Source organism: Myotis nattereri, assembly GCF_964212035.1.
Source record: "Myotis nattereri genome assembly, chromosome: 11".
NCBI lineage: Eukaryota > Metazoa > Chordata > Mammalia > Chiroptera > Vespertilionidae > Myotis > Myotis nattereri.
Genome location: NC_138086.1, coordinates 7621283 through 7672514, shown reverse-complemented (window position 1 = coordinate 7672514; position 51232 = coordinate 7621283). Strand labels below are relative to the sequence as shown.

General features: G+C 41.1%; 1 protein-coding gene across 1 annotated transcript; it reads left to right on the top strand.

Moving 5' to 3' along the window:
• Positions 1 to 8753: 8753 nt before the first annotated feature.
• Positions 8754 to 39178, top strand: TMEM168 (transmembrane protein 168). Its single transcript, XM_081102055.1, has 5 exons — positions 8754 to 8799; positions 15901 to 17154; positions 26647 to 26789; positions 29198 to 29472; positions 37586 to 39178. Exons 2-5 carry the CDS (start codon positions 16027 to 16029, stop codon positions 38131 to 38133), a joined length of 2094 nt encoding a protein of 697 aa, XP_080958181.1. The 5' UTR covers positions 8754 to 8799; positions 15901 to 16026; the 3' UTR covers positions 38134 to 39178.
• The last annotated feature ends 12054 nt before the right edge of the window (positions 39179 to 51232 follow it).

Here is a 51232-nt window from a genome sequence, read left to right as displayed (position 1 = left end):
TTAAATCTCTTTCAGGAGTGCAGGTCCAGCTTTGCAATATCAACAGCAGCAGCAAGATCGAGTCCTCAGGTGGTGCCCACTTTATCTGTGTGTGGTGGATCCAAGGCTCGATTCCTGTCGGCTTTAGTGAAGAGTGTGTTGTCAGCAGGAAGTCATAGAGACTGTGTGTGGTGGATCCAAGGCTCGATTCCTGTCGGCTTTAGTGAAGAGTGTGTTGTCAGCAGGAAGTCATAGAGACTGGCCCATTGCTTGGCTAACTGCTGCTCAGGACCTTGAGACTTCCAGGTCTTTAGTAAAACTAGGTCTCCCGGCTGGAATGGGTGTAAGGGCTCATCAGACAGGTAGATAGACCTGCAATGAGCAAACTTATGCAACATTGTTAGTGTTTGCCCTAGATGATGTACATACGGCTTTTACATTTTCTATTCATGTTTTAAATCTAAAGGAGGTGTTCCTAAAACAGAAAATTGGAAGGATCTCCCATAAACCTTCAAAAGGGCTTAATTTAAGCCCACTTCAGGGCACTTCCGTAGTTCAGAACAAGGCAATAGAGAGTTCCTGGTCCCATTCCAGTTCCTGGTCCCATTTCAGATGTGTTCCCTGGCATATTTTCACCGGGGTTGTATTTATTATTTGGTTCATTTTCTCAGTCTTCCCTGTAGACTGGGGTCTCCAAGATGCATGTAGTTTGTATTGAGTGTGTAGTGCCTCTCCTGTTCTTTCTTCTGGGAGATTTATTGAAGTGAACAATGGTCCATTGTCACTTTGAATGTTGAAAGAAAGACCAAATCTAGGGATTCTTTTTTGCTTCTAAATATATTTTTATTGATTTCAGAGAGGGAGAGAGAGAAACATCAGTGGTAAGAGAGAATCATTGATCAGCTGCCTCCTGCATGCTCCACACTGAGGATTGAGCCTACCACCCGGGAATCAAACCAGTGACCTCTTGGTTCCTGGGTCGATGCTCAACTGCTGAGCCACACGCAGTGGGGCTAGGGATTATTTCTTTGAATGGTTTTGTTACCTCACTTGTCTTCCAGTGTTGTTGGGATATGTATGCCTCTTCCTATCTAGAAAAGGTATCTACAAAAACTAATAAAAATGTAAAGTTTCCTGTGGTTTTAGGCATCTGTGTAAAGTCAAATTGCTAGTCCTCACACGGGCATACCCCTTTATATTGTACTCCCTTTCCTGTTGGAGCACATTCTTGTTTTAGGATTGTTTTTGGCAGGTTGTTTTGGGCACATATCTGACAGGCTTGTATAATCTTCTGAATAGTCCTTTGTAAGTGAGGGCTCTTCACATGTGGTCCAATGAGGTCTATTAAAGCATCCCTTCCACAATGGGTCTCTTCATGTAGGTGTTTGAGGATGAGAGATACTAGAGCTTCAAGGAGAAAGATCACACCATGGGTGTTGAACTTCCATAGAGAATTAGGGTCATTGTTAGAGATTCCCCATTTAGGGCCATTTCTTACCTTATTCTGTGCAATGAGGTTTAAACTCTGACAAGTTCAGGTGGAGAATTAGAATCCCAAGAAGTGGCGGCCCTCGGGTGGCTTGTCTTGCTGCTTTATCAGCAGTTTGGTTTCCCTGGCTTGTTTGGGAACTGCCCTTCTGATGTCCTGGGCAGTGCATTATGGCAATCTGATTCGGTAGATTCACTGCCTCTAGCAATTTTAAAATTTCTTTTGCATGTTTCATGCACTTATTTATTTCCCAAGGTTAAGAGCCTTCTTTCTTTCCATGTTGCTCCATGAGCATGGATGGCCATGAAAGCATATTTAGGGTCAGTGTAGATGTTAGTATCTTTCCCTGGGATAATTCTAAGGCTCTTGTGAGGACTATCAGTTCAGCCTTTTGTGCTGAGGTGCCTACAGCAAGGACGTGGACTCCCATTACCTGTCTGTGGTGACTACCAAGTACCCGCTCATTGTTGACCATTCTCCATGAAGCTGCTCCCATCTAATTTAATAAAAGAGAAACATGCAAATTGACCATACCTTCGCTTCACCCCCAAGCCATGCCCACCAGCCAATCAGAGCGAGTATATGCAAATTAACCCAACCAAGATGGTGGCTGGAAGCCACGGAGCTGGAGCAAGCAGGAGGATTGGTTGCCCCAGCAATGGAGGAAGCTAAGCTTCCTGCCTGCCCTGGTCGGCTGTGGCCTCCGCTAAAGGCAACAAAGTTTCAATTATAGAAGCTAAATAAGTCCCAGATACCTACTTCCAGCCAGCCTCCACTGGGAGCTTGGGTGGCTGGGGGCTGTGGCCAGCCTGCAAACAGCCATCAGCCCCTCACCCAGACTGGCCAGGTACCCCAGCAGGACCCCCCACCCTGAAGGGGATGTGGCCAGCCTGAAAACAGCCCTCAGCCCCTCACCCAGGCTTGCCAGGCACCCCAGTGGGGACCCCTACACTGAAGGGGCTGTGGCCAGCCTGCAAACAGCTACCAGCCCCTCACCCAGGGTGGCTACACCCTCATGGGGTGAGAGTCACTGCTGGGGGTCTTGGCCAGCTTGCAAACAGCCATCAGCCCCTCACCCAGGCTGGCCAGGCACCCCAGAAGGACCCCCATCTCTGAAGGCGGTGTGGCCAACCTGAAAACGGCCCTCAACCCCTCACCCAGGCTGGCCAGGCACCCCAGTGGGACCCCCACCCTGACCCAGGACACCCTTCAGGGCAAACCAGCCAGCCCCCACCCATGCACCAGGCATATAATAAAAGGGTGATATGCAAATTGACCTGTAAGTCATATAATAGTGTTAAATCTTATTGGTCATGTTGCATACTTAACACAATAAAGTTGTGTCGGATCAATTCTTGGTACCAGAAATCTATATAAATAAAAGGCTAAGTGACTGGTCGTCCAGCTGGTTAGGTATGACGTGCACTGACCACCTGCGGGCAGACAACTCAATGCAGGAGCTGCTGAGCGACAGCAACTTTGCAGAGTGCCCTCTCGCACTTTAGGACCCCTCGGGGGATGTCAGACTGCTGGTTTTGGCTCAATCCCCACAGGCCAGGCCAAGGGACCCCACCTGCCAGAGGGAACCCTGCTCACTCTGCAGACGCCCTTCGAGCCCCGGCACCACCCCAGGTGCACGGGGAGGGATTGCGGGAGGTTGGATACAGGATGTGTCCAGCCCATCTTGCCCAGCCCCACCCCACTGGCCATCTTCTAATTAATTTCCTTTCAATGTGCACGAATCCGTGCACTGGGCCTCTAGTCTTTATATACAAGTACAGGCACCTGATCTTTTAAAAGTCCTCTGGAACAAAAAGGTAGGTAATTACCATTTTTTTGTAAGTCAATCCAAATTATATCTATTTTTGTCAGATCTGCAAAATATATTTTTTTCAGTGTGTTGCAGAAATTAAATGATGAGTTTATGTGTGCCATACGATAAAAAAGGTTGTTGTAACCTGTAAAAGTTATTGATTTCGATCCAAGAAGTGTCACAGAGTGGTGCTCTGAGTTTAGTGAGGAGACCAGTGTGATGCATTAGTCTGGGTCAGTGGTCGGCAAACTGCGGTCCCTTGAGTGTGGCTCTTCAACAAAATACCACGTGCGGGTGCACGCGCACGTACAGTGCGATTGAAACTTAGTGGCCACACTCAAGGGGCCAAAGAGCCGCATATGGCTCGCGAACCACAGTTTGCCAACCACTGGTCTGGGTTGAGGCTGACATCAAGATGACTAGCATATACTAGTAGGTAACTGAAGTAATACAGGCACTAGGACCTCAACTAGGGTACTGGCAATGGAAGTTAAAAGAAAATGCATGAAATATGATGGATAAAAATGAACAACACTGGCCTTCACAATTATCAGGTTCTTTTAGTAAATACTAGTAGCCTTCAACAACAAAAAATTTATGACAGCTACACGTCTCCTCCCTTGCTACTTGTAGTGTCCTACAGTGAAAGCCAGTCTCAGATTTAATACTACTACATAAATAAATATTTATCAATAAGTAGGCACAGAAAAACTACACAAACAGTATTTTGTGACAGAGTACTAAACAGCAGTCTAGACACCAATATCTTCTAATAAATTTCTTTCCTGCTTAAATCAGCCACAGAGGTTTTCTGTTCCTCAGCACTAATATTCCTCTTTCAAACAGTGCTTTTTCATCTTTCTCAAACATGAGCTTCTACCTTGTGATCTTGAAACCGTTTTTGATGCTTATCTTGTCAGTATACTTGAATTTTTTCTTAACTTTTCACTTACAATTGACATACAATATATAGTTTCAGTTGACATACAATATAGAGTGATTATACTTTTATATGATTTACAGTGTGATCACCCTGTAAGTCCAGTACCAATCTCTTGTCAGTCAACTTTAGAATACTCTAATGAACGGTGTCTGCGCTTGTGTTAACTTCAATCTGCACAGTCCAGGGTGAGTAATTAGCATCTGAAAGACACTAATCAGGAATCGTCACTATTAGTTGGATGCAGAAGTGCTTCCAATATCACTATGTAAATCTTTAATAGAGGAATGTTAATTAGCACAAAGGATTAGAAATAATGTTTCATTCTGGAAATAACAGATATTCAAGATACATGGCTAGAATATTGTACAGGCACTTTCATCCTTGTATAACTGTGGTATGAGACTTTGCTGACTCTACCAGACTGATACCCTTCAGAATGGCCCCTGGTGTCTAGACTGCTGTTTAGTACTAGCTCAAAGGACTTCTGGACATTGAGGCTTGGACAAGCATGGTCAACAATGACAAACGATAACAACAGACCACAGACATGATGGAAGAGGGCTCTGGGATTGCGGTCACCATGATCAGACATCTTGAATCACTGAACCACTAATACTGGATGCCTGGCACCACCACTAGAACCACACTCTTCCCCAGGAGCCACCTGCAGTTACCCAGGGAGCACAGCTTGCTGTGCCCACTTTTTTTGAGTCAATAGCTTCTCAGTGGTGCGCATGATTGGCTAAGCAAATATTTCACATTTCAGTCTCAGCCAACAGACTCACAGGAATTCTCCAACACAGAAGGGAGTTTCCAGTGCAGTGGTACAAATTAAAATAACAAAAGGGTAAATGTCCATTAAAAGCAAGTTGAATTAGAAGTGATGATGATGTGTTCAAGTATAAACATCTAGCAGACAGTTGTGTGGCAGGATAGTAAGAAGCTAGGAAAATTTCTGGGCAGTGGAATAGGGAAACTGAGACAAAAAAATTACACAAGGCCAAACAGTTTGAGCAGCTTGCAGCCAGCTTGTGAACTGCAAGACCTTATCTTCCCCAACCAAGGTCACTTGAAAGCAAATTGTTTATACCTCCCCTCCCTAACCAGAGGATATGTAACTTAAATCACCCTGGTCTGGAAAATAAAGAACAAAGGCCCAATTAATGCCATTTGTGTCAGCTAAACCCAAGGACAGATAATGTCTGGTAACAAATAACAAAACCCCATTGAAGCCAGACAGCTAAGATAACAGTGAAACAGACCAAAGAATAACCCAAAACTCCCCTATATGCTCATTTTGATGCATCAGCATATTAAAACTGCACCTAGTCAGGGCACAAGCCCAGGTTGCAGGCTCAATTCCCAGTGTGGGGCACACAGGAGGCAGCTGATCAATGATCCTCTCATCATTGATGTTTCTATCTATCCCTCTCCCTTCCTCTGTGAAACCAATAAAATTTTTTTAAAAATGCACCTGGTCTGAATTCACCAATATAAAGATACAGAGTAGCAGACTGGATCAAAACAAAACAAAACCTAACCATATGCTGCCTTCAGGAGATATATCTAAGCTGCAAAGACAAAAGTAGATTCAAAGTGAAAAAGTGGAAAATGATTCTCCAAGCAAATAAAACCCAGAAAAAGGCAGGTGTAGTTATACATATATGTGACAAAATACATTTCAAGATAACAAAGGTAATAGAGATAAAGATGGACATTTTATAATGACAAAGGGGACATTACATCATGAAGACATAACACTTCTCAATATATATGCACCCAATCAGGGAGCACCGAAATATGGAAAGCAACTCCTCACAGAACTAATGGTGGGAGAAACAGACCAAAACACAACCATAGTTGGGGACCTTAATACTTCAGTGACAGCTCTAGAAACATCATTCAAACAGAAAATTAAGAAATATTGGCCTTAAAGGACACAAACCAAATAGACAAAATTGACATTTAGAGAGTCTTTCATCCAAAAACATCAGATCAGACATTCTTCTCCAGCACATACAAACATTCAAAATGACTGGGTCAAAGAAGAAATAAAGGGTGAGATCAAAAGATATATAGAGACAAATGAGAATGACAATATGACATATCAGAAATTCTGTGATGCTGCAAAAGCAGTAACGAGGAAAGTTTATATCATTATAGGCCTATCTCAAGAAACAAGAGAAATCCCAAATAAACAACCTAATATTACATCTAAGACTAGAAAGAAAAGAACAAAAGCAATCCAAATTCAGCAGCAGAAAGGAAATAATGAGAGCACTATTGAATGAAATAGAGAACAATGAGACAATACAAAAAATTCAGATATAGGCTTAAAAATGATGATGAAGTAAGTAGAAGCTACACTGACACTCTCCCAGGACCAAACTGGAAATACAACTAAAATACAGAAAAACTAGTAATAAACTGAATATTAGCTGGAGAGAATCCTCATAACCAAACATGGAAAGTGGAGACCAAGTAGAGACTGGTAAGGAAATGTGGAGACAGGAAAAGGCTGGCCAGGCTTTCACAGTCAGCAGCTGAAGGTCTGGAGGGATATCTCAGCTGTGGGGTGTTCCCACTGAGAACTCTGGGGTCTAAACCCCAGTTAGGGCCCCAGCAGAGAGCACCAGAACTGAGAAAGGTGCCCATATAACTTTGGGCTGTGAAAAGCATGGAGAGATGGCTGGAAATGCAGGCACCCTCTTACAGGGCCAACGCACAAAATTTCACATGGCAGCCACTCATTTTGGGCTCTGGCAGAGGGAGGGCAGCAGTGTGAGCCGAAGCCAGGTTTAGGGGGCTCTGGGTTTGGAGCTCGGGCCCGCTCCGCGCACTCCGCACCTCAGAATTTGACTTCAGCACTGCGCCTCCTCTGAGTGTCCGTCCGTATGGGTTTCTCTTTCCTTCTAGTTGTAGGACTTCCACTCAGCCAGCGTTCCTGTGGTTCTGGGTGATGTCCCTTCCGTTTTTTGGTTTCACTTTTGAAGTAGTTGTTCAAAGCAGCAAACTCCGGCGTTAACTTATGCCGCCATCTTGGTTCCTCAATACTTTCAACAATAAATATTTAATTTTTAAAAAATTAATACAACCAAGAGCTGGTTTTTTGAAAAGATTAAAAAATTGACACATTTCTGCCTAGACTTATTTTGGAAAAAAGAAAAAGACCCATATAAACAAAATCAGAAATGAAAGAGCAGAAATTACCACACACATCACAGATTGACAAAGAATCATACTAGACTACTATGAAAGACTATATGCCTTCAAATTAAATCTAGAAGAAATGGATAAATTCCTAGGAGTATATAATCTTCCTAGACTGAATTGGGTAGAATTGGGAAATCTAAATAGACTGATTAGCAGTGAGGAGGTGGAAACAACCATCAAAAACCTCCCGAAATATAGAAGTCCAGGACCAGACGGCTTCCCCATTAAATTCTGCCAAACATTCAGACCATATTTGAAACCTATCCTAATCAATCTCTTCCAAAAAGCTGATGAAAAGGCAATATTTCCTCATTTTTTGAGGTGAATATAACTCTGATACCAAAAGCTGGCAAGGACACCATACACACACAAAAATAACAAAGCTACACCCCAATGTCTCTGATGAATACAGATGCAAAGATCTTAAACTAAATACGAGCAAAGTGAATACACAATGAATTAAAAAAATAATACAACATGATCAAGCTGGGTGGGGAGAGGTAAAAGGGTAATCGGGGGATTAATGGTGATGGGAGACTTGATTCGGGTGGCGAACACTCAGTACCGAATACAGACGGTGTACTATAAAATTGTACACCTGAAACCTACATAATTTTGTTAGCCAATGTCACTCCAATAAATTGAATTTTAAAAAGCTAAACACAAAGGGAGTCTCGATTAGAAAAGGAGGCAAGAAGGGCTTTGAAGGGGAGCCCAAGGAGCTTGGGCTTTAGCCGCTCAAGGGACACAGCCAGGTATTATTATTCCAAAGGTATTAAAATAAAGAGCAGCATCGCCTCCTGCAGTGTTTTTTATTTTCTGTTAATCCTCACCAGAGGATGTTTTCCCATTGATTGTAGAGTGGGAGGGAGGGAAAGAGCGAGCGAGCGAGGGAGACATGCATGTGAGACCCATAGATTGGTTGCCTCCTGCGCCCGCGCCACCAGGCGGGGAATCGAACTTGCAACCCAGCAGGTGCCCTTGACCTGGAATCCAACCCGAAACCCTACGGTGCGCGGGCCCGCGCTCCAACCACTGAGCAACTCGGCCAGCGCGCTGCGGTATTTTCACGGGAGGCGTGGCCGTCCCTCTCCCGGGTCTGAGCGGCCGGAGGAGGTGGCCTGGCCGCCGGCCGGACACGACGGCTGCGACCCTCGGTGGCCGTCCCGCTCCCCGACCTCGGCCGCGGCCCGATGGCAGGTGCCGCTGCGCCCCCGGCGGGGAGGCTCGCGCGGGGCGGGGCCGGAGCGGGGGAGGCCGGGCCTCGCGGGAGGAACGCGCCGCGGTTTGACCCGGGCGGCGCTCCGTAGCGCGGCGGCTCCGGCGGCGGGAGCATGGCGGCTGTGGCGGGCCGGCGTCGGAGTAAGTTTCCGAGAGACCGGCCGGCCCTCGTGCGTGCGGCCGCGGGCCCTCGGCCCTCCTCTGCCCCCTCCCGAGTTGCAGCACAGCCCGGGGGCCGTCCCTGTGCCGTGTGGCCGCGGAGCCGGCCCCGAGGCTGGCGGGCGCTCCGGGGCCGCGGCCCGGCTGGTAGGGGAAGGGGCGAGCGGGACCCGGGCCCAGCCCTGGCTCCGCCCAGCGGCTCCCCGCGGGGTGAGGGCGCGGCGGCGGGAGGTGAGGGGGCAGGCGGTCCCCCCCACCCCCCCACCCCCCACCCCCCGTCCCTCCGCCCCCGTCCAGCGGGGCTCCCAGGCCGGGTCGCCTTCCCCTGAGCAGTGGCGCTGGAGGCCCGGGGCTGCGGCCTCGCCTCGCTGGAGGGGCGGGTGCGGGGGAGCCGCAGTCGCTGCCTGTTGCCGCGGGTTCGGTCCCGGCTCGGGGCGCCGCGCTCCTTCCGGGGAGAGTTGTGTGAGTTCAGGGGCCCGAGCCTGGCTGCCCTCGGCGCCTTTAGCTTTGCCCGCCCCTAGACGGAGCTGAAGTGGTTTCTGAAGTGATGCCGCCAGTGATGGGTGTCCGGGAGCCATTCCCCGAGGGTAGGGTTTGGGGGAGAATTCACTGATTTACAGGAATTTGAATGAATTGAGTGAAGGTTGGAGTAGGGCCCAGAAACCATCCAGAAATTCATGGAATCCCTTAGCTCAGTGGTTCTCAACCTTCTGGCCCTTTAAATACAGTTCCTCATGTGGTGACCCAACCATAAGATTATTTTTGTTGCTACTTCATAACTGTCATGTTGCTACTGTTAGGAATCGTCATGTAAATATCTGAGATGCAGGATGGTCTTAGGGTCGTTCCGCCACCAAAGGGGTCGCCGCCCACAGGTTGAGAACCGCTGCCTTAGCTCTACCACTAGTGGTGAGCTATCAGGTGTCGTGTTTATTTTCTCTGGGTAGTAAGTGGTCCCTAACTAATTGGCAGTGTTGCTAAATATAGTTATTTCTGGATTCGTCTTTGTTTCTTTTTTAAAAAAATATATTTTATTGATTTTTTACAGAGAGGAAGGGAGAGGGATAGAGAGCTAGAAACATCGATGAGAGAGAAACATCGATCAGCTGCCTCCTGCACATCTCCTACTGGGGATGTGCCCGCAACCAAGGTACATGCCCTGGATCGGAAGGAATCAAACCCGGGACCCCTCAGTCCGCAGGCCGACGCTCTATCCACTGAGCCAAACCGGTTAGGGCTAGTCTTTGTTTTTTTTTAACAATGTCTACTTGGTTCCAGACTTTGTGCAAGACCTTGGGCATATAGGAGTGAGGAGAAATGTTGAGAGACTCTGTGATGTCGTGGAGAATGCAGACAAGTGATGGTCATTATCGTCCTATTTTAGAGGATGTATAGGGACCTACACCTGCGTCAGGGTTAGTCTTCCTAGGAAAATGATTTAGGCTGAGACATGAGGAGGACTGCCCTGGGACTAGGAGGAGGGAAGGGAGTGCACCTGGGGAGGGAATAGCATTGGAAAAGTGGGAAGAGCAGTAAGGCTACAGTACAAAGTTCACAGGGATGCACACAATGAGGAGGAAGCTGGTCTTGCAAGGTGTGTCAGGCCATAAAAACTAAACAATGCACTGCCCTGGGGGGCGGGGAGGTCGTTATCACTGCCCTCCCCCCCCCCCCCCCAGATAATTGGGTATGGCCTGGGGACCCCCACACCTGGGGCCCTTCCTGTAAGCCCAGGAAAGGGGGCGGAACCATATCTGCAAGACAAAGACCCCAGAAGGTTATAAAACGTGAAGCCCTCTGCGTGTTTCTTCACTCTGATTTGGAAATTATCCCCGGAGTCCACTAGTGTTAATAAACAGCGTCCCTCCTTTTCTCTAGGAAGCGTGCTTGGTATTTCTTTGGTCTTCTGCAACAACAAGACAGGAGATTTATTCACTTCCAATGCAGAGAGCCTTATAAGGTGTTTTAAGGAGTTGAGACTTTATTACTAAGGGTGATGGGAAGCCATCGGAGGGTTTTACATAGCAGAGTGATGTGACACATTTTGGTTTTAAAAAGGACACATCTTGCCCTAGCTGGTTTGACTCAGCGGATAGAGCGTCAGCCTGCGGACTGAAAGGTCCCGGGTTCGATTCCGGTCAAGGGCATGTACCTTAGTTACCGGCACATCCCCAGTAGGGGGTGTGCAAGAGGCAGCTGATTGATGTTTCTAATTTTCTATCCCGCTCCCTTCCTCTCTGTAAAAAATCAATAAAATGTACTTTTTTTAAAAAAAAAAAAGGACACATCTTGGAGAGAAGGGCGAGAGTGGATACAGGTCAGGTCGGAGATGACAGTGACCGGAAGTGGGGCCGTGACCTTGGACAGTGGGAAGGTGTAAGAGGTGTGCAGGAAGAAGAGTGGTCAGTACATGGGAAGGATTCAGTGTGGGCGGTGAAGGAGAGAGGAAGCTCCCAGTAGCATAAAACAGGCTCTGGCCCATCAGGTTTCCCATGTGCTCCATTTTTATCTGCCTCTCAAGGAATTCTCCGGTGATGGCTGGCCAATTGGAAGGGATTGCAATGCTTTGTTGTTTACTCTCTGATCCAGGCTAATTGTCGTTTGAAGACCATCCGGTTAGGGAAGAGACTTTTGTAAATTAGCCACTTAAAAGCAGTCTTCTGCCATGTTGATTTTAGTCCATAATAGTGGCTGCATATATTCCATTATATGGATGTACTGTACTTTATTTACCTGTTTTCGCGATTTTTACTTCTATTAATGCAGAATCGAGCTAATGCGTTTAAGTCTATCAGGTAGATTAATATTTGTCTACGTAGGGGGAGGTAATATTTGAAGATATGGAAATAGATGAGATTGCTCGTAGAAAATATGTAGTAGGAGAAAAGTCTAGGCTTGGGATTGAATGTCTGAAGGTAGGATTGAGGAGAGATGAGAAGCAGAGATCAATTAAGGAAGAAAATCTGGAGACTGGTCTTTGGAAGCTAAAGGAAGGACAGGTTTCAGAAGGTGAGAGAAGTCAATAGAATCAAAGGTTGTTCAAAGAATGTGGAGCATATGAGTGAAAAGTACCCACTGAATTTGTCAATGTAAGAAACATTAAAACCTGTAGAGAATTTTTGTGAGTTTATTTGAACCAAATTGTCGGCAATTGCTCGGAAGCATATCTCAACGGATTGAGAAGATGCTCCAGAAAATGGCAGTCTTGCATCTTATTTTATACATTACAATCAAAAGAGAAGACATAAGTGGGTTACATGAAATCCGTTGGTGTTAGATTAGGGAAAGAAGAGAAAGCAAAATGGTGAAACCTCTGGGATTGGATAAAAAGTAAAATGATAGCCGAAACTGGTTTGGCTCAGTGGATAGAGCGTCGGCCTGCGGACTGAAAGGTCCCAGGTTCGATTCCGGTCAAGGGCATGTACCTTGGTTGTGGGCACATCCCCTGTAGGGTGTGTGCAGGAAGCAGCTGATCGATGTTTCTAACTCTCTATCTCTCTCCCTTCCTCTCTGTAAAAAATCAATAAAATATATTTTTAAAAGAAAAGTAAAATGATAGACACATAATTCTTTTGCATGGGGGGTACAGGATAGTTAACAGTCAACAATTAACTCAGTAACAATAAGAGGGTTGGCCCTAACTGGTTTGGCTCAGTGGATAGAGCGTCGGTCTGCAAACTGAAGGGTCCCGGGTTCGATTCTGGTCAAGGGCATGTACCTTGGTTGCGGGCACATCCCCAGTGGGGAGTGTGCAGGAGGCAGCTGATCGATGTTTCTCTCTCATCGATGTGTCTAACTCTCTATCCCTCTCCCTTCCTCTCTGTAAAAAATCAATAAAATATATATTTTTTTTAAAAAAAAGAGGGTTGGTGGTCTCCACTCTGTGCTTTGAGGGGTCCGCCAAAAGGAAATTAGTTTGACATTCCAAAGGTATGTTATCATAGATGCAAAAAGACAGTAGACAGGGTTAGTTAAGGTGAAAATTGACCTTTGTCGGGGAAGATTCCAGCCTGGGACTTGACTACCCCACCAAGAACTGCTTTTAGTTAAAAAGTTTTAATTTCAGACCATCCTCTATGGTTACTTTAGGTCTCTGAGTCTGTAAGGCTGCCATGCAGGCCTTCCCTGAGCTTGTGAGGTTTAGTATGTGGCTCCTTTTCCTCCAAAGAGTAGTTTATTGTGGGGTGGGAACCCACAGTTTAGTGATGTGAAAAGTGAAACAATCAAATATTAATTGTCGAAAGTACAGAAGATTGAATTTAGAAGAGGAGATGGGAATGAGTGAGGATTGTTTTGTTTGTTGTTTCTGGGTGTGTTTTTGTTTTGGTGTTTCGGAAAAGAGCTTTGCATATGTTTAAGTTCTGATGAATAAGAGGAGAGTGGGAGTTTGAAGAAAGGAGAGTCTGAAGTTGTGGAAGAGACAGAGGGGAGGGGATACAGAGTATGTCAGAGATTTAGCCTCAGACAGGGAAGGGACGCCCTTCTTGTATTAGGAGATGTAGGTAGAGGTGGGTTTGTGGTGTTGGAAACTTAAGTGAAATCCCTTCTGATTATTCTGTTGAGACAAAGTCATCTGGTGAGAATGCAGTGGGAAGCAGGAGTCAGAGATTGAGGATGGGGAAGAGAGGTTTGGAAAATCACAGAAGGGAGAGAGTTTTGCCCAGGGAACCACGGAAGGATGCTTGTGGTTGAGTGATAACCATTCAGCCTCGTGTGTGATCTTTTTTCCTTTGGCAGTCAGTGTTCAGTCATCTGAGTCCTGACGGTACCACCCACCCTTTGAGGATATATATTTGGTGAATGATTATATAACACAGAAAAATAATGTTAAAAAGTGCAATGCTGTCTATATTTTATCAGTTTCTCATACTTAAATAAAAGATAAAACTAAAATTTACTAATGGAAGATATTTTCTGTAAATGTGTATAGAATCTTAAGAAGTTATTGAATGAAAATATAATTGAGGAAAATCAGTTACAACTTATTTAATTAAATCAATTTAGCTGTAAAAAATCTACTTGTTGAACATCTAGAAGTAAAATCCTATATAATAAAAGCCTAATATGCTAAGTGTCCAGTCGACCCGTTGGCCGTTCAGCTAATCAAAGTGTAATATGCTAATGATATGCTAAGGCCGCTCAGCCGCTCACTATGCTGTGCACTGACCACCAGGGGGCAGACGCTCCGACCAGTAGGTTAGCTTGCTGCTGGGGTTCAGCCAATCAGGACTGATTGAGATGGGCTGGACACGCCCTGGAGCCCTCCCCTGGTCCCTTCCTGGCTTGCCAACCTCCCGTGTCCCTCCCTGGCCCGAAAGTGCACCCATGGGGTCCCTCGGCCTGGCCTGCGCCCTCACAATCAGGGACCCCTCGGGGGATGTTGGAAAGCGGGTTTCGGCCCAATCCCGCAGGCCAGGCCAAGGGACCCCACCGGTGCATGAATTCGTTGGTAATAATACTCCCAGACACCCTGAGGTGCTCACTCAATGACACTCTTCTCCGGTCAGATGGATAATTAAGGGTTCATTCCAGGTTATCTCATATTTCTGTTGGGTCTGTTTTTAGTGTCCTGCTTTTAAGAAGGAAAGTATAAGTAAGTCCTGGTGGGTGTGACTCGGTTGGGTGTTGTCCCATGCACTGAGGGGTTGCTGGTTCGGCTGGATCCCCCCATTGTGGGGCATATGGGAGGCAGCCAACCCATGTTTACTCTGACATAGATGTTTCTCTCTCCCTTTCCCTTCCTCTCTCTCTCTCCAAAATAAACAAAAACACAAAAAGAAAAGAAAGGAAGAAACTATAAATAAGCTGGTCACAAACTAGTTACTTTTTGAGTTTTTGTCTGGTTGAGTTCTCTGTGGATATTCAGTGTGGCCATGAGCCAATGCATCAGTTCTTCTGAAACAGTATACTAGAAAAATTGATGAATTCCCTAGTTAAACCATTTTGTGACCACTGTCAAGTTTTAAGTGCATCTTGTATGGCACTTAAAGTTGAAATAATTGTCTGGCCTGTCAACAAATAATCCTTATGATAACTTTTTGTTCTTTCTTTATTGATTAGCAGGGGTCCTCAAACTTTTAAACAGGGGGCCAGTTCACTGTCCCTCAGACCATTGGAGGGGCAGACTATCGTTTAAAAAAAAACTATGAACAAATTCTATGCACACAGCGGCGGCAAAAACACCCGGCGGGCCGGATAAATGTTTTCGGCGGGCCACATGTGGCCCGCGGGCTGTAGTTTGAGGACCCCTGGATTAAGGTATTACATATGTGTCCTTACCCCCCACTGCCCTTCCACCCCCCATGATAATTTTTTTAAAAGTAAAATTAATTTCTTAATTTACTCTACAGTAAATACAACATTCCAACTTTTCAATTTTGACTAGAAAGGTCAGGAATTGGTTTGCTACAGAGATAATACTTAGATTTGAAAAGTAGGTTTGATAATCATAGTAATGTAGTAGAGGTAAATGTACAAGGAGAATTATGGGTCACCTTTTGGGACTGAATAACTTTAATAAACTTTGCTTCTAGAAAGTTTATTAAACAATGTAAAGATTAAGATTTTATAGCATTTTAGAACTGCCTTGTAAAAATATGTAGAGGGTTTTAGGCAGGTAGTAATGACTGCTGTTATTGGATACTGGAACTTTCCAAATTAGAGGTAATGATGAAGTCCCTCATTCTATTTAAGATCTGAGTAGCTTTTCATTGTGCCAAACCCACCTGCTACAATCTAAGCTAAGCTGAACGTCTTACATTTGCATGTTGTTGAAAAAAAGAGATATTGGATAAGAATTAACTAGGCAAATTTCTCACCACTTCTGGAAAAAGTTTCGTTGATATTCATTTAGTCATACAATCTTAGTATATGATGAGTGGAGAGCACGGCCTTTTGGGTTTGGATAAACTGCTGAATTTTTCAGCCAGAGACAGTTACCATTAAGATACTTGCAAGTCACGTTTTAAACTGGGTTTCAGAATAAACTTTATTTCTCACTTATTCATTATTTTTAATGAAGAAGCTACATGTGAAAGATAAATTATATAAAAGTAACATTGAAATATTTTTTCTTCTTTTTAGATCACTAGACAAAAATTCGACCAGAGAAAATGCTGAAATAGAAGTTACAGATGCATGGGATTTGCTGAATGAAATATAAGCAGTTAATTTTTGTAACGTGGGCGAAAGCCAAAATTGCCAAGTTACATGTGTAAATCACTGCGTTATTGCTTTAGTCATTGCCTCTATTTAGCAATGACAAGACTGGAAGAAGTAAACAGAGAAGTGAACATGCATTCTTCAGTGCGTTATCTTGGCTATTTAGCCAGAATCAATTTACTGGTTGCTATATGTTTAGGTCTTTATGTCAGATGGGAAAAAACAGCAAATAACCTACTTTTGGTCATTTTTATTCTTGGTCTTTTTGTTCTTGGAATTGCCAGCATCCTCTATTACTATTTTTCAATGGAAGTAGCAAGCTTAAGTCTCTCCAATCTGTGGTTTGGATTCTTGCTTGGCCTCCTATGCTTTCTTGATAATTCATTCTTTAAAAATGATGTGAAAGAAGAATCAACCAAATATTTGCTTCTGACTTCTATAATATTAAGGATATTATGTGCTTTGGTGGAGAGAATTTCTGGTTATGTCCATCATCGGCCCACTTTACTAACCACAGTTGAATTTCTGGAACTTGTTGGATTTGCCATTGCCAGCACAATTATGTTGGTGGAAAAGTCTCTCAGTGTCATTTTACTGGTTGTAGCTTTGGCCATGCTGATTATTGACCTCAGAATGAAGTCTTTTCTAGCTATTTTAAACTTAGTTATTTTTGTAGTCTTATTATTTTTCTCCTCATTGGATACTCCCAAAAATCCAGTTGCTTTTGCATGTTTTTTTATTTGCCTGATAACTGATCCTTTCCTTGACATTTATTTTAGTGGACTTTCAGTGACTGAGAGGTGGAAACCCTTTTTGTACCGTGGAAGAATTTGCAGAAGACTTTCAGTTGTTTTCACTGGAATGATTGAACTTACATTTTTTATTCTTTCAGCATTTAAACTTAGAGACACTCATCTCTGGTATTTTGTAATACCAGGTTTTTCCATTTTTGGAATTTTCTGGTTGTTTTGTCATATTATATTTCTTTTAACTCTTTGGGGATTTCATACCAAATTAAATGACTGCCATAAAGTATATTTTACCCACAGAGTAGATAACAACAGCCTTGATAGAATCATGGCATCCAAAGGGATGCGCCATTTTTGCTTAATTTCAGAGCAGTTAGTTTTTTTTAGTCTTCTTGCAACAGCTGTTTTGGGAGCAGTTTCTTGGCAGGTAAGCTTATAGTTTGTTTATTATGTCAGTGCCTGTGATGTGTGATTAAATGTTTTCTTCAAGTGTTGAATTATTAGAATTGAAAGGTCAAGTTCCTGATTTCAAAAGGAGATTCTTTTTTATGGCACTTAATCAATTTTGTTCATGGAATTGAAGTACTAAATGAACATTGATAGGATAATTTAGTTTGATCTCTAGCAAAGAGGCACCAAAATGTTAGGCATGCTCAACATGTGACATGCCTCTCACCTTTGCCTGTTCATTAATGAATGAAGTACTCAAAGATTAAATATTTTTTAGAATATTAACATTTGAAAGGTGTTTAGAGATTGTACCTTAATTCTTTCATTAAAAATTGTGTGTGTGTGTGTGTGTGTGTGTGTACGTACGTATGTATAGTATTGATTTCAGAGAGGAAGGGAGAGGGAGAGAGAGATAGGAACATCAATGATGAAACAGAATCATTGATCGGCTGCCTCCTGCACGCCCCTTATGGGGGATAGAGCCCAAAACCAGGGCATGTACCCTGACCGGGAATCGAACTGTGACCTCCTGGTTCATAGATCGACACTCAACCACTGGGCCACACTGGCCTGACAGTTCTTTTTTATACATGAGGAAACTGAAAGCCAGAGAAGACTTTTATCCAGAGTCACTGGTAGTAGCCAGAACCAGTTTACATAGCTTCTATGTAGTCTACTGGTCTCCTCACTACAGCACATTTCTTTTACATAGCCATTTCTCTAAGATTTTATATAAAAGGTGGTGTAGTGACATATCAGGTACTTAAATACAAATTAAAGGCTCACCTAAGAAAGAAAGAAAAAAGGTTTTACAATACATTTTCTGTCGCCCCAGCCATGGATAGAGTGTTGGCCTGGGAACTGAAGGGCTCCAGGTTCAATTCCAGTCAAGGGCACATGCCAGGGTTACAGTCTCAATCCTCAGTAGGGGGCCTGCAGGAGGCAGCTGATCCATGATTCTCTCTCATCATTGATGTTTCTATCTCACTCTTCCTCTCTCCCTCTCCCTTACTCTCTGAAATCAATAAAAAGATATATATATTTATTTATTTACTTATTTAAAAAATAACCCAATATATTTGCTGTCCACAGAATGTTACCAAAGACATTTAAACTGTCGGAGTTTATATCTACAGTATTAATAAATCCAGTCTTCCATTCATGGGACATTTATTGAATGAGCTGTATGTCATGTACTATACTGTGTGACCTCAAGATGACTAAGAAATGCCTCTGTTCTTAAAGAAGACACAGTCTCTAATAGGATGGGGAGTAGACAGGCATATAAACAAACGATTATTACAGTGACAAATGCTCAGGTTGGGATGTAGGGCATAAAGGAAGGTTATTTCTGCTTTGCACTAGTTAGTTGCTGCAGAATGGTTTCTAGATCTGAATATTTGAAGGGAGACGGGAGATTTATCTGGGTCTGGTGCTTTTCAGTCAGTGTAGGCTAGATAAGGGAGCCTGTGGGATTCGACCAAATGATGTAAGCATGGTGGGCGTTGCCCCTATTATATCTTCCTCACTTTACTTGCCAAATGCTAGGGACTATCAGGATGGTGATGGTGATGGTGGTCGTGGTGGTGGTAGTTATGATGGAGGATAATGTGGGAAACTCTAGCAAAAGTTCTCCTACCTCTTCCTTCCTTCTCAAAGAGTTTACTACCTATGTTTTCTTCTAGGAGTTTAATGGTTTCACATATTACCTTTAAGTCTTTATTTTGAGTTTATTTTTGTACATAGTATAAGAAAATGGTCCAGCTTTTTTTACATGAATCTGTACAGTTTCGCCAACACCATTTATTCAAGAGACTGTCTTTTCCCAACTGTATAATGCTGCCTTTTGTGTTGTGCTAATTTACCTATAAGTGTGAGTTAATTTCTGGGCTTTCTATTTTGTTTCATTGTGCCAGTAGCATACTGTTCTGTAGTCAGCTTGAAATCAGGAGAGTGATACCTCCAATTATGCCCTTTATCAGGGTTGCTTTTGTGGTTCCATATAAATTTTAGGGTTATTTGTTCATTGAATCTGTAGATTGCTGGGTAATAAGGATGTTTGAATGATATTAATTCTTCCATTCCACAAGCATGGTATATTCTACCATTTGGGTTGTCTTCATTTTCTTTCTTCAGCATCTTATAGTTTTCAGAGTCTAGGTCTTTTGCCTCCTTGGTTAAACTTATTCCTAGGCTTTTTTTTATTTTTTTTTATGCAATTGTAAAGGGATTTGTTTTCTTAATTTTTCTTTCTATACATTATGGATGTATAGAAATGCCACTGATATCTGTATATTAATGTTGTATGCAGCAACTTTACTGAATTCATTTACTGAGATAGTTTTTTGGTTGACACTGGGTTTTCTACATAAATCATATCATCTGTGAATAGTGACTGTTTTACCTCTTCCTTTCCACTTTGAGTGTCTTTTATTTTTCTTGTCTGATTGCTGTGGCTAGGAATTTCAGTAGTATGTTGAACAAAAGTGATATGAATAGGCATTCTTATCTTATTCCTGATTTTAGAGGGGAAACTTTGAGCTTTTTACCATTGAGGTTATTCTACCTGTGAGTTTATCATATATGATCTTTATTATGTTGAGATATGTTCCCTCCATTTCCATTTTGTTGAGAGTTTTAATCATAAATAGATGTTGAATTTTGTCAAATGTGTTTTTTTGCATGTTAAAATAATCATGATTTTTGTCCTTTTTTTGTTAATGTATTGTTGTATTACATTGGTTAGTATGCAGATATGATTTGTATGCAGCTATTGAACCATTCTCACATTTCTGGAATAAATCCCATTTGATCATAGTGTATGATCCTTTTAATGTGTTTTTGAATTTGATTTGTTAATGTGTGAGAATGTTTACATCTATGTTCATCAGGGATATTGGCCTGTAATATATTTTGTAGTCTTTGTCTTGTGTTGATATCAGGGTAATGCTGTCTTCATAGAATGAGTTTGGAAGTATTCCTTCCTCTTTAATTTTCTAGAATGTTTCGAGAAGGGTAGGTATTAATTTTCTTTAAATACTTGTTATAATTCTCCCGTGAAGCTATCTGGTCCTGGACTTTGGTTTGTTGGATGTTTTTTGATTACTGATTCAATTTTGTTACTACTAATTGGTCTGCTCCGATTTTGTTTCTTCCTGAGTCAGACTTGGAAAATTGTATGTTTCTTGTAATTTATCTGTTTCTTCTATTTATTGGTGTATAGTTCATAGTAGTCACTTATGATTCTTTGTATTTCTGGTTTTGAGTTGTAATTTCTGATTTTATTTTGTTCCTTTTATTTTGATGAGTCTAGCTAAAGTTTTATAAATTTTATCTTTATTTAAAGCTACAAACTCTTAGTTTCATTGATCTTTTCTATTAATTTTTACTATTTTATTTATTTCCACTCTGATCTTTTTTAAATTTTCTTCCTTCTACTAACTTTGGGTTGTGTTTTTCTTTTTCTAATTACTGTTGGTATAAGGTAAGATTGTTTATTTGAGATATATTTTATTTCTTCGGGTAGACTGGAATTGCTATGAATTTCCCTCTCAGAACTGCTTTTTCTGTGTTCCATAGATTTTGGGTCATTGTGTTTCCATTTTCATTTATCTGAAGATATTTTTTAAAATTTCCTCCTTAACCCATTGATTATTTATGAGCAAGTTGTTTAGCCTTTACGTGTTTGTTATTTTCAGTATTTTTAAGTAATTGGTTTCTAGTTTAATATCATTTGGTCAAAAAAGATGCTTTAAAATAATTATTTTTGATTGCAATTGACTTACAATATGATATTAGTTTTAGGTATATAATTTATGAGGTAATCAACCCAATAAATCTGACACCATATATAGTATTATTGACTATATTTCCTATGCTGTACTTTACATCCCCATGACTGTTCTATATCTACCAATTTCTACTTCTTAATTCCTTCACATTTTTTACCTAGCTCCCTAACCCCCTGCTCCTTCGGACAACCATCATTTTATTCTATGTATCTATGAGTCTGTTTCTATTCTGCTTGTTCATTTATTTTGTTTATATATATACCACATATAAATGAAATCATCTAGCATTTGTTTTTCTCTGTTTGATGTATTTCACTTAGTATAATATTGTTTAGGTCTATCCATGTTGTTGCAGATGGCAGGATTTCATTCTTTTTTATGTGTAAGTTATATTCTATTGTATGTATGCATCACTTCTTTATCCATTCATCTAACGATGGGCACTTAGGTTGCTTCCATATCATAGCTATTGTAAATAATGATGCAGGGAACATATGGGTGCATATGATTTTTTAATTTAGTGTCTTGGGTTTCTTCAAATAAATACCAGAATTGAAATTGCTGGGTCATTCTTTCTCTCTTGTTATAGCCTGTGTTTTGGTCTGGTATAAGCATGCTTTTTGTTTGTTTCAATTTCCATGAAATACCTTTTCCATCTTTTTACTTTCAGTCTGTTTTTCTTCTGATCAGAAGTCTCTTGTAGACAGCATATATAAAGGTCGTGTTTTGTTATTTGTTCAGCTACTATATGTCTTTTGATTGGAGCATTTAATCCTTTTGTTCTTTGCCGTGTACACCTCTTTTGTCTAGATAGCACTGAGTTTCATCTTGAGCATAAACACCTTTAATTTTTGAAAAATTAAATTTATTGGGGTGACGTTGGTTAATCAGAGTATATAGGTTTAAAGTGTACATTTCTGTGATACATGATCTGTATATTGCTTTGTGTTTCCACCACCCAGAGTCAAATCATCTTCCGTCACCACATATTTGACCTCTTCACCCTTTACTTTCCCCTAACCCCCTTTCCTCTGGTAATCACCATACTGTTGTCTTTGTTTATAAGTTTTTGTTCGGTTGGATTTTTTTGTTTGTTGCTTTCAGTTTTTATCCCACATGTAAATGAAGTCATTTGGTTCTTAACTTTTTCTGTCTGACTTATTTCACTTAGCATGATATTCTCAGGGTTCATCAATTTTGTGTCAAATGGCAGTATTTCATCTTTTCTTATGGCTGAGTAGTATTCCACTGTATGTGTGTACCACATCTTCTTTATCCAATCATCTATCAAAGTACACTTCATTGGTTCCATGTCTTGGCCACTGTGAACAATTCTGCAATGAAACATAGGAGTGCATGTATCTTTTTCGAATAAATGTTTTCAGATGTTTTGAAAGAGGACTCACTGGATCATAGTCTTAATTTTTTTAGGAACTGCATACTGTTTTTCATATTAGCGCTACCACTTTACATTCCCATTAGCAACTTTTTACCACAACTCTCCAGTACTTGTTATTACTTGTCTTGTTGATAATAGCCATTCTAATAGGTAAACACCTTCAATTTTAAGAAGAGCTGTGTGCTCCCTCTGGTTCCACAGACCCTGCTGATGTCAGCATAAATGGCCTTGGACCACAGCCTTTCAGACATATTTGTTGTTGTAAAAGTCCTGTTCACAGCAGGCCTCCACATGACCCACGATGGCAGAAAGAGCCCAACACCATTTATTGTGTAGACTGTCCATACCCCATTGAATGTTCTTGCCTCCTTTGTCGTGTATTAATTGACCATATGCGTGTGGGATTATTTCTGGGCTCTCTGTTCTGTTTCATTGATCTATGTGCCTATTTTTATGCCATATCATGCTGTTTTGATGACTATAGCTTTGTATTACAGTTTGATATCAGGTAGCATGATATTTACAACTTTGTTATTCTTTTTCAAGATTGTTGTGACTATTTTGTGTCCTTTATGTTTGCATACACATTTTTGGATTATTTGTTGTAGTTCTGCCTCCACCGAAATCTTGAACCCCTCAAAGTTACTCATGAGGGTTATAATCAACCTCTTTCAGTTCTTATTAATGTTGACATTTGACCTCTTCCCATGAATTTTCTTAATGGCATCTAGAATGGTGAATCCTTTTCAGAAGGTTTTCAATTTACTTTGCCTGAATCCATCTGAGGATTTGCTATCTATAGCAGCTATATCGCCTTAGAATAATAACATTTGAAAGCCAGAATTACTTCTTGATCCATGGGCTGCAGAAATGGATGTTGTGTTAGCAGGCATGAAAGCAGCATTAATCTCATTTTCATCTCCCTCAGAGCTCTTGGGTGACCAGTTGCATGCCAATGAGCAGTGATGTTTTGAAAGGAGTGTTTTTTTAGCTGAGCAATAGGTCTGTCATCCAGGCTTTCTTGTTCTAACTATGGAGCACAGGCAAGGTAGATTTAGCACAATTCTTAAAGGCCTTGGGATTTTGGAGGGGGAGGTGGTGGAAACTGAGCATTGACTTCCACTTAAAATCAGCCCTAACAAGAGGGTCAGCCTGTTCTGTGAAGCCAGGAATTGACTTCTCCCTAGCTATGAAGTCCTGAATGGCATCTTCCAATAAAAGGTTGTTTCTTCTACATTGAAAATCTGCTGATTAGTGAAGCCACCTTCATTAATTATCTTAGCTTGATTTTCTGGATAACTTTCTGCAGCTTCTACATCGGCACTTGTTGCTTCACCTTACACTTCGATGTTATGGAGATGGCTTCTTAAATCCTATGAACCAACCTCTGCTAGCTTCAAACTTTCTGCAGCGTCTTCACCTCTCAGCCTTCATTAAATTGAGGAAATAGGGCCTTGCTCTGGATTGGGCTGGCACAAGAGGCCTCGCTCTTGGCCTGTCACAGCTTTTGACATATCTTCCTCACTAAGCATAATATTTTCTAGCTTTTGATTTAAAGTGAGAGACATGGAACTCTTTTCTTCACTTGAACACTTGCAATTATTAATTGAGCTAATTTTAATATTGTTGTATCTCAGGAAATAGGAGGCCCCAGGAGAGGGAGAGAGATCGGGGAACAATCAGAACACATATGACATTTATTGATTAAGTTCACCCTCTTATATGGGTATAGTTTGTGGCAACCTGAAACAAGTACAACAGTAACATCAAAGATCATTTATCATAGATCACAATAGCAAATATAATAATAATGAAAAAATTTGAAATATTGTGGATTACCTAAATGTGACACAGAAGCATGGAGCGAGCAAATGCTGTTGGAAAAAATGGCACTGAGACTCTCTCCCTCCCAGGAGCATGCCCATGTCTTTCTTCCCTCTCAGGTGTGCCTCTCCCTTACTCTTAAGAGTCCCCACAAGACTTGCAACCAGGACAGCGATGTGCAGTGACAGCTTGTTCCAGGCTAACCCCTTGATCCTGTCTCCAAGACCCCCTTTTCTCTGACTTCCTCGTGAGCCGAAGCGCCCCATGTAGGCTCATTTCTTTCCTATAACATCTATATAGAGCCAAATCAGCCCCGCCCAGACTCTCTTCTGTTGCCTCTTCTAACCTAAGCCCTTCCTTTTCCACACCATCCCAGCTTTAATAAACATCCTCTCAAATTTAAAAGAAAAATGGCACCGATAGACTTACTCAAATGTAATGTTGCCACAAACCTTCAGTTTGTAAAAAAACAACAACTCAGTATCTGTGAAGCACAATAAATTATGTTATGCCTGTATTTACAATACAACCAACAAAAGACTCTTATCTAAAATATGTTGAGAGCAAAACAAACTTGTAAATCAATAATTAAAAGGTGACCCCATGGAAAAGTAGGCAAAGTATTTAGCACTTCACTAAATATGAAACCCAAATGATCAAAGGTATTTTATATAATTAATCAGAGAACTGAATACTTATTCTAGTTCTGTTAAGCATAATGGAAAATTAATAGGAACCTAAAAGCCAATAATAGCTAATCAACTAATTAAGATTTCATCAGGTGATAGGAATGCCATTTGGTCTTCACAAATATATTTTTAGAGCTATGTTAATAGACTTACAATATATTACAAAGTTTACAGAACATTATCAGTCCCCCTTGGATAAAAAAAATATATAAATATAGATTTGTAAACATAAATTGCATGAAGGTTGAAAATATTTTTAAAAGTACCTGGGTATGAATGATGGTACTTGGAGTAATTTTAATGACATGTCTTTTTTACTTATTTGTATTATTTTATTTTATCAGAGAACATTTGTTTGAAAAATTACAGATAGAAGAAGTAATTCGTAGAATAAATGGGCTTAGGAAACAAGTTATAGAGGCCAAGGAAGGGCCCTTGGAGCTTAGAAGTGAGGGCATAGGGAAAGGTGCCAGCATGCTACTGGGAGGGAGAACGCCAATATTTGTATTTTTTAATGTTTCTAAATTAGGCATGCACTGTATAATTTATGTATTTGATAACAGAATGTATCAGATGTAAGGCATTTTATCCATTATGGGAATCAGCTTCCTATTTTTTTATTAAATTCTGATGAAATGAACTACCTTCTAGTATTAGAAAAGAATGTGTTCATGCACATAGGCCCATGATTGTGTAGTATGTGCAGTAACAACACAGAACGTACACTAGTATCAGTATTGCAAAGATATAGATCAAGACTGAGTATCATCCTTCCATTTTCTTTTTACTTAAAAGGGTCCTTTAATTATTTTCTTTTCCATTATTGCAGTTACTACCTAATCTTGTCTCCCCCTTTTAATATTATCTTCTGCCTCCTTTTTCTATTCTTTTTGGATGCTTAAATGTCCTTTATTTACTTTTTTTTAACAATTTTAAATTTAGTCTATAGAGAGTCTAAAGCTTTTCAAAGGAAGACTGTAGTATAAGTTTAATTAAATATAAGAATGGAATTCACTTTGATAGTTTCAGGATCTTAAATTTTCTTTAAGATTTTATTTTCTTAATTTCTGCATTTTTTGCAGGATAAAAAAAGACATTTTCTAAAGTATCTTTTCTGAAAAAGTAAATATTTGAAAAGTGATTCAGGACATATGGGTTTTATTTTATTTTTTTTTATAAAATGGCAAATTTTTAAAAATTGATTTTAGAGAGGAAGTGTGAGGGAGAGATAGAAACATCACTGATGAGAGAGAATCATTGATCAGCTGTCTTCTGCACGCCCCCTACTGGGGATCAAGCTTAGAACCCCAGGCATGTGTCTAACAGGGAATGAAACTGACCTGGTTCATAGTGTATGCTCAGCCACAGAGCCACACAAGCCTTGCTGGGCATATGGGTTTTAAGAGCAAAGGATTTGTTTTCTGTTTTTTTTCTAAGTTACATCAAGAGTGGTTGTGTTTTTGTTTTGTTTTTGTATTTTTGCTTTGAGTGGGATGTTACCTGACAAATTCAAAAATATATGTGCTGTATTTGTTTTGCCAGGATTCAAGAACCTTAGAGATAAATTTAGGGTTCATTGCTTATCCATATATTCTTGTCTGCTTCAACTTATAATTGTTTTTAGATAATTAATTATCCTTTTAATTATTTTTGGAAGTGGTGCCAAAAATGTAAGTAAATATGCATAGATGTATGTAAATATATATACATATGCACACATAAGTGCATTCACACTGTGTAAATTTGATGTATTAAATTTCTTTTAGCCAACAAATGGAATCTTCTTGAGCATGTTTCTAATTGTTTTGCCATTGGAATCCATGGCTCATGGGCTCTTCCATGAATTGGGTAATTGTTTAGGAGGAACATCTGTTGGATATGCTATTGTGATTCCTACCAACTTCTGCAGGTATAGTAATCTAGAATGTAGTAATTAGTAATAACTACTTGACTCTTAATATTTTCTTAATATTTGTATGACGATAAATATAAAATATAGCACATTTTTTAAAAACTATAGTATTTTAAATATATACTACTGTTACATTTTTTATTTATCCCAAATGTTTAAAAGCCTTTACTCTCAGTAAAATTATAATTTTCAGGGTTCAATTTATTTTATTTCTTTATAAAAGTGATTAGGTCAGTGGTTCTCAACCTTCCGCGACCCTTTAAGACAGTTTCTCATGTTGTGGTGACCCCCAACCATAAAATTATTTTCATAGCTACTTCATAACTGTAATTTTGCTACGGTTATGAATCGTAATGTAATTATATATGTGTTTTCCGATGGTCTTAGGCGACCCCTGTGAAAGGGTCGTTCGACTCCCAAAGGGTTTGCGACCCACCAGTTGAGAACCGCTGGATTAGGTTATATTTTAGCTAGAAATCGGGAAATATGAATGAATTTTCTAAGGAATCATAATATTTTCTTTAAAAAAATGTCCTGTGAAACAGCATGATAAAATATAATGGAATGTACACTAGACCTGAGAGTCCTAAATCCTAGTTTTGTATTTCCTTAGGGAAATCATACCTTCTCTGAACTTCAGTGTCTTTATCTAAATGCAGATGACAATACCTATTCTGCCCATCTCAGAAGAATATTATGAAGAGCTAGTGAGAATATGAATATAAAAATGCTCTGCCCTCTGGAGAATGTCATACAAATACGAGGAATTCAAAAGATTGTCAATGTGTGTGTGTGTGTGTGTATGTGTGTGTATGTATGTGTATATAAATGTGTATATATGTATAAATGCAAATATATTTTTGTATGTGTATAAATATGTGTAACTTACTATAGTTTTATTTCAAAATTTTTTATCCCAAATATATGGTAGATCTGTCTGAATCTATAAATATTGCCACATTTTAATTTTTCTTTTATTTAGTTAAGTAACTTTGAAATAGAAAAAATGAGTTCTTTGCCATTAAGTAATCCTGATGAACAAGAATTCATCATACTTTTCCTTGGGGTGAAAAATTTATCTAATTTCAAATATTTGACATAAAAACCCCAAATAGACTATTTGTATTTAATATTTTCCTCCATGTTAAAGGTTTAATAAAAAGTTGAAAATTCTCATTAGAAGTAAAATAAAGTAAGATGTGGCAACTTGCAGAAGGAATATGTGGAAAAAGTAATTTGCATCGTTAGATTTTTAAAAAAATATATTTTATTGATTTTTTACAGAGAGGAAGGGAGAGGGATAGAAAGTCAGAAACATCGATGAGAGAGAAGCATCAATCAGCTGCCTCCTGCACACCCCCTACTGGGGATGTGTCCGCAACCAAGGTACATGCCCTTGACTGGAATCGAACCTGGAACCCTTCAGTGCGCAGGCCGGCGCTCTATCCACTGAGCCAAACCGGTTAGGGTGCATGGTTAGATTTTTATTCCATTATAATTTTTGTTTATGCATTTCTTCTTTTTTTTGTGATCATTAAATCGTTACCTAAATAAGTATGGAACAAAATGTTTTATTCTTATAATGGAAACTAAAGTATTATTTGAAAGCTATTGATAATACATGAAGCAAAATGTAAAGTTTTCAAAATTCCTGGTTGAAATTCCTAGATAGGATTAATGCATTCCCCTCCCTCCATATCCATAAGATTCTGCTCGTTGTAGGGTTTGGTTTGTCATCTTTACTAGAGTGTCATTTTACAATTGTTCCAGGGACAGATCTAGGTCTTCTATTAGTATTTAGTAGGATATGGCAGTTTGACTAAATTTTAATGATTATTTTTAAATGCCATTTACTAATAGGCAATTTCTTCTATAATTTATTACCTTAGGTTAGTAAAACTTGAACACCACTTTATAGACTCCTTTTCAATATAGGAATTAAATAAGTATATAATTAAAAATATTGCTTTCATACTTTATTTTTTTTTCTCAAGAAAGAAAAGTTTTTATTATAGTCCCCACCCATGTTCTTGAAATACATTGGGGGTAAAGTTAGTATAATTTTGCTTTTAAAATGTCTTGTCCATTACCAATCATTTGGTGAGAAAATATAAAGAACAAAGAGTGTAGTGCTGTCTACATGTGGAGGTATATTATTATCCCACCTTTTAGGTTTGTTATTGTTTATTGATAAGAAATAAAATTTTTAGAAACTAGGCTTTGATTTTCAAAGCTTAATTCTTAGCACCAGAAATTTTAGAAAAGGTGATTTTTTTTTAAATCCTGCCATTTAGTTAGCAGAAACTATCATGCTTCTTAGATAATTACTTACAAGTGAAGGATAAAAATATGATATAGAATGAATGTTTCTTAAACACTGAAATAATCTTTTTTTTCCTCCTCAGTCCTGATGGCCAGCCAGCACTTCTTCCACCAGAACATGTACAGGAGTTAAATTTGCGGTCCACTGGCATGCTCAATGCTATCCAAAGATTTTTTGCACATCATATGATTGAGACCTATGGGTGTGACTATTCCACAAGTGGACTGTCTTTTGATACTCTGCATTCCAAACTGAAAGCTTTTCTTGAGCTTCGCACTGTGGATGGACCTAGACACGATACCTATGTTTTGTATTACAGTGGGCACACCCATGGCACAGGAGAGTGGGCTCTTGCAGGTAAAGTCACCTCTGGCACTTTCACTGTTAGAAAATGCACCTGGTGTAGAAATTTGTCCTTCATTGGGAAACGTCACATTTTCAGAATTCTCTGTTTCCTACTTTACAGTTTACCAAGTGTATTCAGGGATCCTCAAACTACCTCCCGCAGGCCACATGCAAATACAGAGATTGTATTTGTTCCCGTTTTGTTTTTTTACTTCAAAATAAGATATGTGCAGTGTGCATAGGAATTTGTTCATAGTTTTTTTTTAAGCTATAGTCCGGCCCTTCAACGGTCTGAGGGACAGTGAACTGGCCCCCTGTTTAAAAAGTTTGAGGACCCCTGGATATAACTTTTTTCTTTTTTCTAGCATACCTATATAGCATAATTTTAGTAATCTCCAGAGGTTTTGAGAATTATGTCTTACTCTTATTGGAAGAAAAAAATCTGTTTGATGTGATACTTATAATCAGTTTCCCTTTAAATTATTCTGAGAATTATTAAATACAGTAACACTTTTCAGAAGCTGATTAAGTTGACTAATACTTTTAAGTCTCTTAATGTTATGGATACTGACTTTCATAGTCTTTCACATGTAGAGTTTTATTTATCCTAGAAAGCTCAATAAAATTTTAAACAGCAGGTGATGTGATATGGTGGGAAAAGCACTTAGGTCAGAAGACCTTGGTTTTGGTCCTAATTTGCCGCAATAGTGTTATTTTAGGCAAGTTACTTAACTTATCTTGGCTTCGATTCTCTCATCTATAAAATGAAAGGGTGATATTAAATTTCCCTGCCAAGTGAGAAATGAGATCTCTCTATATTATTTGTAAATGTGTTTGTTGCTCTCACCAACTAGAATAGATACCCTGTAAGTCAAGAGCTTTGTCTTATGAATTATTTGCTTAGCACCTGGAACAGAGCCTGGCACATAGTAGGGGGTCCTTAAGTAATTGGTAGATGGATAAAACTGAGTGAATCATGAAAAAGTAATTTTCTTACTTTAGATTAGAAAAACTTCTTTTAGGTATAATTATATCCTGCTTTTTTTCATAAAATAATTTTCATGTATACCAAGGACCCAAACAAAAAATAAAACAGTTAAAGTAGAAACAGATATTCAGATCAAAGAAAAATAATAAACATAAGTGTTATAGAAAGACAGAGGCAGAGCTGCCTATACATGAACTCCAGAAGGAAGAAAACAAACTCCATGCTAAAGTAGAGATGATTTTAAATCACATGGTCTCACTAATTTCATGCCAAATTTGTAACCAAGACTTTATCATAAAAATATTTTTGTAGTTTTTGTTTCTATATATAAATAATTGAACAATCCAGTGTCTGCCTAGGAGTAATGGTAAACTAACATTTATTTATTGGCACATTTGAAGCACAGCTACTATGCTTGCTATTTCATACACATTAGAAATAATCTTCACTTGAAATCCTTTGAGGTAAATACTGTTTCACGTAAATTTTTCAAAGGATGAAATGAAAGCTAAAAGTGGTTACATAACTTATCTATTGCTCATACTATTTTTTTTACATTCACAGTGGCAGGTGTATGAAGCCATTTATTTAATTTTTTAAAAATATATATGTTTTATTGATTTTTTACAGAGAGAAAGGGAGAGGGATAGAGAGTTAGAAACATCGATGAGAAAGAAGCATCGATCAGCTGCCTCTTACACACCTCCTACTGGGGATGTGCCCGCAACCAAGATACATGCCCTTGGCCGGAGTCGAACCTGGGACACTTCAGTCCGCAGGCTGATGCTCTATCCACTGAGTCAAACCGGTTAGGGCTGCTCATACTATTGATTAGTGAGGAATCATGATTCAAACCCAGATTTGCCTGACTCCTAGAATATGTTTTTTCCCATTGTACCAAGTTGCCACCAAAGACAAAAAACATGAAGGTAGAGAAATGACATATTCTGGTTAAGTAGATGTTTTTGTTAGCTTGGTTTGCCCATTTTCAAAACATTAGAATGTAGAAGGTAGTCAACATTAAAACTACTTGAATATAATTTATAAAATTATTTTCCTGACCTTAACTTTTTTTAAAATATATATTTTTATTGACCTCAGAGAGAAAGGGAGAGCGGGAGAGAGACAGAAACATCAATGGTGAGAGAATCACTGATTGGCCACCTCCTGAACGCTCCCCTTGGCCACCTCCTGAACGCTCCCCACTGGGGATCGAACTTGCTACCCAGGCATGTCCATTGACCGGAATCAAACCTGGGACCCTTCAGTCCACAGGCCGACGCTCTATCCCAGCCGTGGGCAAACTACGGCCCGCGGGCCGGATCCGGCCCGTTTGAAATGAATAAAACTAATAAAAAAAAGACCCTACCCTTTTATGTAATGATGTTTACTTTGAATTTATATTAGTTCGCACAAACACTCCATCCATGCTTTTGTTCCGGCCCTCCGGCCCAGTTTAAGAACCCATTGTGGCCCTCGAGTCAAAAAGTTTGCCCACCCCTGCTCTATCCACTGAGCCAAGCCAGCTAGGGCCTGACCTTACCTTTTTAATAACTCAAAATAGAAAACAACTCTTTAACCTTTATGGGTACTTTAATTTCAGGTAAAGAGTAGCATTCTGTGTACTTCAGAGCACAAGAGAAAAAGTTGTAGTCAAAAGATCTTTAGAGAAATAGAATTTCAGACCTGAAAACAGATTATTTGTTGAAAACTTAATGCTTATGATAATAAATTATTTCCAAATTAAATGGGGGAAAAGCCATATTTTGATGGTCATACATAAATCCTTAGTTATTTTGAAGTTTTATAAGAAAGTAATCTTAAAAGTAAGCTTGCTGTTTAGGTGAAGAATTTATTAATATAAACATTTTTTTATCTTAAAGTCTATTTCAAGTATTTTTTAAAAGATTGCTTTGGAAATAAATTCTAGATGTTCAGTTTACTAGTATTTAAATCAGCATTTTCTTTTCCTTGGAAAAGTAAATAGACACGAAGATAAATATTGTGTGTGTGTGTGTGCGTGCGTATCTTGTTAAATTTTTATTCTCTATCAGGAATAATTTGAAGAGTTAAAAATGCTAAAGTAGGAGTTTATAATAAGTAAATGTCTAGAAGTAGCATTCTGGAATATTATCTTTATATTTTTTTGAAGTATGTCACCAATAAGTTGACCATTGTGGAATCCCTCTGTTAGCCACGATTTGTTCCAAATAAGAAAAGCAGCCATAGACAGAATGTGTAACTCTCTATGTCAGAGACTTTATTATAAAAAGTAAAAAAAACAAAACAAAAAACAATGGAGAGACATAGCAGTCCTCCTCATAATTCAGCAACCGTATACTCGCAAGGCCTGAGGCATCTGGCCCCCTTGCTGGTAACCAGGCTGAACCAGGCCCAGAGGCTGAGGCCTCTTTTCAGTCAGTTCCTGCCCCAGCCTGCCCCAGACACAGCCCTCAAAGGCTGATTCTGCCTCAGAGATAGTATTGAAAACTGCCCTGAAGAAGATGCTGTAATCCAATCTAAACCAGTGACAACGAGCTCCAGGCTCTCAGAACTTTGTAATTGTTACTGTCTAAAAATCTTTAAAATAGAAACATCATAACATTACTTGAGTTAACAAGTTAAGAGCAGGTCCAGAACTAAATATCGCTGTGAGAAAGAGAATCTGTATTTGCCCTTTATCCTATGCCTTTACTCGCAGTATTTAGAATATGTAGTCCTCTTACATTTATGGGGTTTCATAATACGGAACCTGGTATTTTTGCTTTGTGGCTTGAGGGTACAAAACAGTGATGGCTGTGATGAGAGAGAGAAATACTGAGTTTGGCAAAAGTAGGTTTGCAGTTGTAAGTACTCAAAACACAGAGTTTATTCTTGTATTATTATTATCATATTATTTCCCATAGGAACAACTGTAACCTACTTTTACCTACTTTGTAAATGAAAAATATGTAGATAATCTGTAAAGTACTTTATCACAGACAAACAAAGCCTTTATAATTCACTCTCAATTACTTGAACTGCATGAGATGGCTGTTATCTAAGATAAATGTTAAGTACTTTGTATCTGGGCCAAAAGCCAAATGAATTTTCTCCAATTCATAGGAGAACGCAGAGCAAACCAAAACAGAAGAGACAGACATCGTTTAAAAGATTTTAATGCTGCGTTAGGTCTCTTGTTGATATTTAAAGAGAATATCCTATCTAATAAAAGAGAAACATGGTAATTAGCCGTACCTCCGCTACCCCTCCCATTGGCTAATCAGGGTGATATGCAAATTAACTGCCAGCCAAGATGGCAGCCGGCAGCCAGGCAGTTTGAAGCGAACATGAGGCTTGCTTGCTCCAGTGAGGGAGGAAGCTAACGTTCCCCGCCTGCCGCTGCTGGCCTCTGAGCTTGCAGTTTGAAACATTGTTACAAATATAGAAGCTAAACAAAACCCCAGAAACCTGCTTTCAGCCAGGAGGGATCTCAGAGCTGGAGTTGAAACAGGGTTTCAATTATAGAACCCAAACAAACCAGATACCTGCTTTCAGCAGCCAAGGCCTAAGAGCTGGAGTCAAGCCTCAGAGCTAAAGCTGGCCCAGAATTAAAAAAAAAAAAAAAAAAAAAAGAATAAAAGGAGCGGTTGGGAGCTTCAGTCACCCGCCAGCCTGAAAACAACCCTCAGCCCCTCACCCAGACTGGCCAGGCACCCCAGTGGGGACCCCCACCCTGATCCAGGACACCCTTCAGGGCAAACCAGCCGGCCCCCACCCATGCACCAGGCCTCTATCCTATATAGTAAAAGGGTAATATGCCTCCCAGCACCAGGATCAGCGGAGCCGCGAGGCCTCCCGGCACCAGGATCAGCGGAGCCGCGAGGCCTCCCGGCACTGGGATCAGCGTGACAGGGGGCAGTGCCCAAACCCCCTGATCGCCCTGCGGCTCAGTGTGTGACAGGGTGCGGCGCCCCAACCTCCTCCCCCCCGCCCCCCACAGGCCCTGCTCTGTGTGTGACGAGGTAGAGCCATAACCTCCCCATCGGCCCTGTCCTGAGTGTGACAGTGGTGGTGCCCCAACCCCCTGATCGGCCCTGCTCTGTGGGTGATAGAGTGCGGCGCCCCAACTCCCTGATCCACCCTGCTCTGTGTGTGACGGGGCGGTGCCCCAACTCCCCTATCAGCCCTACTCTGTGAGTTACAGGGGGGAGCTCCTCAACCCCCTGATGGGCCCTGCTCTGTGAGTGACAGGGGGGAGCTCCTCAATCCCCTGATAGGCCCTGCTCTGTGTGTGACAGGGTGCGGCGCCCTAACCCCCTGATCCGCCCTGCTCTGTGTGTGACGGGGCGGTGCCCCAACTCCCCTATCAGCCCTACTCTGTGAGTTACAGGGGGGAGCTCCTCAACCCCCTGATGGGCCCTGCTCTGTGAGTGACAGGGGGGAGCTCCTCAACCCCCTGATCGACCCTTCTCTGTGCGTGACAGGGTACAGAGCCCCAACCCCCCTGATGGGCCCTGCTCTGTGCGTGACAGGGGGTGGCGCCGCAACCTCCCCATCGACCCTGCCTTGAGTGTGACGGGGCGGTGCCCCAACCCCCCAATCGGCCCTACCCTGAGCGTGACTGAGGGTGGCATCGCAACCTCCCAATCTCCCTGCTCTGTGCATGACAGGGGGCGGCGCCCCAAACACCCCAATCGGCCCTGCTCTGAGCCCGACCAGGGGCTGCACCTAGGGATTGGGCCTGCCCTCTGCCACCCAGGATCAGGCCTAAGCCAGCAGGTCGTTATCTTCCGAGGGGTCCCAGACTGCGAGAGGGCACAGGCCGGGCTGAGGGACCCCCCCTTGCCCCCGAGTGCACAAATTTTTGTGCACCGGGCCTCTAGTATATATATAAGAGACGTAGTGTAGAATGTGCTGAAGAATAGTTATTGAAATAGATGTAAAGGTAAATTAGTGATGTTTTGTGGCAGATGGAATTTGTATAATAGCTCCTGAAATCTATGTTATCCTCTGGTCTCTAGAGAAATGTAATAGAATTGGCAGTAATGAAAAGTTAGCATCTCACCATTTTAAAAAAATATATCTTCAGGAGTATGTATGCCCTAGGAAAGTGTGTTCAGTGGTTAGAGGACTGGCCCCCTACACACCAAAGGGTCTCGGGTTCGATTTCCAGTCAAGGGCACGTATTTGGGCTGTCGGATCATATCCCACCCCCTATCAGGGTGCATGTAGGAGGCAACCAGCTGATGTATCTCTCACATCGATATTTCTCTCTCTCTCCTTCCCTTCCTTTCACTCTTTCTGAAAAGCAATGGAAAAAATATCCTCATGTGAGGATTAACAACAAAAAGTGTATTGTAGCATGTTAAAACATTTTTCTAATTATAAAAGTAACATACACAATGTAAAAAATAATTGGAAAATATAAAAAAAATATAGCAAAACCACCTGAAATCCAAACACCCAGCAATAACCCCTGCTGTTATTTTTATAGATACACTTCGGTGTCATACTTTTTATCCTAGTTGCACAGATAATTTTCTCGTCATTAAAATTTCTTAATAAATACCACTTTACTATAAAGTTCCCTTTCCCTCATTAGGTTTTACCATAATTTATTTCCATTCCCCTGGTTGTTTCATATTTTACACTATTTTAGATAGCAAAGGGAAGGAAATCATTATATGTAATTTTTTGCCCAATATCTACTCTTTCCTTAGGATAAATATCTAGAATTAGGATCATTGTATCAGTGTACAGTTGAGACACAGCCAGGACTAGGGAGAGGTAAAAATGGCAATTGCCTTGGCCATGAAATTTAAGAGGGTGCCAAAAAACCAAACAATCAAAATATTTTAATGTAACATTTAAAAATCAAAGTTAATGCAAAAGAAACTATCCACAATGAACCAGATGGAAAGCCTACTAACTATAAGACAGGTTTGTAGGTCAAATTTATTTACTTTAGAGCTTTCTGAATAAACTATTTTTAATCATTTATTGCTTTTCATGTATAAAACTGATTTAAAAATAAATTCATTCTAAATTCATTCTTGGTACAGGGAGGAAGAGTTTCTTCTTCATCTAGTAGGTGCCTACGTATGAGGATAGGTAACATTATTTATCAGTGGTGCACAGCAGGATTGGCAAAGTTTTTGTGTAAAGGGCCACATATTTTTGGCTTTGTGGGCCATAAGATCTGCGTTGTTGGAACCACTCAGCTCTGCTGCTGTAGTTGAAAATATCCTCAAATGAAGATTAAAAAGGAAAAAAAAAAAGCAGCCATAGACAGAATGCAAATGAGTTTATTTACGGAAAAAATGATATGAAATGTAAATTTCATATAATTTCCCATGTCACAAAATACTGTTCGTTTTTTATTTTTTTCAACCATGTAAAATCAATCCTCAGCTCTCAGGCTATACCAAGACAGGTAATGGGCAAGATTTGGACCACGAGCTATATTTGCTGTTTTTGATGTAGAAGAATATAAGCTTTCCTTTAATTTTTTTCAACAAATTTAACTTTATAAAATAATTTTTTAAAGTAAGATTGCATTTATTCTCACCTGAGGATATATTTTTCCATTGATTTTTTTTTTTTTTTTTTTTTTTAGAGAGAGAGAGAATAGAGGGGAGGGAGGAGGGGAACAGAGAGAGAGAGAGAGAGAGAAACATGGATGTGAGAGAGAGACATCGATTGATTGCCTTCCGCCGGGTCCCAACTGGGGCTGGGTATCTGGGTATCGAGTCTGCAACTGAGGTATGTGCCTTTGATTGGGAATCAAACCCGAGACCCTTGGGTCTGCAGGCCAATGCTCAAACTGGCCAGAGAAATAATTTTTTAAATTTATTATAGTATATCCCATTTAGAAAAAATTTTTAATTGAATATATTGGGTTGACATTGGTTAACAAAATTATCATATCCCATTTTTTTATGTAAGTAACAAGGATGGTTTTTTTTTCGTTGGTCGTTTTTTTAACCTGAAGTTGAAAGTTTTTTAAAAAAAATCTTCTGAGGAAATACTTTGAAAGGAAGGCTCTGTTTTTCTACTCACATATTTAATTTCCAAAATTTAAAGAAAATACACTTAGGACAGGAGGGTATTCTTATTGAGAGTATTCAGAAATTACTTATTGAATTTTGTTTATAGGTGGAGACATACTACGCCTTGACACACTTTTAGAATGGTGGAGAGAAAAGAATGGTTCCTTCTGTTCTCGACTTATTATTATATTAGACAGTGAGAATTCAACCCCTTGGGTGAAAGAAGTAAGAAAAATAAGTGACCAGTATATTGCAGTGCAAGGAGCAGAGTTGATGAAGACAATAGATATTGAAGAAGCCGACCCACCACAGCTGGGTGACTTTACAAAAGACTGGGTAGAATATAACTGCAACTCCAATAATAGCATCTGCTGGACTGAAAAGGGACGCAAAGTGAAAGCAGTATATGGTGTGTCGAAGCAGTGGAGCGACTACACTCTGCATTTGCCAACGGGAAGTGACGTGGCCAAGCACTGGATGTTGCACTTTCCTCGTATTACATACCCACTAGTACACTTGGCAAATTGGTTGTGTGGTCTGAACCTTTTATGGATCTGCCAAAGTTGTTTTAGGTGCTTGAAAAGATTAAAAATGAGTTGGTTTCTTCCTACTGTGCTGGACACAGGACAGGGCTTTAAACTTGTCAAATCTTAGTTTGAAAACCAAAGGAGATTATTATTATAAGAGTTCATACTACCAGTTATCACTAGTTTGCCAGTTTTTGTACATTACATTCTTATTTGTGAAAAATATCCTGTTACTTCTGTAGCTGCTCTCACTTTGTCTTTTTTCAAGTAATTATGGTATGTAAGTAGTTGGGAATAAACATTCTTTTATACTAAAAGTATGTAGAGATTCAGAAAATTCTGACTGTAAATGCATGAGATGTAAAGATAACAGTGCACTTTGAGATGTTTGCATTAGAAAGAAAACACTTGTCTATGCTCTGCAGTGAAGAATTAATGAAGAATTAATTACTCATGCCTTATTTTCTAGGCATAGACCAGGATGTTTACTATTATAAGGAAACTGAATTTGCATACAAAAGATTTTTTTTGTGAACACTAGGTTTGTGTCCAAGACCATTTGAAAAATTACAAACTTTCTTAGAAAAGAAAAAAGTTTACCTGAAATGCATGCAAAATTTGTTTTTGTCCATTACATTCAGATGCCTTGGTTGTGACCTAGCACAAATTACTGTTTAGATAAAAAAAAAAAAAAAAAAAAATTTTATGTAGGTAACTAAGAGGCTAGACTAGAGCCTAAAAGTTGCTCCTTTGTGAATTGTTGGGGCCTATGAAAGTACTGGCAATTTTAAGAGTCTTTTCAGGGTAACCATGCTTTTTAATGAACAACGTTTTCAGCTATAAATTTCTTCCAGATAAGTTGTCTTCCTTTTCAAAAAGTAATCTTACAAATTTAGCAGTTTCTTATTGATTTAGACTATTTGCAATTTTCTACAAATTATTTCAGTCTCTATAAAGTTAAAGTTCTAAAGTTCCACTATGAAAATTATTTTTCAAATCTCCATTAGTGATAACATTTTTTCTTAACTGAAGGTAAAAGTATTGGAAACATTTTTTCTTGTAAGATATTATGTAAAAATATATTTATATTAACAATTTTACTTAAGCATAATGGTGAGGTTGTAATCTTTAAAACTTTTTTCAGTGTTTTGTCTCATTAAAGCAAGCACTGGTCAGGATATCTTCCAAGAGGTCATTTATCTTCTATTTCCTTCTAGTAATCCTTACATATTCTAAAGTTTTATCTCTGGGAAATAACCAAAAGGAAATATAGTTAAGTTGGGGTATAATCTAATCTTTGATGTTTAAATGGTGTCACTTCTCACCATCAAAGCCATTTTTCCAACCTCAGAGGACGGAATAATGCCCCGCCATTTTTTATCTGGTGACTTGCAAACGGAAGTTTTAGTTAGGAGGAAGTCACTAAGCGTCAGGGAACTTGTATACCACTATCTATGCAGCATTGTTATTATGGTCTAATTTGTGCTTTGAATATGATTTTCAAAAACTTTGAATAAAATTTTGTTAAAAATTTTTTATGTAATAAGCAAATAACAATTATTGAATGTTTTAGTATATTGCAAGTGATAGTCAAAAAATGCCGATGCTTTTTTAGGGTTCATGGTTGGTATCAGGTGGATTTGAAAATTTCTCGGTTAAGTGTGTCTATATCAATATCATCCAAATGAAATAGTATTGTTTTTTATTGTTATTCAGAAATAGAATAACAGAAAAGCCAGATGTTAAAATGATGAGTTTATAGCTACAAAAAAAAGTTAAATTAATGTTAAGGAAAATCCCTTTGAAATTTCTGAGCCAATATTGAGCAAATTAAAGCTTTAAAGCATATCTCTCTTTATTCTGAGAGAGTCAAATTTAAAGGTATATTCTGCATTCTTTATAAATATTAAGATAGTACTAAAAATCATATTCAAAAGGTAGAAGACACTTTCACACTCACAAAACTAATGTTTGACATTATTTTCTATGAAAGTACAATCAAAAAAGTTCTGGGTTAAAAATATGACTTCAGCCATTTTTTTTTTAACTAAAGAGTTTGGACTGATGGGTTCTCTTTGATGGGTTCTGCTACCCAAACAAACAAAAAAACATAAATGACTCTTAGGAGATGGTATCTATACTAATAAAAGGGCAATATGCTAATTAGACTGGATAAATGGGACATCTTCTGGATGTCCTTCTGGACAAAGCTGCAGCAGCTGCGAGGGCTGAGGGCTGGCAGCGTGGGAGAGGTGGCGGCGCAGGCTGGTCCAGTGCCGTGGCCCCTCACAGAGGCGGCACCTGCCGGTCCAGCCCTGCAGCCCCTTTCGCAGATGCGGCGCAGGAGAGGCCTCGGCACGGGCCAGTCCAGCGCCAGGCCCCTTTCACAGAGGTGGCACGGGAGAGACGGCAGTGCAGGCTGGTCCAGCACCGTGGCCCCTTTCGCAGAGGCTGCGCGGGAGAGGCAGTGGCCCCTTTCATAGAGGCAGCGGGAGAGGGGGCTGCATGGCCCTTGTCCCAGTGCTGCTCCTTCCACAGAGGCTGGATGGGGTGCAACCTGCTGTGCCTCAACCTCCCACAGCCCTGGCCCCAGATCCCCCCCACCCGGCAGGCTTTGAGGGCCAAGGTCCAGCAGCTGTGGTGGCCGGTAGTGGCAGCCTTCCTCTGATGGGCCCAGTCGCCTCCCGCAGAGGTAGGCCAGAGGCGGCAGCAGCAGCAGGGTGATGGGGATGGCACAGCGCCTTCCCCTGATGGGCCCAGTTGCCTCCTGCAGAGGTAGGCCAGAGGTAGGCCAGAGGCAGCAGCGGCAGCAGCAGGGTGATGGGGGTGGCACAGTGCCTTCCCCTGATGGGCCCAGTTGCCTCCCGCAGAGGTAGGCCAGAGGCAGCAGCGGCAGCAGCAGGGTGATGGGGGTGGCACAGCGCCTTCCCCTGATGGGCCCAGTCACCTCCCGCAGAGGTAGGGCAGAGGCAGCAGCGGCAACAGGGTGATAGGGCGGCGCCTTCCCCTGATCGGCCCTGTTGCCTTCCACAGAGGGAGGCCAGACTGTGGCTTAGGCCCGCTACCCCGTGGGAGCATCAGTAGGACATCCAGCCATCAGTAGGACATATGGTGAGGGCTCTCAAACTGTGAGGGGGCAGGCCGGGCTGAGGGACCACCCCCCTACCCCAGAGCAGGAATTTTTGTGCACCGAGCCTCTAGTTCTAAAATAAAGTTGCCAGTTTTAAAACAGTAAAGTGATAATATAGAAATTCAATATTGTGGGAAGGATAAGTTGATTGGTTACTTTTACCTAAAGATTGAAAAATAGATCTGATTAATTTTAGCCTGGCTGGTGTGGCTTAGTGATTGAGCATTGACTTAAGAACCAAGAGGTCAAGGTTCCATTCCTAGTCAGGGCACATGCCTGAGTTGTGGGCTAGGTCCCCAGCAGAAGGCATGGAGGCAGCCGATTGATGGTTCTCTCTCATCATTGTAGTCTCTCCCTCTTCCTCTCTGAAATAAAAAAATATATTTTTTATTTTATTATTTTTTTATTTCTTAAAGTATTACAAAGAGTATTACACATGTCTCCTTTTATTCCCCCCCTTGACATTCCCCCGGCCTCCCCCACCCCCCCAGTGTCTTGTGTCCATTGGTTATTCTCATATGCATGCATACAAGTCCTTCGGTTGATCTCCTACCCCCCCTCCCAACCCTCCCCAGGCTTCCCACAGTAGTTTGACAGTCTGCTCAATGCTGCTCTGCCTCTGTATCCATTTTTGTTCATCAGTCTATAATGGTCCTTATTAACCATAAATGAGTGAGTTCATGTGGTATTTTTCTCAGCTTCCCAGGGGCCGTCCCAGCCTCACAGGGGCCATCTCAGCCTCACAGGGGCCGTTTCAACCTCACCGGGGCCGTCTCAATCTCGCCGGGGTCATCTCAATCTCGCTGGGGCCGTCTCAACCTCACCGGGGCCGTTTCAACCTCACTGGGGCCGTTTCAACCTCACTGGGGCCGTTTCAACCTCACCAGGGCCGTCTCAACCTCACCGGGGCTGTCTCAACTTCACCGGGGCCTATTCAACCTCACCGGGGCCGATTCAACTTCACCGGGGCCGTCTCAGCCTCACCGGGGCCGTCTCAGCCTCACCGGGGCCATCTCAGCCTCACTGGGGCCGATTCAGACTCACTGGGGTCGTCTCAGCCTCGCCGGGGCTGATTTGACCTCACCGGGACCGATTTGACCTCACCGGCGCCGTCTCAACCTCACCAGTGAAAAATACATTTTTTAAAAGAATTAGTACTTCAGCTTTTATTTCCTTTATATTTTCATGAAATATCTTTTCCATCCCTTTACCTTTAGTCTGTGTATCTCATTCTGAGGTGGGTCTCTTAAAGACAGTATATACATGGGTTTTGTTTTCTTTCTTTTTTTTTTAAAATATATTTTATTTATTTTTTACAGAGAGGAAGGGAGAGAGATAGAGAGTTAGAAACATCGATGAGAGAGAAACATCGATCAGCTGCCTCCTGCACATCTACTGGGGATGTGCCTGCAACCCAGGAATCGAACCTGGGACCTTTCAGTCCACAGACCGACGCTCTATCCACTGAGCCAAACCGGTTTCGGCGGGTTTTGTTTTCTTATCCATTCAGCTGCCTTATGTCTTTTTATTGGAGCCTTTAAGCCATTTACATTTAAAATGAGTATTTTATTTATTTCCATTTTATTTTTTAAACTTTCTTCTCTTTCTCCTCCTCCTTATCTTCCTCCTCCTTTTTTTTCTTCTTCCTCTTTCTTTTCTTCCATTTCTCCTTCAATTTTAAATGATACCTTTGCTGGGTAAAATAGCCTTGGTTTTAGGCTCTTGCTATTCATCACTTTGAATATTTTATGCCAATCCCTTCTGGCCTGAAACATTTCTATTGAAAAATCAGCTGACAGTGTTAGGGGAGTTCCCTTGTAGGTAAATGACTTCCTTTCTCTTTAAGCTTTTAAATTTTTCTTCTTGTCTTTTACTTTTGGCCTTTAATTATGATGTATCTTGGTGTGGGCATCTTCGGGTCCATCTTGCTTGGGACTCTGCATTTCCTGGACTTGTATATCTCTTTTTTCACCGGGTTATGAAAGTTTTCATTGTTCTAATAGGTTCTTCATCCCTTGCTGCTTCTTCTGATACACCTATGACATGGATGTTATTCATTTCATGTTGTCCCAAAGGTCTTTAAAATAACCTCATTCTTTTTAATTCTTTTTTATTTTTGCTGCTCTGATTAGGTACTTTTTTTTCTACCTTGTCTTCCAAATTGCTGAATTCATCCTCTGCTTCATCGAGCCTACAGTTTATTCCTTCCAGTGTATTCTTTATTTCAGATATTGCATTCTTCATTTCTCATGGGTCCATTTTTGTGGTTTCTATGTACTTTTTCATGCTATTGAGCATCCTTATAATCATTCTGAAGTCTATATCTCATAAATACCTTACCTCCATTTCATTTAGCTCTACTGGAGAATTCCATTGTTCCTTAATTTTGGGACTGTTTCTTTCATCTCCCCATTTTGGCTGCCTGTTTGTTTCTATGAACGAGGTGGATCTGCTATGACTCCCAGTCTTGGCAGAGTGGCCTTATGTAATAGGTGACCTATGCAACCCAGTGGCACAATCTCCCTGATCACCTGAGCTGGGTGCTCTAAGAATGTCTTTTTTGCATGTTATGTTGGCCCTCCTATTGTAATTGAGTCTTGATTGCTATTGGCCTGTTTGTGCATTGGATCAACCCTCAGGCTGGCTGAAAGAGAGGCTTAGCCCCCAACACAGCGTGAAAGCTATTGTGCAGGTGCTGATCACATGAAGCAAATTCACCTCGGCAGGGTTTGATACCTGCCGAGATCTCCCTGGGATATGCTGCTTTGTTGTCTGAAGCTTGCCACTGGGTTTATTGGTTCTGGGCCTCTTTGAAGGGACTCTGGTGCAGGACAATGTCAGACATTGTCTCAGAATGGCTGTGGGTAACCTGTTTGGAGCTATTAGTGAGCTTGTGGCTCCCTCTGCTGGGGCTAGGTGAGTGTGGAAAGGACCAAGCTGTGCACCAAGATCTGCTGTTACTAGCACTGGGCACACGGGCACATCATCAAATGTCTCAGGATACCCAGAGATCTGCTTCTGCCTGCAAGCTGTCTGTTAGGCTCAGTCACTTAAAGAGCCACCAGCTGTACTTGTTCACAGGGGGTTGGCTCCACAGGGTGTGTTGAGAGGGATTCCAACAGGTGGGGCTGTTGCTTTACCCAAGCTGATGCTACATAGAGGGGAATGCTCTGCTTGGGAAAGGTGGCTTCTGCAGTATGGGAGAATGACTCAGCAGAGGGATCCTGCTGGCTGACCTCTCAGCTCTCTCCCGAGAGCCACCACCAGAGACTCCTCATGCAGTTCTAGACCTCTCTGCCCTCTCTTCATCAGAGCCCAGGGTGAGTAGCTGCAAACAACATTTTGTGTGTTGACCCTTTAGGAGGGTGCCTGCATTTCCAGCTATCTCTCCCTGACAGAAGAAGCCCTGCTGCTTTTTCACAGCCAAATGTTATGTGGGCACCTTTCCTGGTTCTGATGCTCTGTTCTGGGGACCCTGGCTTGGGGTTTAGACCCCAAACTATTCAGAGGACACCCCCCACAGCGGAAATATACCCCTAGCACTTTAGCTCCTGCTGTGGAATTCCAGCCAGCTCTCTTGCTCCTCCACACTTCCTACTAGTCTTGTTATGGCCTGCTCTGTAAGTTCTTGTCATAAGGCTTCTCTTTAGCTCGTCTTCAGTTGGTTATTCAGGAGATTTTTCTATACTTTAGTGCAGTGGTCGGCAAACCCATTAGCCAACAGAGCCAAATATCAACAGTATAACGATTGAAATTTCTTTTGAGAGCCAAATTTTTTAAACTTAAACTATATAGGTAGGTACATTGCTATTAACCTACCTATATAGTTTAAGTACTGTTGATATTTGGCGCCTCCTCCGCGCTGCGTATCCCGCGGCCCGCCTGCACCACATCCCCGTTGCTCGACCGACCAACACCCCCCACTTCTTCTTTTTTCTTTTTTTTTTTCTTAATTAAATCTTTATTGTTCAGATTATTACATTTGTTCCTCTTCCCCCCCCCCCCCATAACTCCCCTCCTCCCAGTTCCCGCCCCACCCTCCACCCTCACTCCCCACTCACTGTCCTCATCCATAGGTGCACGATTTTTGTCCAGTCTCTTCCCGCATCTCCCACACCCCTTTCCCCCCCAAGAATAGTCAGTCCATTCCCTTTCTATGTCCCTGATTCTATTATAATCACCAGTTCATTCTGTTCATCAGATTATTTATTCACTTGATTCTTAGATTCACTTGTTGATAGATGCATATTTGTTGTTCATAATTTGTATCTTTACCTTTTTCTTCCTCTTCCTCTTCTTAAAGGATACCTTTCAGCATTTCATATAATCCTGGTTTGGTGGAGATGAACTCCTTTAGCTTTTCCTTATCTGTGAAGCTCTTTATCTGACCTTCAATTCTGAATGATAGCTTTGCTGGATAAAGTAATCTTGGTTGTAGGTTCTTGGTATTCATCACTTTGAATATTTCTTGCCACTCCCTTCAGGTCTGCAAAGTTTCTGTTGAGAAGTCAGCTGACAGTCGTATGGGTATTCCCTTGAAGGTAACTGAGTTTCTTTCTCTTGCTGTTTTTAAGATTCTCTCTTTATCTTTTGCTCTTGGCATTTTAATTATGATGTGTCTTGGTGTGGTCCTCTTTGGATTCCTTTTGTTGGGGGTTCTCCGCGCTTCTTGGACCTGTAAGTCCATTTCTTTCACCAGGTGGGGGAAGTTTTCTGTCATTATTTCTTCAAATAGGTTTTCAATATCTTGCTCTCTCTCATCTTCTGGCACCCCTATAATTCTGATGTTGGTACGCTTGAAGCTGTCCCAGAGGCTCCTTACACTATCCTCGCATTTTTGGATTCTTTTTTCATTTTGCTTTTCCGGTTGGGTGTTTTTTGCTTCCTCGCATTTCAAATCATTGACTTGATTCTTGCGCTCCTCTAGTCTGCTGTCGGGAGTCTGTATAATATTCGTTATATCAGTCCGTGTATGCTTAATTTCTAGTTGGTTCCCCAATATAAGATCGAGGGTCTCATTAGTTTTCTTGTAGATCTCATTAAGTTTATCGGCGGCTTCTAAACAGTTCTTGAGAGACCTTAAAAGTGTGGTTCTGAACTCTATATCTTCCATTGACAATTTTGTCCTGTTTCTTTGTCTCCGCATTTTGTTATGCTTCCTTGGTGCACTCCCTAGTGGTCTGAACTTCTGTCCTCTAGGGAGGTGCTAATCTAGCCTTTGCCTGAGGCTATCCGGCAAATGCCTCTGTGCAGGGCTTGGGCGGGGCAGGTCGCACCTGATAAACAGGGTGGGCTGGAGAGAGCAGTTATGGTGGCTCTCAGTCCTGTCCCCAGGGGCTCTGCCTCTCTGAGTCCCAGCAATGGCTGCAAACCTCGGAGAGAAAGCTGCACTCGCTCTGACCGAAGCCAGACAGTCCCGCTTCTCCCGTTTGAGTCTGGGTCCCTAAAGACTCGCCCGGATCTGGAGCTCAGAGTCTGCGACTCCCTCCAGATTGAAAACGCCAACCGCACCCTCCGCCGCCAGCCCGCTCCGCGCACTCCGCACCTCAGAATTTGACTTCAGCACTGCGCCTCCTCTGAGTGTCCGTATGTGTTTCTCTTTCCTCCTAGTTGTAGGACTTCCACTCAGCCAGCATTCCTGTGGTTCTGGGTGATGTCCCTTCCGTTTTTTGGTTTCACTTTTTTTTTTTTTTAAATTTTTTTTAATTAAATCTTTATTGTTCAGATTATTACATTTGTTCCTCTTTCCCCCCCCCCATTACTCCCCTCCTCCCAGTTCCCGCCCCACCCTCCACCCTCACTCCCCACCCACTGTCCTCATCCATAGGTGCACGATTGTTGTCCAGTCTCTTCCTGCATCTCCCACACCCCTTTCCCCCCCAAGAATAGTCAGTCCATTCCCTTTCTATGTCCCTGATTCTATTATAATCACCAGTTCATTCTGTTCATCAGATTATTTATTCACTTGATTCTTAGATTCACTTGTTGATAGATGCATATTTGTTGTTCATAATTTGTATCTTTACCTTTTTCTTCCTCTTCCTCTTCTTAAAGGATACCTTTCAGCATTTCATATAATCCTGGTTTGGTGGAGATGAACTCCTTTAGCTTTTCCTTATCTGTGAAGCTCTTTATCTGACCTTCAATTCTGAATGATAGCTTTGCTGGATAAAGTAATCTTGGTTGTAGGTTTTTGGTATTCATCACTTTGAATATTTCTTGCCACTCCCTTCTGGCCTGCAAAGTTTCTGTTGAGAAGTCAGCTGACAGTCGTATGGGTATTCCCTTGAAGGTAACTGAGTTTCTTTCTCTTGCTGTTTTTAAGATTCTCTCTTTATCTTTTGCTCTTGGCATTTTAATTATGATGTGTCTTGGTGTGGTCCTCTTTGGATTCCTTTTGTTGGGGGTTCTCCGCGCTTCTTGGACCTGTAAGTCCATTTCTTTCACCAGGTGGGGGAAGTTTTCTGTCATTATTTCTTCAAATAGGTTTTCAATATCTTGCTCTCTCTCATCTTCTGGCACCCCTATAATTCTGATGTTGGTACGCTTGAAGCTGTCCCAGAGGCTCCTTACACTATCTTCGCATTTTTGGATTCTTTTTTCATTTTGCTTTTCCGGTTGGGTGTTTTTTGCTTCCTCACATTTCAAATCATTGACTTGATTCTTGCGCTCCTCTAGTCTGCTGTCGGGAGTCTGTATAATATTCGTTATATCAGTCCGTGTATGCTTAATTTCTAGTTGGTTCTTTATCATAACATCGAGGGTCTCATTAGTTTTCTTGAGGATCTCACTACATTTATCGGCGGCTTCTAGAGAGTTCTTAAGAGACCTTAAAAGTGTGGTTCTGAACTCTATATCTTCCATTGACAATTTTGTCCTGTTTCTTTGTCTCCGCATTTTGTTATGCTTCCTTGGTGCACCCCCTAGTGGTCTTTGTTCACAGTCTTATAGTTAAATCTTGATTGTTGTAGCTAATTCCAGGGAGGGTTTGACCTCCAGGCCAAGTGGCTATGAGAATCAGCTGTGTCAGCAGTGAGAGAACTTCTGTCCTCTAGGGAGGTGCTAATCTAGCCTTTGCCTGAGGCTATCCGGCAAATGCCTGTGTGCAGGGCTTGGGCGGCGCAGAGAGAGCAGTTATGGCAGCTCTCAGTCCTGTCCCCAGGGGCTCTGCCTCTCTGAGTCCCAGCAATGGCTGCAAACCTCGGAGAGAAAGCTGCACTCGCTCTGACCGAAGCCAGACAGTCCCGCTTCTCCCGTTTGAGTCTGGGTCCCTAAAGACTCGCCCGGATCTGGAGCTCAGAGTCTGCGACTCCCTCCCAATTGAAAACGCCAACCACGCCCTCCGCCGCCAGCCCGCTCCGCGCACTCCGCACCTCAGAATTTGACTTCAGCACTGCGCCTCCTCTGAGTGTCCGTATGTGTTTCTCTTTCCTCCTAGTTGTAGGACTTCCACTCAGCCAGCGTTCCAGTGGTTCTGGGTGATGTCCGTTCAGTCTTTTAGTTTCACTTTTGAAGTAGTTGTTCAAAGCAGTAAACTCCGGCGTTAACCTATGCCGCCATCTTGGTTCTCCGGTTTCACTTTTGAAGTAGTTGTTCAAAGCAGCAAACTCCGGCGTTAACCTATGCCGCCATCTTGGTTCTCCCCCCCCACTTCTTCTAATGCCACATCTTCAAAATAGACTCGCCCAGGCCAAAAACTGACTTCTGTGCATGGGCCACGAGGTTTCAATTGCACTGAACGTGCACGCCCGCACGTGGTATTTTGTGGAAGAGCCACACTCAAGGGGCCAAGGAGCCGCATGTGGCTCCTGAGCCGTGGTTTGCCGACCACTGATTTAGTGTAATTCCCGTTTGGTCCTGGGTGGAGATGAGTATAGCTTTCACTTAATCCACCGCCATCTTGGCTCCTCATCCTTTCTTATGGCTGAGTAGTATTCCATTGTGTATATGTACCACATCTTTATCGAGTCATCTGTCAAAGGACACTTTGGTTCGTTCCATGTCCTTGCCACCACAAATATTGCTGCAGTGAACATAGGGGTGCATATCTCTTTGTGAATAAATGTTTTAAATTTTTTTGAGTAGATATCCATATGGTAACTGTATTTTTAATTTTCGAGGAACCTCCATACTATTTTGCATAGTGGCAGTACCAGTTTATATTCATACCAGCAGTGAATAAGGATTCCCTTTTCTTCACAACTATTGTAGTTTTGATTTACATTTCCCTAATTGCTAGTGAAGTTGGACATCTTTTCATACATCTTTTGGTCATTTGTATGTCTTCTTGGGAGAAGTGTCTGTTCATGTCCTCTGCCCATTTTTTAATTTGACAGCTTGTTTGTTTGGTGTTGAGTTGCATGTGTTCTTTATATACTTTTGGATATCAACCCCTTGTTGGAACTATTGTTTGCAAATATATTTTCCCATTTGGTTGGATGTCTTTTAGTTTTGTTGGGGGTTTCTTTTGCTATGCAGAAGCTTTTCAGTTTGATATAGTCCTGTTCATTTATGTTTGCCTTTACTTCCTTTGCCTTTCGTGTCAAATTCATAAAATGTTCTCCAAGACTAAGGCCCATAAGTTTAGTACCTATGTTTTCTTCTCTGTAATCTGTTGTTTCCGATCTTTTATTTAGGTCTTTGGCACTATTTGAAGGTTTTTGTACATGTTGACAAACTGTAGTCTATTTTCATTCTTTTGCAAGGAGCTTTCCAATCTTCCCATTAACATTTATGGAAGAAGCTTTCTTTTCTCCATTGTATGTTTTTGGCTCCTTTATCAAAAATTATTTTCCCATATGCATGTGGTTTTATTTCTTGGCTTTCAGTTCTGTTCCATTGATCTGTGTGTCTGTTTTTCTGCCAGTAGATTACTCTGTAGTACAATTTGAAGTCAGGTAATATGATACCTCTAGCTTTGTTCTTTTTTCTCAGAATTGCATTGGCTATTCAGTGTCCTTTATGGTTCTATACAAATCTGATGATTTTTTGTTCTGTTTCTTAAAAAATGTCTTTAGAATTTTTATGGGTATTGCATTAAATATGTATATTACTTTGGGTAATATGGCCATTTTTCACTGTTTTCACTGACCCTCAACTCTAAATGAGAGCTTTGCTGGGTAGAGTAATTTTGGTTGTAGGTCCTTGCTATTCATCACTTTGAATATTTCTTGCCACTCCCTTCTGGCCTGCAAAGTTTCTGTTAGGAAATTAGCTGACAGTTGTATGAGTGCTCCTTTGTAGGTATTTAACTGCTTTTCTCTTGCTGCTTTTAAGATTATCTCTTTGTCTTTAACCCTGGGCATTTTAATTATTCTGTGTCTTGGTATGGGCTTCTTTGGGTTCCTCTTGTTTGGGACACTCCTGTGCTTCCTGGACTTGTACATCCATTTCTTTCACCAGATAGGGGAAGTTTTCTGTTATTATTTCTTCAAATAGGTTTTCAATTTCTTTCTCTCTTCTCCTTCAGGCACCCCCATAATGTGACTGTTGGTACACTGGAAGTTGTTCCAGAGGCTCCTTACACTATCTTCATATTTTTTAATTCTTTTTCTTTTTGCTCTTCTAATTGGGTGTTTTTTGCAACCTCATATTCCAAATCGTTGATTTGATTCTCAGAATCCTCTACTCTACTGTTGAGTCTCTGTCAATTATTCTTTATTTCAGTTAATGTAAGCTTACTTTCTTACTGGTCCTTTTTCATGTCTTTGAAATTCTAAGATCCTTGTAAGTCTCACTAAGTCCCTTGAAGCTCTCATGAAGATCCTTGAGTAACCTTATTACCATTGCTTTGAACTCTATATCCAGTAGTTTGCTTGCTTCCATTTCTTCCACTTGTGACATGTTTATTTGTCTCCACATTTTGGCTGCTTCCCGGTGTTTGTTTCCTTGTATTAGGTAGAGCTGTTATGTCTCCTGCAATTGGTAGAGTGGCCTTGTGTAGTAGGTGTCCTGTAGGACCCATGGCCTCCCTACTCTAGGTGCACCCTTGTGTAGGTTGTATGCACAGTCTTGTAGTTGAGCTTTGATTGCTGTTGGCATCTTTGGGAGGAATTGACCTCCTGGCAAATTGGCTGTTAGGACCTGCTGCGACTAA

Bases quoted from the DNA above. Each gene is read 5' to 3' on its own strand.
- TMEM168 (XM_081102055.1), top strand. From the start codon at position 16,027: ATGTGTAAATCACTGCGTTATTGCTTTAGTCATTGCCTCTATTTAGCA. The intron at 17,155-26,646 runs GTAAGCTTATAG...AATTTCTTTTAG, and splicing joins TGGGAGCAGTTTCTTGGCAG to CCAACAAATGGAATCTTCTT. The intron at 26,790-29,197 runs GTATAGTAATCT...TTTCCTCCTCAG, and splicing joins ATTCCTACCAACTTCTGCAG to TCCTGATGGCCAGCCAGCAC.